The sequence below is a fragment of the Piliocolobus tephrosceles genome, chromosome 10 (genome assembly GCF_002776525.5).
Source record: "Piliocolobus tephrosceles isolate RC106 chromosome 10, ASM277652v3, whole genome shotgun sequence".
Taxonomy (NCBI): Eukaryota; Metazoa; Chordata; class Mammalia; order Primates; family Cercopithecidae; genus Piliocolobus; species Piliocolobus tephrosceles.
The window spans coordinates 10,781,481-10,853,569 of NC_045443.1; the positions used below are offsets into that span (position 1 = coordinate 10,781,481).

The window sequence follows — 72,089 nt, forward strand, 5'->3', positions numbered from 1 at the left end:
GAGGAATCGCCACACCATCTTCCACAATGGTTGAACTAATTTACACTCCCACCAACAGTGTAAAAGCGTTCCTATTTCTCCACAGCCTCGCCAGTATCTGTTGTTTCCTGACTTAATAATCACCATTCTAACTGGCGTGAGATGGTATCTCATTATGATTTTAATTTGCATTTCTCTAATGACCAGTGATGATGAGCCTTTTTTCATGTGTTTGTTGGCCACATGAATGTCTTCTTTGGAGAAGTGTCTGTTCATATCCTTTGCCCACTTTTTGATGGGGTTATTTTTTTTCTTGTAAATTTGCTTAAGTTCCTTGTAGATGCTGAGATATTAGATCTTTGTCAGATGGGTAGACTGAAAATTTTTTCTCCCATTCTGTAGGTTACCTGTTCACTCTGATGACAGCTTTTTTTGCTGTGCAGAAGCTCTTTAGTTTAACTGGATCCCATCTGTCAGTTTTGGCTTTTGTTGCAATTGCTTTTGGTATTTTAGTCATGAAGTCTTTGCCCATGCCTATGTCCTGAATGGTATTGCCTAGGTTTTCTTCTAGGGTTTTTATGGTTTTGGTTTTACATGTAAGTCTTTAATCCATCTTGAGTTAATTTTTGTATAAGATGTAAGGAAGGGGTCCAGTTTTCTGTTTTCCGCATTTGGCTAGCCAGTTTTCCCAGCACCATTTATTAAATAGGGAATTCTTTCCCCATTGCTTGTTCTTGTCAGGTTTGTCAAAGATCAAATGGTTGTAGAGGTGTGGCATTGAAATATCTCATCTTCTAATATACCAGTTATTAAATATACCAGTTATTGTAAGATAATATTTTATTAAAATAGTTGTTATTTATAGAGTAACTTCTGTGCAACATGCTGAGACACTTGTTTATGTTATTATTATTTTCAAGACAGGGTCTCACTATGTAGCCCAGGCTGGTCTCAAACTCCTGATCTCAAGTGATCCACCAGCCTCAGCCTCCTAAAGTGTTGGGATTACAGTCATGAGCCTCCATGCCTGGCCTATGTTATCTTTGGCTATCCTGCACAATAGTTGTTTCACCTCTGAGCCGCCTCAGATATTTATGCCTGAACATAGGAATAATAATATTTCCTACCTCTTGGATTTAAATGAGATACTATATGCAGTGTGCTTCCATAAAGTAAGTACACAATAAACATTAGCTATTATCACTATTATTTGATCACATTTTATACATGGAGGAACTGAAACATGTGACATTAGGTAGCACATTCAAAGAAATGTGGAGGAGGAGGATGGTTAGGAAATGGTGGAGACAGAATTCAAATCTCTACGTGCTAGATTACAAAACCTAACTTTTCCTGCTACTCTACATCTTGTATGTGCATGATCAGAGAAGGTTCCTTAGTTCATTTTCCCATTAAAAATAATTCTTTTGTTTTAGCCCTTTGTCCAGTCCTAGATTTTTGCTACATTCTTGTTTACTGTTCTCTCATCCTTGAAGAGTCCTGGCCAGCTGCACAGCAGAAGTTGAATGAGTAATTCCTGTATATGCATAAAGGCCTGTCACTCAACTTCTTCATACCCCAGAGAAGTTCTGTAATATGGCTGGCAGTAAACTGAGAAAAACAAAAATCGGGGAATGCAGAAGTAGAAGCACTCCAAAAATCACACTTTCACCCACACAGACTCCTTTTTGAGCTCTTTTAAAAAACAACAAAGTATCATATTGAACAATCTAGCTGGTGTCCAAAAATAGTGGCCTGGGGAGTCACTGCCGGAGCATGTGGCCTCAGACACAGGAATGTACACCCTGGAGACTCCCAGGGGAAGTCCCCAATTTGGCTTCACATAGTGGCCATAATGAAACCTCAGCTTGTGCTTCTCATGGTGAGGATTAAGTGGTGAAGTCCAGATGTGGACCAGCAGCACAATTTCCAAGTCATGTTATTTTTGTTAAAAATGAACTAGCCAGGTTGTGCGGTGGTTTTTCAATAGAAGTTGGTGAGGGGAGAGAGTAGTTAGTAAGGAAAATAACTAATAGCTGAATGAAACCCCTCAAAATTGTTTTTCAGTCTCACTAACTCCAAATTCCCCAAAAGAGAAAATGCTTCTGTAATTATAAGAGATATAAGTTTTATTCCTTTAGAAGAAGCAAGGTGAACAGGGAATATTGCTTTCTAAGAAATAAAGTATTTTCTTATGCTGGACAAATCAGGTTTCCTTAACATAAAGAATTTTATAGCTACATGTAAGTTAGTTAACTCTGGATTTTATTAGAGTTTTCCTTAAGAAGATTATATAAAATATGAATAACATCTTAATTTTATGTCATCATAGCTTTACTATGAGCCTTCACTCAAACCAGATTGAGGTCAAACTGTTGCTAAAATATCAGAAGCAGGTCCTCACAACCCTGCTGTTCTTGTCACTTGGAGAGAAGATGACAGGAACAGCAAGGTTGTGAGGACAACATGCTCATGCTGTTCCTCTCACCTGGAGAGATGAGAAATTTTATCAAGCATATTTTACATATCCCAGATGCCATGCTTTCAAATTCACACACAGAAGCTAAGAAAACCATCAGGATGACTTTGTGAGGAAGGAATTCTTTCCCAATGCCATACATTTCCTAAGTGAAAGCGCCAGATCTGCTGGACACGGTGGTTCACTCCTGTAATCCCAGCACTTTGGGAGGCCAAGGCAGGCAGATCGATTAAGCCCAGGAGTTTGAGACTAGCTTGGGCAAACATGGGGAAACCTTGTCTCTACATAAAATACAAGAATTAGCTGGGTGTAGTGGCACATGTCGGTAGTCGCAGCTACTCAGGAGGTTGAGGCAGGAGGATCGCTTGAGCTGAGCAGTTGGAGGCTGCAGTAACCTATGATTGCACCAGTGCACTCCAGCCTAGGTGACAGGGTGAGACCCTGTCTCAAAGGAAAAATAAAAGGGGACAGATCTTGGGCCCAAGTCTCTATGTCTTCGAAGACCATGCTGGTTTCATTACACTATACTCTCTTCCCAGAATTCTCTGCCCCATCATCAATGAAGATAAATGAATAGTCAAATATTTTCTATTCATTTTATTATTCGAATGATAAATAGACGTTCAAATCCTATCTATTCATCAAAGTCTCAATCAAGCACTGCCTGTATATCATTAAACTTGTGATTATTTCAATTATTTTGATTATTGTAGCTTCTATCTACCATGGTTTTCTTCTTCCTCTGAACTCATGTAACAAAGTGGATGATGCATATCCTGGTACAGCTGTCCCTTGGGAACCACGAGGGATTGATTTGTTCCAGGACCCTCCTCAGATACCAAAATCCGAGGATGCTCAAGTCCTTTATATAAAATGGCATAGTATTTACATATAACCTATACACATATTCCTGTATACTTTCAGTCATCTCTAGACTACTTATAATACCCAATACAATGTAAATGCTATGTAAATAGTTGCTGTACCATATTGTTTTTAAAATTTGTATTATTTTTAATTGTTATTTTGTTTGTTTTTTAATTATTTTCAATCCAAGGCTGTGGAACTCATGGATACAGAGGGCCAACCATACTGGGTTTGTACAAGAGAGTAAGAGAGGCCAGGTGCAGTGGCTCATGCCTGTAATCCCAGCACTCTGGGAGGCTGAGGCGAGAGGATCGCCTGAGCCTAGGAGTGCAAGACTAGCCTGGGCAACATAGTGAAATCCTGTCACTATAAAAAATTTAAAAATTGGCCGAGAGTGGTGGCACATGCTTGTAGTCCTAGCTACTCAGGAGGCTGAGGTGGGAGGATCATTTGAGCCCAGGAAGTTGAGGCTGCAGTGAGCTGAGATTGCCCCACTGCGCTCTAGCCTGGGCCACAAAGAAACAAAGCAACAAAGCAAGAACTTGTCTCAGAAAAAAAAAAAAAAAAAAAAAAAGTAGGAGACCACAATTTGGAAAATTTTAGCAAGAATTCATGCTTTTTACAGAGGATTAGAGAATCATTTTTTCTAGTTTTTCCCCATTAAACTGTCTATATAAAGAAGAGCAAACTAAGAAATGCTGAGCATCTGAGGGTATAATTGCAAATCAATCAACTTACTTGGAATCTATGTTTTATCTTTGAAAGTTTCATGATGCTATATTAGCAATCACGCTGGTAGGCCCGCTACATGTGGGTTTACTATGCAGACAGGGGAAAATAAAAATTGTTGAAGTCTTCCATGTCTTGAGGCCTTTTCCTTTTCTCATGAGAGTAGAAGATAATAATGGGGAAAAGAAAGGCACGGTGTGGTAGCTCACATTTGTAACCCAAGCACTTTGGGAGGCCCAGTCAGGTGGATGTCTTGAGTCCAGGAGTTCGAGACCAGCCTGGACAACATGGCGTAACCCCATCTCTACAAAAAATACAAAAATTAGCCAGGTGTGGTGGTGGGTGCCTGTGCTACCAGCCACTGGAAAGGCTGAGGTGGGAGAGCCTGGGAGATGGAGGTTGCAGTAAGCCAAGATTGTACCACTGCACTCCAGCCAGGGTGGCAGAGTGAGATTCTGTCTCAAAAAAAAAAAAAAAAAAAAAGTGGGGAAAAGACATAAGTATAAGGAAATTGATGTGCATATTACATTCATCTCTAAATAATTTTTTAAATAAAAATAATGTTTTCCTCTAATAAAATTAAATTAAATTAAAAAGTGGGGAGAAGACATAAGTATAAGGAAATTAATGTGCATATTACATTCTTCTCTAAATAATTTATTAAATAAAAATAATGTTTTCCTCTAATTTTTGGGAAACCTTTATGTTCCAGGAAAGCATGGCATGTCCACCCCGTGGCTTCAACTTACCCTTGATCAGTTGCTGCATCCTCAAAAGATAAGCATCTCTCCAGATGTGCATGTCCCATTTTGAAAAGCATACGGCTAAAGAAACACTAAAGTTCCTTCAACTTTGAGATGCCATGATTCAGTAATTTTTAGATTTGTCTTTTATAGCTATTTATTTTAATATTGTCTGTCATTTAAGTATTTTGTCTTTTCCTTTTTTTTTTTTTTTGAGGCGGAATCTCACTCTGTCACCCAGGGTGGAATGCTGTGGCACAATCTCGGCTTTCTGCAACTTCTGCCTCCCAGGTTCAAAGAATTCTGCTGCCTCATCCTCCTGAGTAGTTGTGACTACAGGCGTGCACCACTGCACCTGGCTAATTTTTGTGTTTTCAGTAGAGACAAGGTTTCACCATGTTGGCCAGGCTGGTCTCAAACTCCTGACCTCAGGTAATCTGCCTGCCTCAGTCTCCCAAAGTGCTGGAATTATAGGTGTGAGCCATTGCGACTGCCTTTAAGGATTATGTCTGTTTTTAAAGCTTTTAACAACATTATAAACTGCTTGAAGAACTATAATGCACACCAGTACTCACCTTCGATGTTCCCCTTATGCTCTCTCATAATAGGCCTTTAATAAATATTAATCAGATGAATGAATTTCAGCTTTCAAAAGTAATCTTTATAAATTTATCATAAAATCACTTTTTTTTTTTTTTTTTTTTTTTTTTTTGAGACAGTCTCACTTTGTCGCCCAGGCTGGAGTGCAGAGGTGCGATCTCGGCTCACTGCAAGCTCCGCCTCCCAGGTTCAAGCGATTCTCCTGCCTCAGCCTCCCGAGTAGCTGGGACTACAGGCGCCCGCCACTGTGCCCGGCTAATTTTTTTGTATTTTCAGTAGAGACGGGGTTTCACCGTGTTAGCCAGGATAGTCTTGATCTCCTGACCTCGTGATCCACCCGCCTCAGCCTCCCAAAGTGCTGGGATTACAGGCGTGAGCCACTGCGCCTAGCCATAAAATCACTTTTTTAACTTGACCTCAAAGGGGTAGAACATCAAAACAAACAGAATATTTGTTTCTCTTCAGGAACTTCATTTTCAAATGCTGAATATCTAAAACGGATTGATATATGTTAGAGAGAATCTTTTTTTACAGTCTATATACTGAAAAGATTTTCAAAACAGAAAGAGACATTATACAGGAATGTAGACTGTATTTTGTGTTGTGTTTATTAGGTTTTGCCAGCACCATATCAAATACACTTTATAAAATAGAGTAAACAAATATCCACAGATAATTCTGCCAACAGAGCCTCTTTTGATAAAACAAGGAGCTCCAAAGAAGTACAGGTCCATGTTTCAACTAGATTTAGATTTAATACTTGCTAGATCAACTGTCTACATTTTTGGGTGGAAGACAAAGTCTTTCTTGCATAAGCCATTTATTGAGTTTGCCTGACATCTACCAATTCTAAATGATACAGTTACGTGGAGGTGGCGGGGTGATCTTTCTCTATAGCTCTGATGAAGATTTCTAAATTGATATGGTCAAATAGATTAAGGTCTGTAGGATTGATTTTACCAGCTTGAGAGTATTCCATGGGCTTTGGAATAAGGCTGATGCATTCAAATCTCAGTCCCAGCTTTTCTGCTTTCTAGCTATTGGCTGAACTTTTTAGATGACTTTTGTATAGAGAATGGGATCACTCCCCAGTCAGAGGCTGAGCAGGAAGAAAGAGGGCCCTTGCCAGGGAAGCTATTGGGCTTTAAAAAATAATTTCAGTTTCAGTAAGGATGTGAGTGTGTGTGTGTGTGTGTGTGTTTAAAAGAGCTGCCATTAAGAAATATGTGATAGGCCGGGTGCGGTGGCTCACGCCTTGTCATCCCAGCACTTGGAGAGGTCGAAGTGGGCAGATCACCTGAGGTCAGGAGTTTGATACCAGACTGGCCAACATGGTGAAACTCCATCTCTACTGAAAACACAAAAAAATTGGCCGGGCATGATGGCTCGTGCCTATAATCCCGGCACTTTGGCAGGCTGAGGTGGGCAGATCACTTGAGGTCAGAAGTTGGAGACTAGTCTGACTAACATGGTGAAACCCCATCTCTACTAAAAATACAAAAATTAACCCGGCATACTGGCAGGTGCCAGTAATCCCAGCTACTCAGGAGGCTGAGGCAGGAGAATCGCTTGAACCCAGGAGGCGGAGTTTGCAGTGAGCTGAGATCCCACCATTGCACTCCAGCTTGGGCGACAGACCGAGGCTCCGTCTCAAAAAAAAAAAAAGATTAACCAAGTGTGGTGGACACATGTAATCCCAGCTACTTGGGAGACTGAGGCAGGAGAATGACTTGAACCCAGGAGGCGGAGGTTGCAGTGAACTGAGATTGCACCACTGCACTCCAGCCTGGGTGACAGAGCAAGACTCAGTTGAAAGAAAGAAAGGAAGAAAGGAAGAAAGAGAGAGAAAGAGAGAGAGAGAGAGAAAGAGAGAGAGAAAGAGGGAGAGAGAAAGGAAGGAAGGAAGGAAGAAAAGAAGGAGAAAGGAAGGAAGGAAGGAAGGAAGGAAGGAAGGAAGGAAGGAAGGAAGGAAGGAAGGAAGGAAGGAAGAAATATGTGATAGATACAAAAATCCTCAATAAAGTAGCAGCAAACCAAATTCAACAACACATCAAAAAGATTCTACACCATGACCAAGTGGGATTTATCCTTTGGAGTGGTTTAACACATACAAATCAATCAATGTGCTATGTCATATTAAAAACCACATGATCATGTCAAGAGATGTAGAAGCATTTGACAAACTTCAACACTCATTCATGGTAGAAAAAAATTCGTCAAAATAGGTATAGAAGGAAATTCCTCAGCACAATAACGCCATTTATGAAAAGCACACAGCTAACATCAAAATTAATAGAAAAGCTGAAAACTTTTCCTCTAAGATCTGGGACAAGGCAAGGATGCCCACTGTTGCCACTTCTTTTCAACATAATGCTGGAAGTGCTAGCAAGAACAATCACACAAGAAAAATAAGAGGCATCCAAATTTGAGAGGATGAAGTAAAATTATTTCTCTTTGTAAATGACATAATTCTCTATGTAGAAAACTAGAGTCCACACACACAAAAAGATTAGAACTAATAAATTCAGTAAAGTTGCAGGATTAAAAAACCAACATACAAAAATTAGTTGCATTTATTTACGAGAACAAAGATCTACCCAAAAAGGAAATCAAGAAAATAATTTCATTTATGACAGCATCAAAAATAATACAATAAGGCCGGGCGTGGTGGCTCAAGCCTGTAATCCCAGCACTTTGGGAGGCCGAGACGGGCGGATCACGAGGTCAGGAGATCGAGACCATCCTGGCTAACACGGTGAAACCCCGTCTCTACTAAAAAAAATACAAAAAATTAGCCGGGCGAGGGGGTGGGCGCCTGTAGTCCCAGCAACTCGGGAGGCTGAGGCAGGAGAATGGCGTAAACCCGGGAGGCGGAGCTTGCAGTGAGCTGAGATCCGGCCACAGCACTCCAGCCTGGGCGGCAGAGCGAGACTCCGTCTCAAATAATAATAATAATAATAATAATAATAATAATAATACAATAGTTATGAATAAACTTAACCAAGGAGGTGACAGATATATACACTGAAACTTATAAAACACTGATGAAAGAAATTGAAGATGATGACAAATAAGTGGAAAGATATCCTGTGTTCATGGATTAGAAGAGTTAATATTGTTAAAATGTCTATACTGGCCTGGCACAGTGGCTCACGCCTATAATTCCAACACTTTGGGAGGCCGAGGCAGATGGATCACATGAACCCAGGAGTTCGAGACCAGCCACAGCATGGCAAAACTCCATCTCTACAAAAAATACAAAAATTAGCTGGGCATGGTGGCACATACCTGTAGTCCCAGCTACTCAGGAGGCTGAGGTGGGAGGATCACCTGAGCCCAGGAAATCGAGGCTGTAGTGAGCCATGATCATGCCACTGCACTCCAGCCTGCGCTCTACTCCTTCAAAAAAAAAAAAAAAGTTTATACTAAATAAAGGGACATAGAGATTAAATGATTAAACACAATTCCTATCAAAATTCCATTTTTCAAAGAAATAAACAATTCTAAAATTTGTATGGAACAAAAGACCCTGAATACACAAATCAATCTTGAGAAAGAAGAACAAAGTTACAGGCAGCATACTTTCTGATTTCAAATTATATCATAAAACTATGGTAGTCAAAACTGTATGGTACTGGCATAAAAACAGACACGTAGACTAATGTAAGAGAATAGAAAAATCCCTAATAAACTCCAGCATACAAAGTCAACTAATTTTCTTTCTGTGTGTGCATGTGTGTGTGCGTGTATGCGTGTTTGAGACAGAGTCTCTGTTGCCTGTCCTGGAGTACAGTAGCATGATCTCAACTCACTGTAACCTGCACCTCCCAGGTTCAAGCGATTCTCCTGCTTCAGCCTCACAAGTAGCTGGGATTACAGGTGTGAGCCACCATGCCTGACTAATTTTTGTGCTTTTAGTACAGATGGGGTTTCACCATGTTGGCCAAGCTGGTCTTGAACTCCTGACCTCAAGTGATCCACCCACCTTGGCCTCCCAAAGTGTGAGAAATACAGGCATGAGTCACCACACCCAGCAGGTCAACTAATTTTCAACAGGGGCACCTAGAATACACAGTGGGGAAAGGATAGTCTCTTCAATAAACTGTGTTAGAAAACTGATATCCACATGCAAAAGAATGAAATTGGTCCCTTATCTTACACCATACACCAAAATCAACTAAAATGAATTAAGGACTTAAATAAGGCCTGAAACCATAAAACTGCTGGAAGAAAATGGGGGTGGGAATGGGCAGCTTCTTGACATTGGCCTTGGCAATGATGTTTTTGGCTATGACACTGAAAGAATAGGCAACAAAAGCAAAAATAAAAAGCAGGACTAAATCAAACTGAAAAGCTTCTGCACAGCAAAGAAAACAGTCATCAAAATGAAAAGCCAACCTATAGGTTAGAAGAAAATGGTTGCTAATCATATATTTGATGAAAGGGTTAATGTCTGGCCAGGTGCAGTGGCTAATGCATATAATTCCAGCACTTTGGGAAGCTGAGGCAGGAGGATCACTTGAGCCAAGGAGTCTAAGGCCAGCCTGGGCAACAAAGTGAGGCCTCTATCTCTACAAAAAAAGTATAAAAATCATCTGGGCATGGTGGCTTGTGTCTGTAGTCCCAGCTACTCAGGAGGCTGAGGCAGGAGGATTGCTTGAGCCTGGGAGGTCAAGGCTGCAGTGAGCTGTGATTGCATCACTGGACTCTAGCCTGGGTGACAGAGCGAGACACTGTTTCAAAAAGGAAAAAAAAAAAAAAGGTGAACAGGGATTTAATATCCAAAATATATAAGGAATTCATACAACTTAGTATCAAAACAAAAATGTCAACCTAAAATAATCAAAAGGGTCAGAATCTAATTTAAATAAAGTTTATTCAAGGCCAAAGTTTGAAGATAGTCCATAAGAACACCAGCTCCAAGAAATGGAGTCAGTGTTCTGAACTAGGGAAGTTAAAGTATCATTTACACAGGTAGAGACACAGGAGTTTATGCATAATTACAACATTTTCATACAAGGTTGGTGCATAGTTATAACAATTTGATTGATTATAGGCAGTGTTTCTTTTTGGGAAGAGTACATATAGCATCTTTTGCAGAGGGTGTAAGAGTCATATGTTTTCTGCCATCTGATCTAAGCAAAGCAAGACGACAAAGGAGAAGTTAATCTATAATAAGGGTCATTAATTAACAAGGCAGGAGGTTTTTGTCCTTGATGTCATTTAATTTTCTCTAGTTACTATATAGTACAAGAAAAATAAGGAAGTGGGTTAGTCTATAATTTGAGAAGCAGATGTTGCAACCATATGTGACTCAGAACACAGTCACATCTCTCTCAAGGCTTACAGTGTTTCTGGGGGTCCAACAGCTTTTTCAAATTGTTTTGAGATGGAGTTTCACTCTTGTCGCCCAGGCTGGAGTATAATGGTGTGATCTCGGCTTACTGCAACCTCCGCCCCCTGGGTTCAAGCAATTCTGCCTCAGCCTCTCGAGTAGCTGGGATTACAGGTACATGCCACCATGCCCAGCTAATTTTTGTATGTTTAGTAGAGATGACGTTTCACCATGTTGGCCAGGCTGGTCTCGAACTCCTGACCTCAAGTGATCCGCCCACCTCAGCCTCCCAAAGTGCTGAGATTACAGGCGTGAGCCATCGCGCCTGGTCCACAAACAGCTTTTAAATCATATTTATTCTCACATAAATAACCCAATTAGAAATGGACAAAGGACCCGAGTAGACATTTCTCAAAAGAAGACATACAATTGTCCAAGTGTGTGAAATACAAATCAAAATCACAATGAGATATCATCTCTGTGAAAGAATAAGAATAATATATATTTGGTCTCTGCCCCTGGTTTGTGGCCCAGAGTTCCCAAAGCCCTGAGAATTTCCTGAGTGATAAGAGCATCTGACACAGAGCTTTTGAACAGCTTGGAATTTCTGGATGACAGGAGTATATTTTGTTCTAATGAGATGACTCCTGATAGGCTCTAGGAGAGGTGCCAGTCCCCAGAAAGACCAAGTAATGACTAGAAGCTTAGAATTTTCAGCCCCACTCCCCGTTCTCTTGAGAGAAGAGAGGGGCTGGGAATAGAGTTAATAATTAATCGTGCCTACATGATCAAGTCTCCATAAAAATCCCTGAACTATGGAGTTCAAAGAGCTTCTGAGTTGGTAAATATATCTGTGGCAGGAGGGTGGCACACCCCAAGTCCAGGGGAAGGAAGCTTCTGTGCTCAGACCCCTCCCGTTCTTACCCTCTGTACTTTCATCTGGCTGTTCATATGTATCTTTTGTTTTTTTAAGACAGAATCTCACTCTGTCGCCCAGGCTGGAGTACGGTGGTGCAATCTCAGCTGACTGCAACCTCTGCCTCCTGAGTTCAAGCGATTCTCATGCCTCAGTCTCCTGAGTAGCTGGGACTATAGGTGTGAGCCACCATGCCCAACTAATTTTTGTGTTTTTTTTAGTAGGGATGGAAGTTTCATCACGCTGCCCAGGCTGGTCTCGAACTCCTGGCCTGAAGTGATCCACTTACCTTAGCCTTCCGGAGTGCTGGGATTACAGGCATGAGCCACCACACCTGGCCTGTATGCTTTATTATATGCTTAATTAACATAATAAACTGGCAAAAGTTAAGTAAGTGTTTCCCCAAGTTTGTTAAGCCAGCTTATCAAATTAATGGAACCCAAAGCGTGGGTTGTAGGAACCCCTAAACCAGTTGATCAGAAGTACAGGTCACAACCTGAAATTTGAGATTGGCATCGGAAGTGGGGGCCATCTTGTGGCACAGACCCAACATCTGTGTGAGGTCTGATGCTATCTCTAGCCAGAACTGAATTAAATTATAGAACACCCAATTGGTGTCCCCTGGAAAACTGCTTGGTGTTTGGGAAGAGACTGGCACACATCTGATGTCAGAAGGGCTGTGTTGAGTGGTGTGTGAATGTGGAAGAAAAAATGTCACTTTTTCCTATCATACATCTTTTTTTTTTTTTAAGACACAGTCTCACTCTGTCGCCCAGGCTGGAGTGCAGTGGCACAATCTCTGCTCACTGCAACCTCCACCTCCCGGGTTCAAGCAATTCTCCTGCCTCAGCCTCCCGAGTAGCTGGGATTACAGTCACCTGCCATCATATCTGGCTTTTTTTTTAGTAGAGATGGGGTTTCACTATGTTGTCCAGGCTGATGTCGAACTCCTGACCTCAGGTGATCCGCCTGCCTCGGCCTCCCAAAGTGCTGGGATTACAGGCGTGAGCCACCGTGCCCGGCCCCTATTATATACTTTTGGTTTAGCATTTTACATTTTTATTTTTTCCTATCTCATAACCTCACACCTGTTAGGATGGCTGTTACCAGAAAGACAAAAGAAAACACGTGTTGGTGAGAATGTGGAGCAAAAGGAGCCTTTGTATGCTGTTGGTGGGAATGTAAGTTGGCACAGCCGTTAATAGGGAACAGTACGGATGTTTCTCAAAAAAACACTAAAAATAGAACTACTATGTGATCCTCAAAAATTTTAATACAGAACTACCATATTGAGTAATCCTGCTTCTGGGTAAATACCCAAAGAAAATGAAATCAGTGCCTTGAAGAGATATCTCCCATGTCCACTCCTGCACTATTCACAATAGCCAAGATACGGAGACAACATAAGGGTCTGTTGACAGATGAATGGATCAAGAAAATGTGATATATATATATATAACAACATTGATAAATCTGGAGGACATTATGCTTGGTGAAATAAGTCAGACACAGAAAGAAAAATACTGCATAATCTCACTTATATATGTAATCCTAAAAAGTTGAATACATAGAAGCAGAAAGTAAAATGGTGAGCCAGCCACAGTGGCTCACGCCTGTAATCTCAGCACTTTAGGAGGCCGAGGTGGGTGGATCGCTTGAGGTCAGGAGTTTGAGACCAGCCTGGCCAACATGGTGAAACCCCTGTCTCTACTAAAAATACAAAAATTAGCTGGGCGTGGTGGTGCATGCTTGAAATTCCAGCTAATTGGGAGGCTGAGGCAGGAGAATCGTTTGAACTTGGAGGTGGAGGTCGCAATGAGCCGAGATCTCGCAATTGCACTCTAGCCTGGGCAACAGAGACTCCGTCTCAAAAAATAAAAGAAAGAAAGCAAGTAAAATGGTGGTTACTAGGCATGGGGAGGTAGGGAAAATGGGAAGATGTTGCTCAAATGGTACAAAGTTGCAGTTATACAGGATTAATAAGTCTAGAGATCTATTGCACAGCATGATGACTGTAGTTAAAAAATACTGTATTGGGCCAGTGGTTCACACCTGTAATCACAGCACTTTGGCTGAGATGGGAGGATTGTTTGAGCCCAGGAGTTGAAGACCCAAATGAGCAACATAGTGAGAACCTCTCTGTACAAAAAAAATTTAAAAAAAAAGTAGCCCAGTGTGGTGGTGTGCACCTGTGGTCTCAGCTACTTGGGAGGCTGAGGTGGGAGGACTGTTTGAGCCCAGAAGGTCAAGGCTGCAGTGAACCAAGATCGTGCCACTGCACACCAGCTTGGGTAACAGAGTGAGACTCTGTCTCAAAAAGAAAAAATGGTATACTGGAAATTTTCTAAGACAGTAGATTTCAGGTGCGGTAACGACACACACTTGCACATACAAGGTTACTATGTGAGGAGAGGGATAAGTTAATTAGCTTGACTGTAGTAATCCTTTCATTATGGATATCAAAACACCATGTAATGCACCTTAAATCTATGCCATTTTTATTTAAAACAATAAAACAACCCAATTGTGTGTACCTGTGTGTTATTCTCTTGACAAATGGGTGAAAATATGATAAAAGCCCAACTCACATCTGAGGATACAACTTAAAGGGATCAGCTTTCAAACGCCTGCACCTTCCAGTGGACACTGCAGATGAATTTGGAGTCTCCATTCTGCTCCTTGGTCAACTGTCCTATAGAACTGAGAGTGCCAAAGGCGACTTACCGTCTACTATCTTGCTGGTGCCCTGAGGAATTTTTTCAGCAATAGTAATTTAGACAAGGCCAGGTGCAGTGGCTCACACCTGTAATCCCAGCACTTCGGAAGACTGAGGAGGGCAGATCACTTGAGCCCGGGAGTTCAAGACCAGCCTGGTCAACATGGAAAGGCCCTATCTCTAAAGAAAAATATAAAAATGAGCTGAGTGTGGTGGCACATGCCTGTAGTCTCAGCTCCTCGGGAGGCTGAGGCAGAAGTATCACTTGAGCCCAGGAGGTCAAGGCCTGCAGTAAGCCGTGTTCACGCCACTGTATTCCAGCCTGGGTGACACAGAGAGACTCTGCCTCAAAATAGTAATGATTATAATTATATAATTATTAGAAATGATAATCATTAATTATTATTTCAAATCTCATGGCTAATTAAAAAATAATTTAAACAGATTATTTTACTTGTCTTTAGTTTACTGAGGAGTGTATTTTAAGTGATAAGTACTAAAGAGAAAGATAATTTAGGGGATGAGGGCAAGGGAGTGTCAGAATGGTGAGATTTTGTTGATATTTTAAATTTGGTGACTAGGACAAATCTCAAATACCAGAGAGTATTTGAATAAGGACGTAAAATATATGATGGTGTAAGCCACAACCATACACAAAAAAATAACTTTTCAGCAGAGGGACCCTCAAGGGCAGAGGAAGGAGTGTGTGCTCTTTGTGTGAGCAAGGGAGAGAGTGGAGGCAGATGCAGCCACAGGGGTGAAGCAGAGCAGATGGTAGCGGGGCTTTGGGCCATCTCAGGCTGCTGGCCTATATTGGGAGAATGGGAAGCCATGGAGGGTTATGACAGGGGAGTGACAGGACCTTAAATGTTCCAGAATGAATACTCTAGTTGCTGTGTGGAGATCAGACTAGAATCGAAGAAGGGGAAGGCAGAAAGGCCAGTTGGGAGGCAAAATGTAATAATCCAGTTTGCTTGGACCTGGAGGTGGTGAGAAGTGATCAGTGTGTGAATATATTCTGGAAGCAGAGATAACAGGATTTGCTAATGGAGTGCGCATGGAATTTAAAAGAAAGAGGGGAGTTGAGAGACACTCTGCCCAGGTTTTGCCAAGCCATTGGAAGAATACTGCTGTTTATTGAGATGGGAAAGATGGCAAGAAGTGCAGGTAAGGCAGAGAAGAGGGGTTCTGTTTTAGACAGGCTGGAGGTGCTCAGCCATCCAAATGGAGATTCTGACAGGAAAGTTGGACAACCTTGTCTTGAGTTGAAGGAAGCAGTCTGATAGACTTGGCTGTGTCACTACCCAAATCTCATCTTGAGTTGTAGTTCCCACAATTCCCACTTGTCATGGGAGGGACCCAGCGGGAGGCAGACGAATCACGGGGATGGGTCTTTTCCATGCTGTTCTCGTGCTAGTGAATACGGCTCACAAGATCTGATGGTTTTATAAAGGGAGTTCCCCTGCATGAGCTCTCTCTTGCCTGCCACCATGTAAGAGGTCTCTTGCTCTTCTGCCATGATTGTGAGGCCTCCCCAGCCATGTGGAACTGTGAGTCAATTAAACCTCTTTCCTTTATACATTACCCAGTCTCAGGCATGTCTTTATCAGCAGTGTGGGAACAGACAAATACATGGTCCAAGCTAGCGCTATTGATTTGAAAATCATCAAGGTATAGATGGTATCAAAGCCTTGAGTCAGGAAGCAAGCAGAGACCCTGCATTGCCTACCATTGCATCCCTAGCACTTGGCAGAGTTTCCATCACACAGTAGCCATTAAGTATCCACTCAGTGAATAAATAGAATGCATATGGGCTACAGTAGGAGAGAGAAATAAAATCTTTAATAGACCAAGTTCTATGAGAGCACAAAATTAAAGTCTTTTATTTGAAGATCTTAGCCTGTTTGCCAAATTCAATGTAGTCAATTAGACACTGATTCTGTCTGGTGAAATAAGCATTTGTGTATTTTGGGGGACTGCTGCTGCTTCCGACTCCAAATTAAGGATTTTTTTTTTTTCTAAAAAGGATGGCTCATGCAAAAATCATTCTTTGGTGTAAATATCTAGTCTTCAAGCAATTCTTGTAATGCAATCAGAAAGAAAAAAATTCATGGCTTGGGAGGGAAAATTTTTGTGTTCTAAATTCTATATAACAGGTCATTTGCTTAACTGCAAAGTAGGAACTGTTAGTGGCTGTCTCTACTGAATTCAGAGATATTGTGGGATTATGGGGGAATAGAGGCTTTTTAAGTGCTCTTTAACACAACACCACAAGAAGCTATTTAAATGCTCTTTAAGGTATTTACATAAATATCACTATTATCATTGTGCTTTTATTTTGTGTTATCATGATTACAGTTTAAGTAACTACTGCTACTGCCTCCTGATCTTTGCTAGCTACGGAGCATGGACTGGACTTTCAGAGCAGCAGCCCTAAAGGAACCTAAACATTAAGCAGAGCTGCCCTCAATCGTTTAACCTGTGTGACTCTGCCTGTGACAGCCCCACCCACCCATCTTCACTAGATCCAAATCAGGAGCAAGGCCGTTGGGGTACCTGGTAGGGGTGATGCTGTCAGGGGAGGAGCCCAAAAGGGCAAGCTCAAATTTGAATGTGAAGGGCCAATGCACTGTCAGACTGAGGCAGAGAACCATCATTAATTGAAGCAAGATTTTTCTGGCCTGAGACTTTCAGGGAGCCAGGAAACACACTCTGGACACCGCTATGGACAGGTAAAGAGGCAGTCTCCTTGTGGGTGATTGCACTGGCCTTCCTCTCAGAGCAAATCTGAGTAATGAGACTGGTAGCTATCCCTTTCTCTCATATAACTGTCTGACTGATAAGATCAGCGTGATCAATATGCATATATGTTTTTTTGATCTGTCTCCTTTTCTTCTATTCAGATCTTATATGCTGTCAGCCCAATTCTTTCTGTTTCAGACTTCTCTCGATTTCTCTCTTTTTCACGTGGCAGAAGAAGTAGTGTGTACAATGTACTGATTCGTCCTGAGATTTGTACTATGGTTGAAACTAATTTATGGTAATAATATTAACATAGCAAATCTTTAGAGACTCAAATCATGAAAAGGTAATAGCAGTACTATACTAAAAATGATAGTGTTAATTTTCGTAATAATTTTGTACGTATTCAACAATAAAGCAACTTGAAGACACACTTTCCTAGGGAGATGTTACTGAAATAATTTAGCTATAGTAAGACAATTTGTAATTTTAGAAATGCCAAACATTCTAATTAATTGCTTGAAAGTCACTTTGATTATGTCCATTACAAGGAGAAAAATTCATTCAAGCAAGTTATTTAATGTTAAAGGACTAATTGTTAGGCAGTTAATGGCACTTTTACCAATAACTAATCTTTCCATTTGCTCAGACATAGCTTAACTTACCTCTCAGGTGTGAATTTGGTTAAGGTCCTCACAATGTTTTTATTTGCAGTTTTTGATCAGTTAATATTATAGAACTTACTCTATTCCTACATTTATGATTACTATGAATGTATGAGAATAATGCCTAATCCTTATACTTTACCTCAATTTAATTCCTTTATAAAGAACCTTGCATTACAGAATAAAGATTTTTTAAAAATATATTTTTTTGTAGAGACAGGGTCTTAGACCAGCCCAGGCTGGTCTCTAAGTCCTGGCCTCAAGCAATCCTCCTGCCTGGGCCTCCTAAAGTGCTGGAATTACAGACATGAGCCATCACATTCAATATACAGAATAAAGATTTTTAATGGAGGACGTAATATCCTTCAGAAAATTTTCTTGAGGGCAAACAATATCAAATGTCTCCTCAGTTTACACTGAGATTTTGAAAACAAGTCTGAGGTATAGGTCCTTGTGAAGGGTCCATTGGAAATACTTGTTCAAAGTAAAATGCAAAGCAAAGGTAAAATCAGCAGTTGATATTCAGAGAAAGACGGAAAAGGAGAAAAGATGAAATTCAACAGGACGAAAGAGTGATTAATATCATCATTAAAGAGGAGAGTATCTCTGGTGCTCATTAGTGATGGCAAAATGACTTGGTCAGGATTATTTTTAACCCGCTTGTTTCTGGTTTGCATGGCTGGGGATGCAGCTAGGGTTCTGCTTCAGGGAGCACAGCTGTCCAGAGCAGCTGTCAGCCTGCAGGCTTGAAACACTCCTTCGGCAAAGTCCTTCCTACCCAGGAGAGAAATGACCAGAACACGGAGCTGGAAACAGGCCCCTAACCAGAGAAGGGAAGTAATGGATCAACAAAGTAAACTAGCAGGTTAGGATCATGCAATTCATTTCGCTCTGACTGGTAACATGTGACAGAAACAGTGCAGGCCTATTGCATTTTCATGTCGAGTAGGACCCAAAAATCCACCCGAAGTCCATTATTTGTGCCACATCCTTCTTATCTATACTTCCAGGACACTTTTTCTTCCTTATGATAAGGCTCTCTCTCTAGCTCTCTCTACACACACACACCCCATCAACCAAGGTGCATGTAAAAAGATGTCGTTTCCTTTGCCTTTCTCATCTATACAGCTCAGGAGGGTAAGTTAAATATAAAAGGGATTTATTGGTAAGAGATGATGCTTAATTAACTCTGGGTCTCAAAGACAGAATTGCTTTTCTTTTTCTTCTGTACTTATTAAGCACCTATTATGTGTTGAGCTTATATATACAAAGGGTTATTATATGCTAATATAGTAATAGTTATGATGTGGTACTATGGTAATTACCGTAATAATTATTATCCTTTTAAAATAAAGCTAATGATTATTGTATCATTTTAGTATTCATTTTATGTTTCTTATGTTTTTTATTTTTTTAAATACAGTCTCACCCTGTTACCCAGGCTGGAGTGCAGTGGTGCAATCATAGCTTATCTGCAGTCTTGAACTCCTGGGCTCAAGCAATCCTCCTGCCTTGGCCTCCCAAAGTGTTGGGATATAGTCATGAGCCACTGCATCTGGCCTAGTATCCATTTAGATCAAAATATGCATTTTTAATTTTAAAATAATACAGCTAATTTTTACCTTATATAATGTGTATACTGGTAATAAACCCTAAGGTTTAAAGTGCTTTCCAATAAGCTTCATGTATGTGGGGGGAGACATTTAAATTGAAACAGATGGCCGGGTGTGGTGGCTCACCCCTGTAATCCCAGCACTTTGGGAGGTGGAGGTGGGTGGATCGCTTGAGCCCAGGCAGCCTGAGCAACATGGCAAAACCCTGTTTCTATAAAAAAATACAAAAATTAGCTGGACATGGTGGCATGTGCGTGTGGTCCCAGCTACTAGGGGGCCGAGGCAGGAGAATCTGGAGCCCAGGAGGTCAAGGCTGCACTGAGCAATGCTTGCGCCACTGCACTCCAGCCTGGGTGACAGGACTAGACCTTGCCTCAAAACAATAATAGGAGAAATGAAAAATAAATGGAAACAACTACAAAGAGCTGTTGTCCTAGGTGGTCTCCTTACTTAGGCTGATATTTTGGTATTTAACTTTTAACGTCAGGGTCTATCACCGGCACTACATTACTAAAATATCAATTCTCAATGTACATCCACACAAAGACTGGTGCATGAATGTTCATAGTACCTTTATTCACAAAACCCCGAAGTAGAGACTATCCAAATATCCACCACCAAGTGAACAAATAAACAACATGTGCTATATCCATGCAACAGAATACCACCCTGCAGTACAAAGGAAGAAGGTACTTTGGGATGCATCCCAAAGTCATGACGCTAAATGAAAGAAGTCAGACATGAAGGAGGAGATAATGTATGCTTTACGAAATTCTAGAAAATGAAAGTAACTTATAGTTACAGAAAGCAAATCAGGGCAGGCATAGTGGCTCACGCTTATAATCCCAGCACTTTGAGAGGCCAAGTGGGAGGACTGCTAGAGCTCAGGAGTTTAAGACCAGCCTGGGCAACACAGTGAAACTCCACTCTCCATAAAAAGAGGAAAAAAAGAAAGCAAATCAGTGGTTGCCCTGTGGGGAGGGGAAGGACTGCAAAGGGGGAGGAAGAAGCCCTGGTGGGGTGAGGGTCGTGATTCGGGTTCTGTATCCTGACTGTGGTAGCAGTTTGGGGTGTTTACACCCAAAAATATTCATAGAATTATGCATCTTAAATGGTTGAAGTTTACTGTATGTAAATTATACCTCAATGTAAGAAAAAACAATGAGTAAGAAAAGTTTCAATTCTCTTGCCAGCAAACGTTATTCAAATTCCTGAGCCCTTTACTTCGCAAATTCTCTGCACTTCTGCCCCCATACCATTAGGTGACAGCACTAGCTCCACAAATTGGATAAATGCATTTCTGGAAAAGACTACGGACAAAATCCAGACACCACTGTGCTTTCATATCAACCACGCTGTACAGCTTGTGTTGCTGTTTGCAGCTGCAATGGGGACTCTTGATTTCTTTAAAGAAACTTGGGTTACCAGAGTATTTCCACAAATGCTATTCAAGTTAGTGCTTATGATATGCAAGACACTGTGCTAGGAAACAGAAAACAAAGAGGAGGAGAAATCAGTCATTATGTGGGAACAGCATAGCAAGATATTTAGATTATTTTGCTTAGTTAAAAAAGCAGCAGAGTACAAAATCACACATGCAATCAGTATAATCCAAATTATGTAAATATGTGCCTGTAGAAAGAATAGAGGAATAAACACAAGAATCTTCACAGTCATTGTCATTAGACACTATGTCTAATTATCATTATTAGACACTGATATTCGAGATTTTAAAAATCTTTAATATTTTAAAATTTAGAGTTCTTCTATTTTTCCATAGTATTTAAGTTTGACAATGATCAAATATTACTCTTTTTTTTTTTTTTGAGGTGGAGTTTTGGTCTTGTTGCCCACGCTGGAGTGGAATGGCGTGACCGTAGCTAACTGCAACCTCTGCCTCCTGGGTTCAAGCAATTCTGTCGCCTCAGCCTCCTGGGTAGCTGGGATTACAGGCGCCCGCCACCACACTTGGCTAATGCTTGTATTTTTAGTAGAAATGGGGTTTCACCATGTTGGCGGGGCTAGTCTCGAACCCTGACTTCAGGTGATCCACCCTGCCTCGGCCTCCCAAAGTGCTGGGATTACAGGTGTAAGCCACCATGCCCAGCCAAGTATTGCTCTTATACATTAAAAAACAGGTGTGAGCCACTGCGCCCAGCCAGGTATTACTCTTGTATATTAAAAAATAGGCCGGTGGAGTGGCTCACGCCTGTAATCCCAGCACTTTGGGAGGCCAAGGGGAGCAGATCACCTGAAGTCAGGAGTTCGAGGCCAGTCTGGCCAAGATGGTGAAACACTGTCTCTACTAAAAATACAAACATTACCTGGGCACGGTGGTGGGTGCCTGTAATCCCAGCTACACAGGAGGCTGAGGTGGGAGGATCTGCTGAGCCTGGGAGATTCGCCTGAGCCTGGGAGGTCGAGGCTATAATAAGCCAAGATCATGCCAGTGTACTTCAGCCTGGGCGACAAAGTGAGACTCTATCTCAAAAAAAAAAAAAAAAAAAAAATTAAAAAAAGAAATTTAGATTGAGGTCCAACTGTAAAAAGTGGCCTAAACACCACATTAAAGAGTTTGGAGTTTATTCTGCGGGCAGAAGAGAACCATCAGGGGGTCTTCAGCATGGGAATGGCATGGTGCACCTGGGTTTTTGTGAGATCATGGTGGTGACAGTGTGAGAATGTTATTTTGGAGGGACAGGAGGCAGAGAGACCAGTTAAAAGGCCAGCACAACAGATAAGGAGGAAGAAAATGGGGGCTTGGACCGAAGCAGAGAACAGCAGACAGAGAAGGTACAAATTCAAGATATATTGGGGGGTTTGAATCAGCACATTTAGATGATTAATTAAATATGAGGACCGAGGAAGAAGAAATGAGTCAAGGATGGTTGCAGGCTGCTAACCTGCTTACCTGAGGTGGCAAAGTCAGGAGGAGAGGCAGTTTAGGACAGGTGGCAGTTGAGGAATATTGTTTTGATCATTTTGAGTTTGAGGTACAAGTTGGACACTTAGGTAAACACTGGAGGGGAAATCTGAAAATATAATTATGGGACTGAGGAAAAGTTTTTTATTTTTTGTTTTGTTTTCTTGTTGAAGAACAAATTTAATTGTAATTCCAAGTCATCAGCATCTAGGAGACAGTGGCAGGAGGTGACTGTCTTGTGGGTAAGGGTTTGGGATCCTTGATGAGTATCTCTCAATTGGCCTTAAATATAAGCAGGAAAAGGAGTTTACGATGGATTCCAGGCTCAATAGGGCTCAGTAGGGCTCAGGCATCCAGCAGAGGAAGCCAGAGTATCTTCTTTGGTTTAGCCCAAGTAACGACTTCTTTAAAAAGCTGAAGGAAAATGCAGAGTGATCAGATAATAAACTGTACTCTTGCATTTTCTCTCCCTCCTCTCACCCACAGCCTCTTGATGAACCGGAGGAAATTTCTTTACCACTTCAAAAATGTCCGCTGGGCTAAGGGTCGGCATGAGACCTACCTGTGCTATGTAGTGAAGAGGCGGGACAGTGCTACTTCCTTTTCACTGGACTTTGGTCATCTTCGCAATAAGGTATCAATTAAAGTCAGCTTTGCAAGCAGTTTAATGGTCAACTGTAAGTGCTTTTAGAGCCACCTGCTGATGCTATTACTTCCATCCTTTTTTGGCACTTGTGTCTCTATTACATTCCTCAAATCCTTTTTTTCTTTCTTTTTCCATGTCCATGCACCCATATTAGATGTGGCCCAAAATATGTGATTTAATTCCTCCCCAGTAATGCTGGGCACCCTAATGCCACACTTTGCTTCAATGCCAAGAACAACTGCTCCCAAACTTTTTACCCACTTTCCTCAGCATCTGAATTGCCTTTGAGATTAATTAAGCTAAAATCATTTTTATTTGGGAGACTATTATCAGCTTGTTCAAGCAGAAATTTTAAATGTGAAAAACAAATTGTGTCTTAAGCATTTTTGAAGATTAAGGAAGAAGAATTTGGGAAAAAATTAACAGTGGCTCAATTCTGTTTTCCAAATGATCTCTTTTCCCTCCTGTTCACATGGATCATAGACTAGTGAATACATTCAACATGGTGATCCCCAGAAAAGTCAAGAGAAGCCTCGGCTGATTGGTTAATTAAACTGATCTTTCAGCTACCCGAGAGAATTACATTTCCAAGAGACTTCTTCACCAAAATCCAGATGGGTTTACGTAAACTTCTGCCCGTGGGTATCTCCTTTCTCCTAACATGCTGTGACGTCTGGACTTGGCGGAATCTCAGGGAAGCATCCATGGGGTGGAAGGTCATCATTTGGCTCATTGGTTGATGGTTATAGTACCATGCAATTTTCTTTGCCTAGGTTTGTATTGGGTACATGCCAGTCTCCTTCCCATCTGGTGACATGACACATTCTATTTCAGACGGCTTTGATTTTACCAAGCACTTTCATTTACTTTTCGTGGCAGTGCCTAGTACTTCTCTTACAACACCCATCTGCCTGCTTTACCAAAATCTATTTCCGCTTTTCAGATCCTCTCGCCTGGTCCTCATAAACTGTCCTACCTCCACCTAGTGGTCCAGGTATATTAACACAATGTTACATCAACAGGCACTTTCGCCATTTTCCTTCTCAAAAGGTGCAAAAAGCAACTTCATAAACACAAATTAAATATTCGGTGAGGTAGTGTGACACTGCTTCCTCCAAACTCAGCGCACTTCATCTTCCTCGTTCCGCAAAAACTCATAGCCGTCCTTCACTCTGCAGGACTAGTGCAGCCAAGGGTTCAGCTCTACCTACTGGTGTGCTCTTCTGAGCAAGTTGCTTAGCCTCTCTGTAACACAAGGACAGTAGCTCCCAGCATCCCCAAAGATCATTGTAGGAGACAATGACTAAGGCTACCAAAGCCGCAATAAATGTCAGTGAATTTTAGCGGGGTCTTCTCTGTCTCCCCAGTCCGGCTGCCACGTGGAATTGCTCTTCCTCCGCTACATCTCGGACTGGGACCTAGACCCTGGCAGGTGCTACCGCGTCACCTGGTTCACCTCCTGGAGCCCCTGCTACGACTGTGCCCGACATGTGGCCGACTTTCTGCGAGGGAACCCCAACCTCAGTCTGAGGATCTTCACCGCGCGCCTCTACTTCTGCGAGGACCGCAAGGCTGAGCCTGAGGGGCTGAGGCGGTTGCACCGCGCCGGGGTGCAAATAGCCATCATGACCTTCAAAGGTACGAGAGGGCCTTCCGCGCAGGCGCAGTGCAGCAGCCCGCATTCAGGATTGCTATGCAGAACGAATGAGTCAGTGGGGAGCACGAGGGGAAGAAGTGGGCGGGGATTCCGGTTCACCTTTGGAGCCGAAATTAAAGCTTACAAGTAGAGAAAAGAGTAAATGGCTCAGAGCCAAGGCCCTGAGGAAATGAGAAAATGGGGCCAGGTTGCTTTCTTTTCCCTCGATTTGGAACCCGAACTATCTTCTACCACCATATCCCCGCCTTTTTTTTTTTCTTTCTTTCTTTCTTTTTAAAGATTATTTTTACTGCTGGAATACTTTTGTAGAAAATCGTGAAAGAACTTTCAAAGCCTGGGAAGGGTTGCATGAAAATTCAGTTCGTCTCTCCAGACAGCTTCGGCGCATCCTTTTGGTAAGGGGCTTCCTTGCTTTTTAAATTTCCTTTCTTTCTCTGTAGTCATTTTTGGAGCTTCGTATATTTCTTGTATTTTCTTATTGTTTAGTCACTCAGTTTTCATCTGATGAAAACTTTATTGCTTCTCCACATCAGCTTTTTCTTCTGCTCTTTCACCATTCAGAGCCCTCTGCTAAGGTTCCTTTTTCCTCCCTTTTCTTTCTTTTGTTGTTTCACATTTTTAAATTTCCGTCTCTCCCCAGGGTTGTGTTTCCTTCCTGGTCAGAATTCTTTTCTCCCTTTTTTTTAAAAAAACAAAACAAAACAAAAACCCCCAAAAACTCTTTTCCAATTTACTTTCTTCCAAAATGTTACAAAGCCATCCACTCAGTTTAGAAGCCTCTCTGGCCCCACCAACCTCCAACCCAGTTTTGAAGCCATTCACTCAATTTGCCTCTCTCTTTCCATACAGCCGCTGTATGAGGTTGATGACTTACGAGACGCATTTCGTACCTTGGGACTTTGATAGCACCTTCCAGGAATGTCACACACGATGAAATATCTCTGCTGAAGACAGTGGATACAAAACAATCCTTCAAGTCTTCTCTGTTTTTCTTCTTCAACTCTCATTTTCTTAGAGTTTAGAGAAAAAATATTTATATACGACTCTTTAAAAAGATCTATGTCTTGAAAATAGAGAAGGAACACAGACCTGACCAGGGACATGCTGCAATTGGTGCAGTTTTGAATGCAACATTGTTCCCTACTGGGAATAACAGAACTGCAGGACCTGGGAGCATCCTAAAGTGTCAACGCTTTTCTATGACTTTTAGGCGGGATGAGAGCAGAAGGTAGATCCTAGAAAGCATGGTGAGAGGATCAAAAGTTTTCATATCAACATCCTTTATTATTTGATTCATTTGAGTTAACGATGGTGTTAGTGATAGATTTTTCTATTCTTTTCCCTTGATGTTTACTTTCAAGTAACACAAACTCCTCCATCAGGCCATGATCTATAGAACCTCCTAATGAGAGTATCTGGGTGATTGTGTTCCCAAACCATCTCTCCAAAGCATTAATATCCAATCATGTGCTGTATGTTTTCATCAGCAGAAGCATGTTTTTATGTTTGTATAAAAGAAGATTGTTATGGGTGGGGATGAAGGTATAGACGATGCATGGTCACCTTCAAGCTATTTTAATAAAGGATCTTAAAATGAGCAGGAGAGCTGTGAACAAGACACCCTAATAATGGGTTGATGGCTGATGTAGCAAATCTTCTGGAAACACAAACTCTTTTAAGGAAGTCCCTAATTTAGAAACACCCACAAACTTCATGTATCATTATTAGCAAACAATTGGAAGGAAGTTCCTTGAATGTTGGGAAGAGGAAAATCTATTGGCTCTCCTGGGTCTCTTAATCTCAGAAATGCCAATCAGGTCAAGGTTTGCTACTTTTTTTATGTGTGTGATGCTTCTCCCAGAGGTATATTAACTATATAAGAGAGTTGTGACAAAACAGAACTATAAAGCTGTGAACGATAAAGCACACGCTTATAGTTCTAGCTGCTTGGGAGATTGAGGAGGGAAGATGACTTGAAGACAGGTGTTCAAGGCCAGCCTGGGCAACATAGCAAGACCTTGTCTCTTCAAAAAAGAAAAAAAAACAAAAAACAAAAAAAAAGAGAGAGAGAGGGCCGGGCATGGTGGCTCATGCCTGTAATCCCAGCACTTTGGGAGGCCGAGCCAGGCAGATCACCTGTGGTCAGGAATTTGAGACCAGCCTGGCCAACATGGCAAAACCCCGTCTCTACTAAAACTACAAAAATTAGCCAGGCATGGTAGCAGGTGCCTGTAATCCCAGCTACTTGGGAGGCTGAGGCAGGAGAATCGCTTGAACCCAGGAGGTGGAGGTCACAGTGAGCCGAGATCGTGCCATTGCACTCCAGCCTGGGTGTCAAGAGCAAGACTCTGTATTAAAAAAAAAGAAAGAAAGGGAAAAAAAGAGAGAGAGAGAGAAAGAGAATAATATTTGGGAGAGAAGGATGGGAAAGCATTGCAAGGAAATTGTGCTTTATCCAACAAAATGTAAGGAGCCAATAAGGGATCCCTATTTGTCTCTATTTGGTGTCTATTTGTCCCTAACAACTGTCTTTGATAGTGAGAAAAACATTCAGAATAACTATATTCCTGTGCAGTTATTACCTAGCAACCCTTGCAGTGAAGATGAACGGATCCATAGGAAAACTTGTATACACAGCTGTCTTATTTTAATCTTATTGTACATAAGTTTGTAAAAGGGTTAAATATTAAAAATTGTTACTTCATGTATTCATTTATATTTTATATTATTTTGTGTCTAATGATATTTTTATTAACATGATTTCCTTTTCTGATATATTGAAATGGATTCCCAAAGCTTCATAAATTTATAACTTTAGAAATGATTCTAATAACAATGTATGTAATTGTAACATTGAAGTAATGGTGCTATGAAGCCATTTCTCTTGATTTTTAGTAAACTTTTATGACAGCGAATTTGTTTCTGGCTCACTTTCAGTCAATTAAATAAATGATAAATAACTTTGGAAGTTTTGAAGATAAAATACCAAGTGTAATAATACAAAAGTGATTTATATTAAGTTAAAATAAAAAATCAGTATGATGGGATGAACTTCAGAGTCCAGAAGTTATCCCATACATCTGTAGTCAACTAATTTCTCACAAGGGTGTAAGCACCATTCATTAGAGAAAAAATGATCTTCTCAACAAATGGTGCTGAGCTAATTGGATATTACATGCAAAGGAATGAATTTGAGTCTCTACTACACACCATATATAAAAATTAACTAAAGACTCATCAAATACCTAAATATTAGAGCCTAAATTATAAACCCTTAGAGAGAAACATAGGTAAAATTTTGTATGACTTTAGATTAGGCAACAGTTCCTTAATTATGACACCAAAAGCACAAGTAACCAAAGACAAAAATAAATAAGTTGGACTTCATCAAAATTAAAAATCTTTGTGCATCAAAGGACACTTAGTAAGAAAGTGAAAAGACAACCCACAGAAGTAGTAGAAAACACTTGCAAATCATATATCTGATAAGGGCTGTGATATTATGATAGATGTTGGTTTTTGTCCATAGTTCCTGGCTTATAATCCCCCTCACCCTTGTTACAGTCATGTTATAAGGTTGGATGGTTTAGACCTCAGAAGCAAAACTCTCTCTCTGACCTTCTCCTGCCGTCCCGTCTCTGGCCCCTCATTCTTCCCTGAGGCCATCCATAAAAACTAGAATCTCTCTTCCACAAGGCAGTCAAAGAAACCAGCACCTCCTTTCCCCCAAACCAGTCATAAAACCTAAAAATACTACTCTAAATCTCCCTCTTTTCCATATAAACACCGGCTATAAAGAAATAATCTGACTGGGCATGATGGCTCATGCCTGTAATCCCAGCATTATGGGAGGCCGAGGCGGGCGGGTGGCCTGAGCCTTGGAGTTCAAGACCAGCCTGGGCAACACAGTGAGACCCCATCTCTACAAAACGTAGCCAGGCATGGTAGCAAACATCTGTAGTCCCAGCTACTCAGGAGGCTGTCTCAAAAACAAAAAACAAACAAACAAAAAAACTGACCTATCTTGTTGGATTGTAGATCATGAGACTCTCATTCCAGACAGGGTCCTGCCGATATCTTGGGTGAAGGAATGCTGCACAGAGAGGCCAAGAAGAATCTGGACAGACAGGCCTTGCTGGGTTTCCCCAGTCTATTAGCATTAGATCATACCTTTTTTTCTTTTTCTTTTTTGAGACAGAGTCTAGCTCTGTCACCCAGGCTGGCGTGCAGTGGCGCGATCTCAGCTCACTGCAACCTCTGCCTTCTGGGCTCAAGCAATTCTACTGCCTCAGCCTCCCAAGTAGTTGGGACTACAGGCGCCTGCCACCATGCCTGGCTAATTTTTGTATTTTTAGTAGCGATGGGGTTTCACCATGTTGGTCAAGCTGGTCTTGAACTCCTGACCTTGGATGATTTGCCTGCCTTGGCCTCCCAAAGTGCTGGGATTACAGACATGAGCCACTGTGGCCAGCCTTGATCATACCCTTTTTTCTAATCACAGTTTTACATGGTTGTCTGTGCTTCAGTTATGCCTATCCATTGAAGTCTCCGTAAAGCCCAAGAGGACAGGGTTTAGGGAGCTTTCAGAGAACTAAACACAAGAAGGTAAACAAAAACTCATCCATGTCTACAGTGCAGGTCTACAGAAAAATACAAAAACACAAACAAAAAAATCCAAACTCATCTGTGTCCTGGGAGAGTGGCGTACCACAACTCGGCGGGTACAGAAGCTTCTGTGCTCAGGACCCTTCTAGACCTTGCCCTATGTATCTCTTCATCTGGCTGTTTATTTGTGTCATTATCCTTTGTAATAAACCAGTAAACATAAGTATTTCCCTGAGTTCTCTGGGCAGTCCTAATGAATTAATCAAACCCAACGAAGGTCATGGGAATCCCAACTTGAAGTAACTGGTCAGAAGTTCCAGAGGTCTGGACTTGTGACTGGTGGGAGGGTGGGGATAATCTTGTGGGACTGAACCCTCAACTGTGGGATCTGAAACTGTCCAGGTAGATAGTGTCTGAATTGAACTGGAGGATACCCGGCTTGTGTCTGCTGCAGAACAGATTGCTTGCTTTGATTACAGAAGTCTTCTGTGTTGATTGTTGCTGTGGTATGAGAACAGAGGGAAAAACAGTTTGTATATTTTTTCTACTCAAGAGTCTAGTATCCAGAACATCTAAAGAACTCTTAGGTTGGACATGGTGGCTAACGTCTGTAATCCCAGCACTTTGGGAGGCTGAGGAGGGAGGATTGCTTCAGCCCAGGAGTTCAAGACTAGCCTGGGAAACACGGTGAGACCCAATCTCTACAAAAAATTTTAAAAAATTAGCTGGACAGGTGCTGTGAGCCTGTGGTCTCAGATACATGGAAGGCAGAGGCAGATGATCTCTTGAGCCCAGCAAGCCGAGGCTACAGTGAGCCACTTTCACACCACTGCACTCTATACTGGGTGACAGAGCAATATTCTGCCTCAAAAAAAAAAAAAAAAAAAAGAGAGAGAGAAGAAAACTCTTATAATTCAACAACGAAAGACAAACAACCTCATTAAAAATGGCCAAATTGCCACTTAAAAGACTTAAGTAGACATTTCTTCAAATATTACAAATAGTCAATAAGACATGAAAAGATACTCAATATCATTAGTCACTAGGGACATGCAAATTAAAACCACAAAGAAATACTGCATAGAGTGGTAAACATATTGGATTGAAGACTGAAGGAGCAGTAAAAAATTGGGGATGATGAACAACAATCAGATACTGTTCTTTTGTGAAAGTTCTGTGTGAGAGAGAATGATAGGATTTGTATTGTCTATTTTGTCCATTATCATCTTAGAAGATTGTCTGAAACATAATAGGCCCTTGATATATGTTGTTCTGATGGACTGATTGAGCATCTTAGACTGGGCTACCAGTCAAGCCCATCAACAAATTCTTAATTCTCTCAACATTGCTTGGGACCAGGCCACCCACGGTAAATACCTACTTGCTCCATGGAGGGCAGGACAGTTTTACCCAGTCCATAGTGGGTGAGGTGAGTTGGTACCTGGTATCAGAGCAGGCCAGGGAATTACACAGCCCATTTGTCAACAGTAAATTAGTCTGGTCTTACCAAGTTGACAGATGCTAAGATACTCATCAAAAGCTCGGGGTTACATAAGCCATCATTCCTAAACAATGTGAAGGTAGATTCAGGACATCAGGCAATTTGATAGATGAGGTTGTGGCCCGGAGTCCAAGATACACTAGGGACTACGAGTTTTACAAAGGTCTAAAAACTATTTGATACCTAAAACCCAACAAATGCCTCCAAAATACCCATCTCCCCAGTGTCAAATTCCTGCAAAATCAAAATGAATAAATGTTGGATTAAATGTCAACAAAACACAACATGCTAATTAGCCAATTGTAATTCAATTCATATATTAGTTTATTGTTTTTAATTTTTTTTTTTTTTTTTAGAGATGAGGTCTCACTATGTTGCCCAGGTTCGTCTCAAACTCCTGGCGTTAAGTGATCCTCCTGCCTCAGTCTCCCAAGGGGCTAGAATTACAGGTGTGAGCCACAGGGTCTGGCCATATATAAAAATTTATTTTGCAGGGTGAGCATGGTGTCTCATGCCTGTAATCCCTGCACTTTGGGAGGCCGAGGTGGCTGGAACACTTGACCTCAGGAGTTCAAGACCAGCCTGGCCAACATAGTGAAACCCTGTCTCCACTAAAAATAGAAAAAGTAGCTGGGAGTGGTGACGTAAGTCTGCAGTCCCAGCTGCTCAGGAGCCTGAAGCAGGAGAATTTCTTGAACAGAGGCGGAGGTTGCAGTGAGCTAAGAATGTGCCACCGCATTCCAGCCTGGGTGATATAGTGAGATTTCATCTCAAAAAAAATAAAAATAAAAATAAAAAAGTAAAAACAAAGAATACTGTTGCATATGAATATGGGCAATTGATATGATGCATAGGCGGGCCTTCTGTAGTGTGTGTGTGTGTGTGTATGTGTGCATATATGTGTATACACATATAAAATTTTATGTATATCAGCCAGGCGAGGTGGTTCATGCCTATAATCCCAGCACTGGGAGGCTGAGGTGGGAAGACCCCCTGAGGTCAGGAGTTCAAGACCAGCCTGGCCAACATGGTGAAACCCTGTTTCTACTAAAAACACAAAAATTAGCCAGGTGTGATGGCAGGCGCCTATAATCCCAGTTACTCAGGAGGTGGAGGCAGGAGAATTGCTTGAACCCAGGAGGTGGAGGTTGCAGTGAGCCAGGATCGTGCCACTGCACTTCAGCCTGGGCAACAGAGCGACACTCTGTCTCAAAAAAAAAATTATGATGTTTTAATGTGTTAAAAAATCTTTCTGGCTAAAAGGAGACTGTCTCTCCTAGGGCCAGCCAATTCTTAGAGATAGCAGTGTCAGCCAGGAGCACATCTTTAATATGTAGACTAATCAGTCGAGAACCAAACCTCCTCTATCTGGTTCATAAACCCCAAGAGGCACTATTTCTCTACGTTAATCATCCCAGCACTAGATACCAGGCAACTAGGAGCCAGGTGTCTAGTATACTCTAGAGGTACTCTAGACTATAGGCGTGGCTCCTAGTTGCCTGGTATCTAGTGCTGGGATATCTAGATACTAGATATCTAGACTACACTAGATACCAGGCAACCAGGAGCCCTGCCTATAGTTTACAGTATTCAAATTAGTCAATCCTAAACTTACCCCACTCTGTCTTATGTCTCCCCTTTCCCAAAACTGTGAGAAATGCTCTGTCCTAAACCTTCACTTGTCCCTGTCTTCAGTATCCTGACCACCCTGTTGTTTTCCATGTGGCCCTGCATGCCATGCCATGCCTCTGTGTCTCTAGGATCTAGTATAATAAACTTTTCTTTTTTTTTTTTTTGAGACAGAGTCTACTCTGTCGCCCAGGCTGGAGTGCAGTGGCCGGATCTCAGCTCACTGCAAGCTCCGCCTCCCGGGTTTACGCCATTCTCCTTCCTCAGCCTCCCAAGTAGCTGGGACTACGGGCGCCCGCCACCTCACCTGGCTAGTTTTTTTGTATTTTTTTAGTAGAGACGGAGTTTCACCGTGTTAGCCAGGATGGTCTCGATCTCCTGACCTTGTGATCCACCCATCTTGACCTCCCAAAGTGCTGGGATTACAGGCTTGAGCCACCGCGCCTGGCCAATAAACTTTTCTTAAACCTCTCCTCTGACTTCTCTTGGGAACTCACCAGACTAATCATCCCAGAAAACAATACAAAACATTCCCAAGAGAAGGACCATCAAAGGCCTACAGGTCTTAAAATGGTTTTACAATCACCTTGATCCATCACTAGTGAATTTGTCTTAAAGTCACCTCTTTCCCAAGGACATGAGCATGTCTAGTTGGTGCAAGATACCTTCACCCATCACCTAGGCTATACACTACACTTGGTATTCCCTTTAACCCCTGATTACAGTCTTGTTTTATCAAGTACATATAGCAGACTTTTTCTTTTCTTTCTTTCTTTCTTTCTTTTTTTTTTTTTTTTTTTTGAGACAGAATCTCGCTCTGTTGCCCAGGCTGGAGAGCAGTGGTGCTATCTTGGCTCACCGCAAGCTCCGCCTCTCGGGTTCAAGCATTCTCCTGCCTCAGCCTCCCAAGTAGCTGGGACTACAGGCACCTGCCACCACGCCTGGCTAATTTTTTATATTTCTAATAGAGGTGGGGTTTCACCGTGTTAGCCAGGATGGTCTCGATCTCCTGACCTCGTTATCACCCGTCTCGGCTTCCCAAAGTGCTGGGATTACAGGTGTGAGCCACCGTACCCGGCCTTTTTTTTTTTTTAAGCGACATGGTCTTGCTCCATTGCCCATTTCCCAGGCTGGAGTGCAGAGGTGTGATCATACCTCACTGCCACCTCGAATTCCTGGGCTTAAGCAATCCTACTGCCTCAGCCTCCTGAGTAGTTGGGACTCAAGGTGGGAGCCACTGTGCTTGGCTGATTTTTTTGTTGTTTTTTAGAGATGGGGATATCATTACGTTGCCCAGAATGGTCTTAAACTCCTGGTCTTGAGTAATCCTCCTGCCTCAGTCTCCTAAGTAGTAGGGACTACAGGTATGAACCACCATGCCCATCCCTATAGCAGATTCTTAATCATTCTAAGGTTTAACATTTTCTGGGGTTTTGGTGTTTGTTTGTTTTATTTGAGATAGGGTCTCCCTCTGTTACACAGGCTGGAGCGCAGTAGTACAATTATAGCTCACTGCAACCTTGATCTCCTAGGCTCAGGTGATTTCCCCAGCTCAGCCTCCTGAGTAAGTGGGACTAGAGATGTGTGCCACCACATCCATCTCATGTTTTGTATTTTTTGCACAGACCGGGTTTCACCATGTTGCCCAGACAGATCTCAGACTCCTGGGCTCAAGCAATCCTCCTGCCTCAGCCTCCCCAAGTGCTGGGATTACAGGCGCGAGCCACCACGCTTGGCCACATTTTCTGGTTTTATTATTTCCCTAGAGGACTGCTTGAACTTTATTTTAAGACTGGTGTAAAGGAAAACATTACTTAGCTAGTGAGTAAGCCCAGCTGACCGTCCAGAATCTATATTTCAGCATGGCTCTATTGCTATCTATTTTTTCATCATGTAGGAAGTAACTTCTGTTTCTTTATATAAAGGAAAAAAAACTGCCTTGAAGTGATATACTGTGTAAACATTCACTGAAGTTGGAAAAATGATTACTCTGTGGGATGAGGATATTAATAGGAAGCATATGATTCCATCAAAACGTAACTTGGGATATGACTAAGAAATTGTACAAACATTTACACACTTAGGGATTTGGATATTCAGTAAGGTATAATGTTTCTTATTTCTTTAAGACTCTAGATTATTTTACCCCTACTATTTACCTGATAAGTTAGGCTGGTCTTACATTGCTATAAAGAAATACCTGCCAAACATGGTGGCTCACACCTGTAATCCCAGCACTTCGGGAGGCCGAGGCAGGCAGATTGCTGGAGCCCAGGAGTTTAAGACCAGCCTGGGCAATGTAGTGAGACCATGTCTCAATAAAAAAACCAAAAAGTTAGCTGGGTGTGGTGGTACATACCTGTAGTTCCAGCTACTCGAGAGGCTAAGGTGGGAGGATCACCTGAGCCCAGGAGGTCGAGGTTGCAATGAGCCATGATGGCACCCCTGTACTCCAGCCTGGGTGACAGAGTGAGATCCTGTCTTAAAAAAAAAAAAGAAAAAGAAAGAAATGAAGAAAGAAAGAAGGAAAGAAGGAAAGAAAGAAAGGAAAGAAGGAAAGAAAGAAAGGAAAGAAAGAAAGAGAAAGAAAGAAAGAAAGAAAGAAAGGAAAAGAAAAGAAAGAAAGAGGAAGGAAGGAGGGAAAGAAGAAAGGAAGGAAGGAAAGAAAGAAAAGAAAAGAAGAAAAGAAATATCTGAGTCTGCATAATTAAAAAAAAGGTTTAATTGGCTTATGGTTCTGCAGACTGTACAGGAAGCATGACACAGGCATCTGCTTCTGGGGAGGCCTCAGGAAGTTTACAATCATGGTGAAAGGTGAAGGGGGAACAGGTGTCTCACACGGTGGGAGCAGGAGCAAGAGAAAGAGAGTGAGGTGCCACAGTTTTAAATGGCCAGATCTCATGAGAAGTCACTCCCTATTGTGAGGACAACACCAAGGGGATGGTGTTAAACCATCACGAGAAATCCACCCCCATGATCCAATCACCTCCCACCAGACCCCACCTCCAATAGTGGGGATTACAATTCAACATGAGATTTGGGTGGAGGGCTTATATCCAAACTATATCACCCAGTTGTATAATCTCTCCTATGGCTCTTTATTATTATTATTATTTGAGACGGAGTCTTGCTCTGTTGCCCAGGCTGAAGTGCAGTGGCATGATCTCTGCTCACTGAAACATCTGCCTCCTGGGCTCAGGTGATTCTCATGCCTCAGCCTTCCCAGTAGCTAGGATTACAGGTGTCCGCCACCATGCCTGGCTAATTTTTGTATTTTTAGTAGAGACGGGGTTTCACCATATTGGCTGGGCTGGTCTTGAACTCTTGACCTTAAGTGATCTGCCTGCCTCGGCCTCCCAAAGTGCTGGGATTACAGGCATGAGCCACTGCACCCAGCATAGCTCTTATTATTATTATTTTTTAGAGACAGGGTTTTGCTATGTTGCCCAGGCTGGTCTTGAACTCTTTGCCTCAAGCAATCCTTTCACCTTGGCCTCCCAAAATGCTGAGATTACAGGCATGAACCTCTGTGCCTGGACCCAAGCTTTCATTTTATATCTTCATTACAAAAATCACTGTTCAAATCCTCTACTTAATGGCCAATCAGAACCTGGAAGAAAATATATATAATTAATCTGTCAGAGAATATGATTGGTCCACCAATCTTGCCTTGAGAGATCCCGTAGAGTAATTCACTTATCTACCAAGAGTATGCCATGGGGTAGAAGCTCTGGCTTTATCCTAAGCAACCGGCTTATACTTCTGTCACATGCACAGCAAGAGTTGCAAACTATCCACTTTTTTTTTTTTTTGAGACAGAGTTTCACTCTTCTTGCCCAGGATAGAGTGCAGTGGTGCAGTCTTGGCTCACTGCAACCTCTGCCCTCCAGGTTCAAGCAATTCTCCTACCTCAGCCTCCAGAGTAGCTGTGATTACAGGCATTTGCCACCACCCCAGGCTATTTTTTGTATTTTTAGTAGAGAAGGAGTTTCATCATGTTGGTCAGGCTGGTCTCGAACTCCTGACCTCAGGTGATCTACCCACCTTGGCCTCCCAAAGTGCTGGGATTACAGGCGTGAGCCACCACGCCTGGTCATCCAACAAATTGTATAGGATACTCAGTGCACTTGATAAATTGTAGCATAAAGTGAAAGCATCAAGCACCAAGAGACAATCCAAGCCAAATATGTTGACTGGTTTGCTTCTTTTTTTTTTTTTTTTTGAGACAGTCTTACTCTGTTGTCCAGGCTGGAGAGCAGTGGTGCAATCTCGGCTCACTGCAACCTCCGTCTCCAGGGTTCAACCGATTCTCGTGCTTCAGCCTCAAAAGTAGCCGAGACTACAAGCGACTGCCACCAGGCCCGACTAATTTTTGTATTTTTAGTAGAGATGGGGTTTCATGATGTTGGCCAGGCTGTTCCCAAACTCCTGGCCTCAAGTGATTTGCCTGCCTTGGCCTCCCAAAGTGCTGGGATTACAGGCTTGAGCCACCACGCCCAACCGGTTTGCTTCTTACTATGTCTTTCCTACCTATTTCAGTCCAAATGAAGCTGTCCTCACAGAGTTAAGAGGAATTCTGGACAGAAATATAATGATAATTAATCATTAATCAGGCTGCTCTTTGGCCCCCTTCCTTGTAATCGATAGTCAGTAGCATTAGACACTGACCATTTGCATTCCCATTGTTCCTATAGATAGGGTCCCTGACATTAGAATCATAAGGCTTTCGTTCAAGAATTACTTAAGATGCTTTTCAGACCCCAATTCCAGCGAAACAGCTAAGTTAACCAGTTTGAAGACCACCCTGCTACACCCAGAGAAGCCAAATCAGCTTGAGAATGCAGTTTCTTCCTGCGTCCCATGACTTCACCCTGAACTCTGACCTATCAGTGATCTCCACACTGTGGCTCACTCTAAAACCTTTAAAATCCTTAGCCCCAAACTACCTGGGGAGACAGGTTTGAGGTTTCCTCCTGTTTCCTTGTCAGGCAGCCCTACGATTAAACCGCTTTCTTTGTTGCAACTTGGTATCTCGGTGCATTGACTTGCCATGAGCATTGGTGAAAGACCTATTATAGTTACATAAGTTACAAGACTGCCCCTTTTCTCTCTTTCCTTCTTTCTTTTTTCTTCTACAAAATGACCAATGCAAAAGTATTTATCAGTATCTTTTATCTGGTTAAAAGGTTAATAGCTATTGTTTCGTTAAAGGCTGTTAGGTAGAAAAAACTTAAATAAGCAGAGTAGAAGACTGTCCCTGTTCTTTCTTTTCTTTTTTCTTTCTTCTCTTTTTTTCTACAAAACGACCAATGCAAAAGTATTTATTAATGCATTTTACCTGGTTAAAAGGTTAGTAACTATTGTCTGGTTAAAGGCTGTTAGATAGAAAGAAACTTAAGCAGAAAGATAGATTGTATGATGATCAAAATTATTTTAAAAGTTTAATATTACAAAATAGCTATTTTATGCATATATGTCTAGATATAAGAATGGACAAATTAACAACCTATTATTTTCTCTCTCTTTTTTTTTTTTTTTTTTCCTGAGATGGAGTCTTGCTCTGTCATTGAGGCTGGAGTGCAGTGGCGTGATCTCAGCTCACTGCAACCTCTGCTTCTCAGGTTCAAGCGGTTCTCCTGCCTCAGCCTCCCGAGTAGCTGAGCTTACAGGTGCGTGCCCCTATGCCCGGCTAATTTTTGTATTTTTAGTAGAGGTGGAGTTTCACCATGTTGGCTAGGCTGGTCTCAAACTCCTGACCTCAGGTGATCTGCTCGCCTCGGTCTCCCAAAGTGCTGGGATTACAGGTGTGAGTCACTGCATCCGGCTCATTTTTTCTCTTTTTTAAAGCTACCTAAAGTGAAGGAAGTAATGAACTCCCTGGATTTCCTCTCCAACAATCCCTCTCCATTCAGATATGCCCTTCGTGGCTCTTCTAGTCCACAAACTGGCATCCAGCCCCAGTAAAGATGAAAAAAAGAGTAGATACTTGAAGTACTGGCCTTCCTCTGAGTTCTTGGCTGTTTCTAATACTTAATGCAGTGGGAAGGGCATGTGACCCAAAGACAGGTTCTGAGTACTTGCATTCTGTAGTTGAGTGTACAAGAGATGTTCCTACATTTCAGTCCATTTGGGTATTCGTGTCGGCTTTATTGCTAGTTCTGTAAACTGAAATAACTCATGCATCCACATCCTGGGCCATAAAGACAATCACCAAATATTACCAATGCCTACAAAATCTGGGGAAAGTAAGAATGTCTTTCATATTGATTTCATAAAAACAGTCAGAATCCTGGCAGGAACAGATGGCACACTTTACCTAGGAAACTTGAGAGGTGTTTAATAAAACAATGTTTGCAAAAGTGAAGCTTAAAGGAGCCAAAAAGAAAGAGTGAAGTGTCCTGGGGCTAGCAACAGCTCAGGAGCTGTCCCATCCCTTTGCTTGAGAAGCCTGAGGAAGGTGTAATGACCAGGATCAGGAGGTGTTGACTGTAGCGAGGGGGCCACCTTGGGAACTTGCCTGAAGTCACATGTCATCAGGGAGATAGGCACAAAGACTGGCTAGCTTGATGCATAGCAAGCTGTTGTAATCTTTGGACCATGAAATCTGCACAGCAAAAGTAACCACCTTTGAGTGCTAATAAAATCAAATCTGCCCCTAGGGTTTTAAAGTTGTCATGGTCCATGAAATTTGGTTTCTTTTTCCTTCTAATTTAAATCCTGCAGGGGCTTCATGTATCCTTTACCATAGATGAGATCTGGATATGAAATTAAGCCAAAAGAGATAGAGTACCTTGAAATCTGTGAATTACAGAAGTTTGCAAAGACATTAACAAATATCTATGAAGTTGAACTAGTCTTAGGGGAAAAAAAATCAATGATCAAATAATAAAATTAGAAGGAACCTGTGGTGATCATCTACTTGTATTACAAACCCCCACACTTATTTTTTCATAAGAAGGTTTCAGTGACTATTTCTAGTAAGATGTGTCATATTGATTCACACAAAGATGAGATTTCATAAATACGTACCACAAAATAAATATGGCAGTCACTTATACAGCAATGGAAACTTGAGCTTAAAATTCTATCTTCCATCCCAGGATGGCTCAGTTGTCCCATAGTTTTAATTTTATGCAAGCTACCATGAATCTTTCTTTGACACTGTGCCAGTGTTTTCATTCAGGCTTCCCTGAACATTGGCAACTATCAGCTATGAAACAGTGATTCCAGACGAACCAGTGCATGAAAGGTTGTAGTGTACTCTGAGAATTTAAGAACCTAAATTTGAGAAGCACTGCCTTGGCCAGTTTCAGAAGATGCCAGTTCTCAGCCAGTATGGGGTCTCAGTAAAGCTAAGTGATTATCCTTGACACTAGACACAGAAGTAGCACCCTTCTTATTATAGGCTGTAGGAAGTATAGACTTTCTACAGGCAGATCAAAGTCCAGCATCCAAGTCTGTACACAGATGTGCACATCTGTGAGTTCACTTGCCCTGAGTCCTGGGGACGAGGTAGGTATTCAGGAAATGACTCCAGTTCATCTGTCTCTGGCTCCTATTATATATATTTGTTTGCTCTGTAGTAATTAGGCAAAGAAGGAGGACTGTTAAAGCTCAGAGAGATTATTTTGTTCCAGAAAATTCGTTTTATAATTTAAAGTAAGAAACGTATCTTTCATGATGGAGGATCAGATGTTTAAAAATAGTAAATCAGAAAACAAGTCACCATTAGGGTGTCGATTCCAAGTATAGAAAGGATGCATTGCTTTACATTAACTGGCAGAATAGGAGTCCACAGCTTGTTTCCTCCAGGGGATATTTTGAATTGTAAAATCTGAAGAAAAAATAGATGTGATATGTAAAGAAAGTTGTAAGAAATGCTTCTTTCATCACAAAAGACTGCTTCCTCTTTGGTGAGACGGTACAGTGGTGTGACAAGAAACGTAAACTCTGGAGATAGAGTGGCTTAAAACTTAGTGGCTATGTTCCCTTGGTAAATCACTCAAACTTTCTGTGCCTTGGTTTTCTGATTTATAAAGTGAGGATAATAACAGTACTTGCTTGGTGGGAGCAGCTGTTTAAGATCATACGAGTTCACACATATCAACACTTAGTACCTGATACATGATAAGTACCCTATATGTGTTTTCTGTTTTTATTATTTCTACCATCTGAATCAGTACATATAATCAAGTGCATATAAAATTGATTATTCCTGTTCATTTAGAAGTCTACCTCCACTAATTATACTGAGAGTTCCTCGTAGGAATAAGCACTGATGGTATATTTGGAGGAATAAACAAGCTATAACTTTGCTGCTCAGGAAGAAAAAGGTAGTCAGGATTAGAGACATAGCTCTGGAATAATAAATAATAATAGCTATCATTTATTGAATACTTATAATATGCCAAACAGTTCTAAACGCTTCACATATATTATCTCATTTGATTTTCATAACGACCCTGCTGATGAGTTACTTTATTATGCTCGTTTTGTAGAGGAAAACTGGTGCACAGACAGGTGAAGTAACTGCCCAAGGTCACACAAGCAGGATGCCACAGTGCTAGAATTTGAGCGGCCCTGTGGCTCCGATCTGCAATCACAGTTGTCATTATATTATCATAATATTGATGTTTTATAGAGTGGGCTGAAATTCAGCCAGTACAACAGATGTGATCAGACTGGTTGTCTGTCTGGTTGATACCCTGTTCTGATTTAGTTGGTGCTTGGATGATATCACTTGTTAAATAGATTATGACTGTTACTCACAGTCATTACTCATAGGTTGAAGCTGTGACAATAAATGAAGTCTCCTGGGAAGTGTATTTATGAGTAAACTAATATTTAAGCACCAAGAAAGCAAAGATAATGTTTGTTTTTTCCCCTTCCATATTCTCAGTTCCTAGAAAAGACTGTTTTTACTCAATCTATTGAATGAATGAATGATTAACAGATGATAACCTTGTAAAACATCTCTATTTAGGGCTGGACAGAGTAAAAGAAACCTAGAGAAAAATAAGAAGACAAGATAGAGGACAATATATGTTATGCATGTCAAGGAGTTTTAAGAATAATGTCGGCCAGGCGCGGTGGTTCATGTCTGTAATCCCAGCACTTTGGGAGGTCAAGGTGGGCGAATCACCTGAGGTTAGGAATTCAAGACCAGCCTGGCCAACATAGTGAAACCCTGTCTCTACTAAAAATACAAAATTAGCAGGGCACAGTGGTGCATGCCTGTAATCCCAGCTACTTGGGACGCTGAGGCAAGAGAATCTTTTGAACCTGGGAGGAGGTTGCAGTGAGCTGAGATCACACCATTGCACTCCAACCTGGACGACAAGAGTGAAATTCCATCTCAAAAAATAGAATAAAATAAAATAAAATAAAGAAGAATAGTGTCGTCAAACACATGGATGCTACAAATAGGTAAAGGAAGATAACGATAGAACAGAACCCATAAGTGTCTTTAGCAAAGGATTTCCAAAGGAGTGAGGAGCAGAAGATAAGGACATAAACTATTATTACTGAGAAACTTGGCAGAGAAGAAAAGAACACATGTGCCGAGCACAGTGGCTCATCCCTGTAATCCCAGCACGTTGGGAGGCTGAGGCAGGCGGATTGCTTGAGCCCAGGAGTTCAAGACCATTCTGGATAACATGGGGGAGACCCTGTCCCTAAAAAATATATATATTTTTAATTAGCTGGGTGTGGTGGTGCACTCCTGTGGTCCTAGCTACTCAGGAGGCTGAGGTGGGAGGATCACTTGAGCCCAGGAGGTCGAGGCCACAGTGAAATGTGATCGCACCACTGCACTCCAGCCTGGACGACAGCGAGACTCTGTCTCAAAAAAAACAACAAAACAATAGAAAAGGATACATGTGAGTAACACGTACCTGGAGAATAGAGGGAAGATGATCTTTTTATCGGGTTTTTAAAGTTCCATTAGTGACAGTTTGAAAATTCTAATAGATCTTAGGAACTCCACAAAATTATTCTAAAGTTCACCTGATAGAAGAAACATGTAGCCAACACCAAAAAAAGTTCTGTAACAGAAGAGCAGTGATGGAGCTTACCTTTTAGTTACTTGGCCTCCTCATTTCCGTGTTTCTCCTCTGCCTCAGCTGGGACTCCCTCGGTCACACACTTGCATTTGTTATCGATTGTAACTACTTTGCTTTCAAAATAGTTAATCCATCCTGTGTCTGACAATAACATATTTATTTTAATTTAATTTTATTTTATTTTTGTCTTGCTCTATCACCCGGGCTGGAGTGCAGTGGCCGGATCTCAGCTCACTACAAGCTCCGCCTCCCAGGTTTACGCCATTCTCCTGCCTCAGCCTCCCGAGTAGCTGGAACTACAGGCGCCCGCCACCTCACCCGGCTAATTTTTTGTATTTTTTAGTAGAGACAGGGTTTCATCGTGTTAGCCAGGATGGTCTCGATCTCCTGACCTCGTGATCCGCCCATCTCGGCCTCCCAAAGTGCTGGGATTACAGGCTTGAGCCACCGCGCCTGGCCTCTAATAACATACTATTCTTTAGCTTGTTTGTTTAAGCACACACACTCCACTTATTTGATGACCTTATCAAGATGGCTGGTTCATTACCTTTCTGGCTTTCCCCAACATACCAGCCCTCTCCTTTCTCCATTTTCCTTCTTATCCAGCTCAGAGACTCCTTCCTACCCCAAGCTGCTTTCCTGTCAGTCTTTTCATTGATTCCACCTGCCAAAATTCTAAACCTGGTTAGCCCTAACCATCAGCATTCTCCATGCCTGCACCTGAGCAGCTGAGCGCTAGAGACAGTCACACAATAGATCAGAGACTATAAAATTATAACCGCTATGGGCTCATTCCTGTAATTCTAACACTTTGGGAAGCCAAGGCAGGATTGCTTGAGGAAAGGAGTTTAAGACCAGCCTGGACGACGACGACAACAACAACAACAACAAATGAGCCAAGTGCATGCCTGTGGCCCCATCTATTTGGGAGCTGAGGCAAGAGGATCCCTTGAGCCCAGGAGGATAAGGCTGCAGTGAGCTATAATTGTACCACTGCACTCCACCCTGGGCAACAGAGTGAGATCCGTCTCTTAAAAAAAATTAAGACCACTATAAACTTATAACCAACATCCCAAATGGACTCAGAACTCTTGAGTATAGTAAATCTGCTCTAGGCCAGGCTCCGTAATCTCAGTACTTTGGGAGACCAAGGCAGGTGGGTCACTTGAGGTCAGGGGTTTGAGACTGGCCTGGTCAACATGGTGAAACTCCGTCTTCACTAACAATGCAAAAATTAGCTGGGTGCATGCCTATAATCCCAGCTACTCGGGAGGCTGAAGCAGAAGAATCGCTTGAACCCAGCAGGTGGAGGTTGCAGTGAGCTGAGATTGCACCACTGCACTCCAGCCTGGACAACAGAGCAAGGCTCTGTCTCAAACAAACAAACAAAAAAATCTGCTCTATTTATCTTGTCAACTCACTCTCCCAGCCCCAAGTGGCTGGAGATGGAGATGAATAAGTGTATTTATTTATTATTTATTTACTTATTTATTTATTTATTTATTTTTTTTTTTTTTGAGACGGAGTCTCGCTCTGTTGCCCAGGCTGGAGTGCAGTGGCCGGATCTCAGCTCACTGCAAGCTCCGCCTTCCGGGTTCACGCCATTCTCCTGCCTCAGCCTCTGGAGTGGCTGGGACTACAGGCGCCCGCCACCTCGCCCGGCTAGTTTTTTGTATTTTTTTAGTAGAGATGGGGTTTCACCGTGTTAGCCAGGATGGTCTCGATCTCCTGACCTCGTGATCCACCCGTCTCGGCCTCCCAAAGTGCTGGGATTACAGGCTTGAGCCACCGCGCCCGGCCTATTTACTTATTTATTTAGAGACAGAGTTTGCTCTGTCACCCAGGCTGGAGTACAGTGGCATGATCACAGATCACTGCAGCTTCAAACTCGGGGACTCAGGTGTTCCTCTCACCTCAGGATCTCAATCAAGTAGCTGAGACTACAGGCATATGCCACCACACTTGGCTAATTAAAAAAAATTTTTTTTGTAGAGACAGAGTCTCACTATGTTGTCCAGGCTAGTGGTCTCAAACTCCCAGGCTCAAGTGATCCTTCCAAGGCTGGTCTGGAACTCCTAGATTCAGGCAATCGCCCCCTCCTCGTTCTCACATAATGCTGGGATTACAGGAGTGAGCCATTGAGCCTGGTCCACAACTTATTACTTATTAAAGCTTCTTTTCCTTTTTCCTTTTTTTTTTTTTTTTGAGATGGAGTCTAGCTTTGTCATCCACACTGGAGTGCAGTGGCACGATCTCGGCTCACTGCAACCTCTGCCTCCTGGGCTCAAGCGATTCTCCTGCCTCAGCCTCCTGAGCAGCTGGGATTACAGGCATGTACCACCACACCCGGCTATTTTTTTTGTATTTTTAATAGAGATGGAGTTTCACCATGTGAAAGATCACCATGATTTTTAGGCAACAGTCGATTAAATTACATTTTCCACATACTCCTCTTTCTGAGGCTAAGAGGTAATCTAAAGCCAATCTGTTTTGATATGTAGCATTCCTCATTTGTGTTGCTTGTATTGCCAATAAATTTAATGCCCTTGATGTTTTATTGGTTATAATTTCTAGGGCTGCCTGCAACCTTATGATGCAATTGAGCATATAGATGGGGGTACGGTACCCCCATGACCCGTCTTGTGCCCAGGTAGCTGGCCCACAGAATTTAATAATTTTTTCAGGAGGCAGTTTATTACTTTTTCAGTCTCCTATGTCCACATCCTGCTTGATATTTGTGTCTATTTTTGTGATTATGCTTCTTTTAGTTCTTCTTTTATTTTCATCATAAACTAGATATCTTAAGAGTTTTTCTTTTAGTATAGGCAGAAATAGTAACAACATGAGTGTATGTAATAGAAACATGCTTATATTATACAGAGGCGTGGTAAACCTTCCTCTGGACATAGACATTAGCAGCATTTGCAGTAATAACATAACAACAGAACAATTAGTGTTGACAGAATTATGACTAGGCTTATAAATTGTATTTGCATTTACTTATCCGGAGATGGTCCTCTTAACTTAGGCTGTGCGTAGACTAGTCAGCTTCCACGATGTGATCAGAGTAGAGCTTGCAGGATCCTCAAGCTTCAGCTGTGCATAGACTGAGCAGCCTCCAGAGTGGTCAGAGCAGGACAGTTGTCTTTACTGGTGGTTGGGTTTCACCGTAGGACTATTCGGGTGGGGCGATCTGGGTCTTGTTGGCTACTCCACTGGTCGCCATCGGGAGTCACTGCTGCCGCTGGTTTTAGCCGGCTATGGTGAATCCAAGGCGTGACACCTGCAACTTTAACAGCTGTGGGAGTAGACATGATCACAATATGGGGGCCATCCAATAAGGGCCCCAGGGTTGTTGGATTCCACCTTTTAACCCAGATAGAGTCCCCCAGCTTATGTGGATGCACTGGGTCTGTTAGACTTACACGTATCCTTTCCTCACCCAGCCTTGCACCTCCTGCATTGCCACTTCCAAAGCCTGCATCTGTCTTCTAAGGGTTAGCTCTCCTAACTTCTTTAAATTCCCTCTCATTTGATTGTGATTGGGGGTGGCCTTCCGAGCAATATTTCACAGGACGAATACCCAGTTTGTTTTGTAGCCATACACCTGACTTGGAGGAGGACCATGGGCAAGACCTGATCCCACCATAAGTGAATTTCGTGGGAAAACTTTTTTAGTAGCTGTTTGAGTGTCTAGTTCATCCATTCCACCTTCCCTGAACTTTGTGGTTGGTAGGCTGTGTGTAGTTTCCATTTGATCTTTAAATGTTGAGTCAGCTATTGCACTACTTCTGCTACATATGCAGGACCATTGTTTGATCCTAGGGTTAAGGCAATCCAAACCTTGGTATGATGTTTTTAGTAGCATCTTTGTTACCTTTTGTGCCTTTTCAGTTCTGGTGGGAAAGGCCTCAACCCACCCCAAGAAGGTGTAAACAAACACTGGCACATACCAGTAACCTCCTGCTGGAGGCAACTCAGTAAAGTCTACAAGAAGGTTCTCACAAGGCACAGCTCCCATTTCCTGAATTGCTGGGGGTCCAGTAGGTCCTTATTTTGGATTATTCTGGGCACAAGATAGACATGCTCACAAACAGCCCGGGTGATGGCACAGAGCCATGGCACATAGAAGTGTTGACCTATCAAAATCTCTAGGGTCGTCCTTCCAATGTGTGTTGCTTGATGGATCTGCTTCACAAACCTTGGGGCTACGGTCTCTGGGATGGCTAGCCTCCCGTCAGAGAACAGTCACCATCCACCTTTAATATATTTCCCTGTTTCCTAACCAAACCAAGCTTTTTCACTTGAAGAGTAATTGGGTACCTTCAGCAAAAGGGGCTCTATAAGGAGGGGCATTGCTCGAGTTCTTTGTTCCGGTAAAGTCTTGCTCATTGCTGCCCACCTAGCCTCTCAGTCTGCCTTTCTGTTGCTCTGCACCTCATAGCTTTTCCCAATTTGGTGTCCTTTGTAATGAATGACAACCACCTTCTCCAGAGCCCATATGGCTTCTAATAATTGTAAAATTTTCCTCTTTATTTTTTATTTCTTTTCCTTTAGTAGTTAAAAGTCCTCTCTCTTTGTATATTGCCCCATGGGCATGCAGGGTTGCAAAAGCATATTTTGTGCCAGTATATATGTTTATTTTCTTCCCCTTGGCCAATAACAGTGCTCTGGCTAATGCTGTTAATTCAGCCTTTTAAGCAGAAGTCCCAGAAGGTAAGGCTTGAGCCTCGACTACCGAGTGTTGGGTCACGACTGCATACCCTGCATATCACACCCCATCTGTTATGAAATTGCTACTATCAGTGAAGTATTCAACATCTGGGCTCTCCAAAGGGGTATCTCTGAGATTTTCCCAGCTCGAGAACATTTTGTCCACCATATTTATGCAACAATGGGGAAGGTACTGCCAGCAGTGAGGCAACCCACCGTCCTTCCAGTCGGGTTCTTCCACAGGCAGCAGGGCAGCTGAGTTAAAGGTATTTATAGTCTCTAGTGTTATCTGGGAATTTTCACACGAAAGTCCTTGATACTTTAGCATTCTAGAGTTGGACAGCCAACGATGTCCGCTTTGCTCCATTAAGGTGATGACAGCATGTCACACCCGAGTTATTAACTTCTGACCTAGGGCTAGCTTGTTGGCATCTTCCATAAGGGTTGCGGTAGCTGCCAACGTCCTGAGGCAGTGGGGCCAACCTAAGGCCACCAAGTCCAGTCTTTTGGATAAGTATGCTACGGCTGATGCAAAGAGCCCAAGAACTGAGTTAAGATTCCAACTGCTAATTCCCTTTTGTTCATCCACATAGAAAAAGAAGGACTGTTTCATATCTGGCAACCCTAGTGCTGGGGCCTGGATGAGAGCTTCCTTTATATCCTTGAAGGCCTTTTCCTGTTCCTTTTCCAGTAGGAGGGGCTCTCTTTCCCCCACTTTGGTAGCCTCATGTAAGGGCCTTACTACAAGAGGGAAGTCTGTAATCCAGATTCAGCAGAATCCCACCACGCCTAGAAATTCCCCGACCTGCTGCCTTGTAACTGGGGTGGGCAATGCACATACGGCCTCCTTGCGTGCACTTCCAAGCCTGTGCTGGCCTTGGGATACCATGAATCCTAGATATCCAACCTCTCGAAAACAGACTTGAGCCTTATCCTTGGACACTTTACAGCCAGCTACACGTAGCAGGTGAAGAAGCCTCTCTATTCCTTAGAGGCATTTCTCCCTCCTGGGGTCAGAGAATACCGTCAATATAGTGTAATAGCACAAAATTGTCACTAGGTGGCGCAAAAGCCTTAAGATCCGTAGCCAAGCCCTCCTCAAAAATGGTAGAATTCTTAAACCGTTGAGGCAACCTTGTCCAGGTATATTGCGATTGCCCCGACTGGAAGGCAAATATAGGCTGACTTTGGGGAGTAAGCCTCAAGCAAAAGAAAGCGTCCTTTAAGTCCAGACACGTGAACCATGCGGCCTCCGCAGGAATCTGTCCCAATATTTTGTATGGGTTGGATACAATGGCATGGATAGTGACAGCGGTCTTGTTTATCTCCCGGAGGTCCTGCACGGGCCTATATTCACCATTTAGCTTGCGCACAGGCAGCAGAGGAGTATTCCAGGAGGGCTTGCATTTCACTATAATCCCGTGTTCATAGAGCCAATTTAGATGTTTTGTTATGTCTTCAATTGCCTCTCTGGGTATAGCGTATTGATGGACCCGCACTGAGGCAGTGTGGGGGTTAAGCTCCACTACCACCGGGGGTCTGTTTACAGCAAGTCAAGGGCGGTTGTCCTCAGCCCATATACCTGGTACCTTGAAAAGCATTCCCTACATATTGTGTAGGTCTGGCTCCGGCAGCCTCCTGGTACACAGTTCATAGAGCCGGCATTCCTCAGCCCTTGACACAGTTAGAGTCAACACCATTGCCTTTGGCTTCCCTCTCTCTAGGGTGATATTCCTTTAGGTGTAAAGGAAATTTGTGCCTGCAGTTTCTGGAGTAAGTCCCTTCCTAACAAGGGCACTGGGCAATTTGGCATATGTAGAAACTCGTGCTGCACCTCCTGTCCTCCAATAACACCCCTCCTGGATTTACAAAAAGGTCTATTTTCTTTGGCCCCAGTAGCCCCTACGATAGTAGCACAGTTCTTTTTTGGGGGCTAACTGGGTAAGTGACCACAGAGAAATCAGCACTGGAATCGACCAAAAAATCCATTGACCGGCTTCCTACTTCCGTAGAGACATAGGCTCCCTGGGGCCTTAAAATATGGAGCCTGGTCTGTCTCAGTTCTCAAAATTCTCAGTCCCCACTACGCTGATCAGATCAGAATCTGTCCTTGAGGTGCCACGACTAGCAGCCAAATGCTGCAGTGGGGTGTTAGACCATTGACCATCATCTCCATCCTTTTCCTTTACGGGGCACTCGTCTTTCCAATGGCCCATTTGCCTGCATCTTGCACATTGGTTCCTGTCCAACCAGGACTGGCTTTCCTCTCCCGGTCTTGTCTGCCTTTTTCCTCAGCCGCTGCCTCAGCCATGCCCTCTAGCAAATCCAGGGTTACTTTCTGCTAGTGCAGCAGCTATAAATTGAGCCATTTCTTTGTTTCTGTTTCTGGTTTTTCTTTCTTCCCTTTTCTCCACTTCCTCCTTCTGGTTTATGTATACTTTGTTTGCTATTTCCGGGAGTTCACTAATATTTTTCCCGCAAAGCCTTCCAACTTCTGAAGCTTTCATCTTATGTCTCCCTGAGCTTGCCCGACAAAGGTCATATTTATCATATTTTGGTTTTCAGGAGCCTCTGGAATAATTGGAGTGTACACCCTATATGCCTCACAAAGCCTTTCATAGAATGCACTGTGGCTTTCATTAGGCTTTTGGCACTCTTCTGATATTTTACTCATCTTCACTGCCTTCCTTCCTTCCTCTGGCTGTTATCCCATTCAGGAGTGCCTTTCTAAATAGCTGCAGCCCTTCTATGCCCCTTGCCTCATTTGGGTCCCAGTTAGAGTCCTCATTTGGGTATTGCTCCTTGGCAAACTGTTGTGGGTTAGGGGTGGCCTCTGGGGCTTCCCTTTCTAACTAGCTGAGAGCTGCCTGATTAACTCTCCTTTGCGCCCCTGTATTAAATAAAGTTAGCAAAAGTTACTGACAATCTGGCCAGGTTGAGCTATGTGTCATAATAATAGAATCCACAAAACCAATGAGAGCCTGAGGCTTTTCTGTCTAGCAGGGGGTGTGCTGTTTCCAACTTAAGAGATCAGTAGTGGAGAAAGGCTGATAAACATAAAGCCTGGGGCTGCCTTGTGTCTGCCCCTGGTCATCATAAACTGGTGTACTGATCTCTCAAAGTGGCATCTGCAAAGCCTGTGGTTGTCTGGAGTGGAGGCACCCAGCTGCCTCACCCTGTCCATCCTCCTTGCTTTTTTCTAATGGGGGCTTCTGTTCCTCTTGCCGGGGGAGATTGAGCCTCATTTTTCTCTGAGCCTGACTCTCCGGATGCTCCCGGCTCTGCCTCCTGCCTTATTCTGGCCAAAGATGGGTAGACTGTCACATATGGGGGTGGAAATTCCCTTTCCTCAGGCAGGGTCTGAAGAACTGGTTTCAGCTGAGGCTTCAGGGATTCCTTTTCCTGGGAGATGCTATGGGCTTTAGGTTCCTCTGCTTCCTTTGGTTGGGCTGCCCAAGCCACCGATGCCTTGCAATATCCCCCTAGGCAGGGTTGTAACTACTTGGGGTGAGTTTGTGCCACATTGAGCCAAGAGTCTATATAGGGAAACTGGTCTGGGTATCCTGGTTGTCCTCCAACTTCAGTGACTACCTTAAACACATGGCCAATTAATTCCCTGTCTATTGTACCTTCAGAGACCCAACCCACATTGAAAGCAGGCCAATCTATTTCACAGTATGTCTTTAACTTTTGAGCATCCAGTTTCATCCCATAATCACCTCTAAATCCTATTTTAAAATTCTTTATCATGCATTCCAAAGGAGTCGATTTGGATGCTTTTCCTCCCATTTCCTCCCTTGTAGCACACTTTCACTCTCAGGTCCACCAGACCGGGTCCTGTTATGGGAGTTTGGGACACTGCTTAGCCAGGAACATGCCTTCCCCTGTCACAGCCTGCTGCGGCTGTGGAGCTGATAGGTCAGCCATATGCAGCGTCCTAGGTCTGATTTCCCCAGCACTCGCCTTGGAGCACACAGCCCGTGCTAAGGGATCTGTACCTCCCCATGCCACTCCCCACAGTGGCCTCTCCCAAAACCACCTCTTTCACACACCTCCCCTATCCCAGGACTCTTCATCAGACGAAACGAGCCTCTCTCATGTCCCAGGTGGGTTCATATGTACCACTCTTGCCACCCTGCCAGCAAGCTCTACGTTGCTGCACTTGCCGCTCTATTGGCCCATTTCCTCCCTTTTTCTAGTTCCTGTCTCCAGATCCAGTGAACCACTTTCACTTTGTTAGTGGGGACATGAGGTTCATCCAAATTGGCAGGCCACTCCTGCCGCCCCCAGCCACTCTGGATTGGATCAGTGGCCGTTCCCCAGGAGGTGATCAAACTCCCCTTCGTTCTTATGGGATGGGCTCCCCTGCCTTGGGCCCTTGCTCCTTACCACAGTTCCTGAAGTGCTGGTATTGTCCTGCAGCCCTGTCACTGGTTCCGTTGCACTGCCGAGCAGGGCACCAGGATGCAGGAAGAGTCAGTTTCCGTCCAGCTGAAGCTCCCCTACAGTGCACCTTGGATGCCAGGTCTCCCCTGGCCCTAGGGTTCTAGTCCCACAGGCAAAGGAGACAGTAAATCTGTCGACTCCAATTCCGATGAGCCTCCAGAAATGTAGCAGGATTTTCAAGGAATCAGAGACCGATAGGGTTCAGGAGGATATTTATTAATTATTTAGGTGCACTGGCCAGTCTGATTAACATCCAAAGGACTGAGCCCTGAACAAAGAGTTATCTTTGTTGTTGTTGTTGTTGATGATGATGGAGTCTTGTTCTGTCACCCAGGCTGGAGTGCAGTGGCATGATCTTGGCTCACTGCAGGCTCCACCTCCCAGGTTCATGCCATTCTCCTGCCTCAGCCTCCCGAAGTTACCTTTTAAGCATTTTGTGGGTGGAGGGGAGATCTGTGCAGGGGGAAGCATATTACAGAAGTGAGAAACAAAGACAGTTATTTAATTGAGATATGCATTACATCATTTCTTACTTTTCAAGGAAACATATGTTTTGCAACTTGAGTTTATCTGTCTAGTGACCTTGCAGCTGCACAGCTAGGGAAACAGGGTCTTCACAATGCCTGGGAAGGGAGGAGAGATAAGGCTCACCAGCTACAGAAAAACAGGCAGTTAGTTTTTAAAGGACTCCAGCTCTTTCTCTTTCTCAGGGGGAGTTGAGTTTTCTTACATACAACTGAGTTTCTGCTTACACATTCTTTAACTTTTCATTCCTGTTCCAATACCACAGAAATACAAAAGATTATTCAAGGCTACTATGAACACCTTTACATACATAAACTAGAAAACCTGGACGAGATGGATAAATTCCTGGAAATACACAACCCTCCTAGATTAAACCAGGAAGATATAGAAACTCTGAACAGGCCAATAACAAGCAGCAAGAATGAAATGGTAATAATAATAAAAAAAGCTGCCAACAAAAAACAAGTCTAGGACTGGATGGATTCACAGCTGAATTCTACAAGACATTCAAAGAATTATTACCAATTTTGTTGCCACTACTCCAAAAGATAAAGAAAGAGAATTCTCCCTGAATCAGTCTATGAATCCAGTATCACCCTTATACCAAAACCAGGAAAGGACATAACAATAAAAGAAAAATACAGACTACAAATATCTCTAATGAACATACTGTTTGGATGAACGGAGGCAAGATGGTGCACTTCCGGGTTCTTCTTCACCACCAACTCTTCCCGGGCGCGAAAATGCAGCCGGCTCCCAGGGAGGGTGCAGACCAACTGGGCATGCGCCAGGTGACGTCAATCTGAAGAGACCAAGATTTACCTGGTCGCACCTGCCGAACGCCCCTGACACGCCCATGCCCCACCTATTGCCCTCCCACTCCTAGAAAAGCCGCTCTCCCCCATTGAGCCACGCGGACTTCCCAGCTTCCCAGTCCTGTCGGGATATCCGAACTCCGTGGAGAGCTTGGGGGAGGGGAACTCTGCCGGCCTTCTTTGCCGGAGGCCCACAGACTTCTTCTCCACACCTTAGGTTACTAAAATAAACTAGCAGTTTTGCTCCTGACCTGTGCCTACTTGCTGGTTCTTTTGTGCTCGCTCTGGTGGTCTTAGAAAAACAAGACACATACATGTCAAAATTCTCAACAAAATACTAGCTAACCAAATCCAAGAGCATATCAAAAAGATAATCCACCGTGGTCAAGTGGGTTTCACACCTGAGATATAAGGATGATTTAACATATGCAAGTCCATAAATGTGATACACCACATAAACAGAATTAAAAATAAAACTCACATGATTATCTCAATATACACAGAAAAAAACATTTGAGAAAATCCAGCATCCCTTTATGATTAAAACCCTCAGCATAATCGGCATAGAAGGGAAATACATTAAGGTAACAAAAGCCATCTATGACAAACCCAGAGCTAACATTATACTGCATGGGAAAAGTTGAAAGCATTTTCCCTGAGAACCAGAACGAGACAAGGACGCCCACTTTCACCACTTCTATTCAAGTAGTAGGAGAAGTCCTAGCCAGAGCAATCAGACAAGAGAAAGAAATAAAGGGCATCCAAATCAGTAAAGAAGTCAAACTGCTGCTATTTGCTGATGATATGATAATATACCTAGAAAACTCATCCAAAGACTCATCCAAAAACTCCTAGAACTGATAAATGAATTCAGTAAAGTTTCAGGATACAAAATTAATGTACACAAAGAAGTAGCACTGCTATACACCAACAGTGAGCAAGCTAAGAATCAAATTAAGAACTCAATCCCTTTTACAATAGCTGCAAAAAATAAAATGAAATACTTAGGAATATACCTAACCAAGGATGTGAAAGACCTCTACAAGGAAAACTACAAAACACTGCTTAAAGAAATCATAGATGACACAAACAAATGGAAACAGTTCCCATACTCAGGGATGGGTAGAACCAATATTATGAAAATGTCCATACTGCCAAAAACAATCTACAAATTCAATGCAATTCCCATCAAAATATCACCATCATTCTTCACAGAACTAGAAAAAACAATCTTAAAATTCACATGGAACCAAAAAAGAGCCTGCATAGCCAAAACAAGACTAAGCCAAAAGAACAAATCTGGAGGCATCACTTTACCTGACTTCAAACTGTATTATAAGGCCATAGTCAGGCAGGCTCAGTGGATCACACCTGTAATCCCAGCACTTTGGGGGGCCAAGGCGGGTGTATCATTTGAGGCCAGGAGTTCGAGACCAGTCTGGCCAACATGGGAGAACTCCATCTCTACTGAAAATGCAAAAATTAGCCAGACATGGTGGCAGGCACCTGTGGTCCCAGTGACTCAGGAGGCTGAGGCAGGAGAACTGCTTAAACCCGGGAGGCAAAGGCTGCAGTGAGCAGAGATCACGCCACTGCATTCCAGCCTGGTTAATAGAGCAAGACTCTATCTCAAGAAAAGAAAAGAAAAAAAGGCCATTGTACTGGTATAAAAATAGGATAGTCACGGCTGGGCACAGTGGTTCATGCCTGTAATCCCAGCACTTTGGGAGGCTAAGGTGGATGCATCACCTGAGGTCGGGAGTCTGAGACCAGCCTGACCAACATGGAGAAACCCTGCCTCTATTAAAAATACAAAATTAGCCCAGTGTGGTGGCGCATGCCTGTAATCCCAGCCACTCGGGAGGCTGAGGCAGGAGAATTGCTTGAACCTAGGAGGCAGAGATTGCAGTGAACTGAGTCGTGCCATTGCACTCCAACCTGGCCGTCAAGAGCAAAACTCTGTCTCAAAAATAATAGTAATAATATTAATAATAAAATAGGGTAGGCACACAAACCAAAGGAACAAAATAGAGAACCCAAAATAAAGACAAGTACTTATTGCCAGCTGATCTTCATCAAAGCAAACAAAAATATAAAGTGGGGATAGGACACCCTATTCAACAAATGGTGCTGGGAAAATCGGCAAGTCCCATGTAGAAGAATGAAACTGGATTCTCTGACCTTATACACAAATCAACTCAAGATGGATCAAAGACATAAATCTAAGACCTGAAACCATGAAGATTCTAGACGATAACACCAGAAAAACCCATCTAGACATTGACTTAGGCAAAGGTTTTATGACCAAGAACCTAAAGGCAAATGCAACAAAAACAGAGATAAATAAATGTGCCTTAATTAAATTTAAAAGCTTCTGCACAGCAATAGAAATAATCAGCAGAGTAAACAGACAACCCACAGAGTGGGAGAAAATCTTCACAATCTTTGCATCCAACAAAGGACTAATATCCAGAATCTACAATAAACTCAAGCAAATCAGCAAGAAAAAAACAAACAATCCCATCAAAAAGTGGGCTAAGGCCATGAATAGACAATTCTCAAAAGAAGATATACAAATGATCAACCAACATATGGAAGAATGTTGAGCATTCCTAAGCTACAACACTCCCTCCTATCCTTTTAAACCCTGACCTTATTTGGGTTGAACCCATTTTACTGAATTTAGAATTCATGGTTGCTTTAAGTTTGAGCTTCAGCTTTCCTGTTGTTTTTCTGTGTTAGCCCTGCGGTGGGCCCCACTTAAGAAAGAACATTTCTCCAGGAATGAAATAAGCATGCAAGGAACATGATAAGGAAGCCTACTCTCACCACTCTATTCAACATAGTACTGGAAGTCCCAGCCAGAGCAACCAGGAAAGAGAAAGAAATAAAAGTATCTAGATATGAAGAGAGGATCTCAAACAATCTCTCTTCACGGACAGTATAATTCTATACCTAGGAATCCTCATAGTCCATTTCCAAAGGCTCCTAGATCTGACAAACAACTTCAGCAAAGTTTCAGGATACAAAATTTATGTACAAAAATTAGTAGCATTTATATACACCAATAAGGCCCAAGCTGAGAGCCAAATCAAGAATGCAATTCCATTCAAAATAGCCACAGAAAGAATAAAATACCTAGGAATACAGCTTACCAGGGAGGTAAAAGATCTCTACAACAAAAATTACTAAAACACTTCTTAAAGAAATCAGAGATGGCACAAACAAATGAAAAAACATTCCGTGCTCATGGATAGGAAGAATCAATATTGTTAAAATGGCCATAATACCCAAGGCATTTTACAGATTCAATACTGTTCCTATCAAACTAGCAATAACATTTTTTACATAATTAGAAAAACTATTCTAAAATTCATAAATTTTATGAAACGAAATTCATAAATTTTATGAAACAAAAAAAGAACCTGAATAGCCAAAGGAATCCTATGCAAAAAGAACAAAGCTAGAGGCATCACACTACCTGACTTCAAACTATACCACAAGGCTACAGTAACCAAAACAGCATGGTACTGGTACAAACACAGACACATAGACCAATGGAACAGAATAGAGAATTCAGAAATAAAGGTATACGGCTATAATCATCTATTCTTTGACAAAGTTTACAATAACAAGCAATGGGGAAAGGGCTCCCCATTCAATAAATGATGCCAGATAACTGACTAACCATGCGCAGAAGATTGAAACTGAATCCTCTCCATTCACCATATACAAAAATCAACTCAAGTTTTAAATTTAAAACGTAAAACTACAAAAACTCTAGAAGAAAATCTAAGCAATACTAGATAAAAGCCCTGGAAAAGAATTCACGACGAAGATGCCAAAAGCAATTGTAACAGAAGCAAAAAATTGACAAATGGGACCCGACTAAACTAAAGAGCTTCCACACAGAAAAACTATTGACAAAGTTAACAGACAACTTTGTAAATGGGAGAAAAATTTGCAAACTAGGCATCTGTTAAAGGTCTAATATTCAGAATCTGTAAAGAACTTAAACAATTCAACAAACAAAAAACAAACAACCTCATTTAAAAATGGGCAAAGGACATACACAGAAAATTCTCAAAAGAAGAAATGTACATGCCTAACAAGCATATCAAAAAATGCTCAGCATCACTAATCATGAGAGAAATGCAGATCAAAACCACAATGAGATATGTAAATCAAAACCAAAATGGGATATCATCTCATACCAGTCAGAATGGCTATTACTAAAAAGTCAAAAAATAACGCATTTTGGCAAGATTGCAGAGAGAAGGGAACACTTATACACTGCTGGTGGGAATGTAAATTAATTCAGCCACTGTGGAGAGCAGTTGTGAGTTTTCTCAAAGAACTTAAAATAGAACTACCATTTGATTCAGCAATCCCATTACTGGGCAAATATACCCAAAGGAATAGAAATCATTCTACTATAAAGACACATGCACATGTTTGTTCATTGCTGTACTTTTCACAATAGCAAAGACATGGAATCAACCTAGATGCCCATCAGTAGTAGACTGGATAAAGAAAATGTGGTATATATATACCATGAAATACTATGCAGCCATTAAAAAGGTGAAATCATGTCCATTGCAGCAACATGGATGCAGCTGTAGGCCATTATTTCAAGCAAATTAATGCAGGAACATGGAAAAAAACAAAACAAAAACTACCGCATGTTCTCACTTATAAGTGGGAGCTAAACATTGAATACACGTGGTCACAAACGGGAGAACAATAGATGCTAGAGCTTACTTGAAGGTGGAAGGTGGGAAGATGGTGAAGATTGAAAAATCACCTATCAGGTACTATTTTCACTACCCAGGTGACAAAATTATTTGCAGATCAAACCCCAGCAACATGCAATTTGCCCATGTAACAAACCTGCACATGTACCCCTTGAACCTAAAGTAAAAGTTGAATTAAAAAATTTTTTTTAAATAAAGTCACAGTGAACATTAGAAAAAAAAACCCCATATGATCATCCCAATAATTGCAGAAAAGGCATCTGACAAAATTTAACATCTTTTCATGTTGAAAACTCTGAACAAATTAGGTATAGAAAGGATGTAACTCCACACAATAGGGAAATATGATAAGCCCGCAGATATACTCAACGGTGAAAATTTGAGTTTTCATTCTAAGATCAGAAACAAGACAAGCATGCCCACTCTTCCCACTTCTATTCAACATAGTACTGGAAGTCCTAGCCAGAGCAAATTAGTAAGAGAAAGGAATGAAATACTTTCCATTCAGAAAGGAAGAAGTTAAATTATCTCCATTTGCGGATGACATGATCTTAGAGAAAAGCCTAAAGACTCCATCAAAAACTGTTAGAACTAATAAATGAATTCAGTAAAGTTGCAGGATATAAAATCCACATACAAAAATCAGTAGTGTTTCTATACACTAACAACAAACTATCCAAACAAGAATTAAAGAAAACAATTTTACTTACAGTAAGTATAAAAAATAGAAATTGTTATAAATTTAATCAGAGAGGTGGAAGACCTGTACACTTAAAAGTATTTAAAAAGTGATAAAAGAAATTGAAGAAGCCATGAATAAAGAGAAAGCTATTCTGTGTTTATGGATTGTAAAATGCCCATGCTTCCCCAAATGATCTAAAGATTCCATGAAATCTCTATCAAAATTCTAATTTTTTTATAGAAATAAAGAAAATAATCATAAACTGTATGTAAAACTACAAAAGACCTCAAAATAGCCAAAGCAATCTTGAGCAAAGTTGGAGGCATCACACTATCTGATGTCAAACTGTATTACTTCTCATTTACCCCAGGAATACAAGCACCTACTATGTACCCACAAAAATTTTAAAGAAATAAAAATAAAAACACAAACTACAATATTACTATGTTACAAAAACTATATTACAAAGTTGTAATAATTACAACAGCATGATGCTAACACAAGAATAGACACACTGATCAATGGAACAGAATAAAGAGCCCAGAAAATACCACATGTATTTATGGTCAATTGATTTTTGACAGAGGTGCCAAGAACACATAATGGGAAGTCTCTGTAATAAAAGGTGTTGGGAAAACTGGAAATGTCCATGCAGAAAAATGAAGTTTGACCCTCATCTCACACCATATACAAAAATCAAATCAGAATACATTAATGATTTAAACATAAGGCCTAAAACTGTAAAACTACTAGAAGAAATCAGAGGGGAAGAATTTCATGACATTGGTCTGGGCAACGATTATTTGGATATTACTCCATAAGCAGAGGCAACAAAAACAACAATAGACATATGGGACTGGGCACAGTGGTTCACTCCTGTAATCCCAGCACTTTGGGAGGCCAAGGTGGGCAGATCACTTGAGGTCAGGAGTTCAATACCAGTCTGGCCAACGTGGTAAAACCCTGTCTCTACTAAAAATAAAAAAAATTAGCTGGGCATGGCGGCACATGTCTGTAGTCCCAGCTACTTGGGTGGCTGAGGCATGAAAATTGCCTGAACCTGGGAGGCAGAGGTTGCAGTGAGCCCAGATCATGCCACTGCATTCAAGCCTGTGTGACAGAGTGAGATTCTGTCTCAAACAAACAAACAAACAAACATATGGGATTACATCAAACTAAAAATCTTTTGTACAGCAAAGGAAACAAACAAGTGAAGAGATAATCTATGAATGGGAGAATATATCTGCAAACCATGCATATGATAAGGGATTAACATCCAAAATAGCCAATGTGACTGGTATACGATGGTATTTCATTGTGGTTTTAATTTGCACTTCTCTGATGATTAGTGATGTTGAACATTTTTTCATATGCTTTTTGGTCACTTAGAGATGTTTTCTTTTGGAAAATGTCTGTTTCTATCTTTGGCCCACTTTTTAACGTGTGTGTGTGTGTGTGTTTTCTTGTTGATTTGTTTGAGCTCCACGTACATTCTGGATATCAGTCCTTTGTCAAATGCATATCTACTCTCCTTAAAAACTCTCAACTTTTTTTCTTGGTGAGACATTCTGTATTTCCAGTTAGCCTTATAAATTTCCAAATATTTTAGCTGTTCATTGACAGCTGAATAGACCTGCGAAAATTATAATTCCTCAGAAGTACAAAACATTCTATTTCATTAATTTTATAACACAGCTTCTACAGACTGAAATTCTGAACAGATTTTATCTTCTTGAGATAATATAACCAAAATGAAAAGAAAGGATTTTATTCATGGCTTCTGCTAAGTAAAATAATACGTTGTCTTTTTTTTTTTTTTTTTTTTTTGAGACAGAGTCTCACTCTGTCACCCAAACTGGAGTGCAGTGGCCAGATCTCAGCTCACTGCAAGCTCCGCCTTTCGGGTTCATGCCATTCTCCTGCCTCAGCCTCCCGAGTAGCTGGGACTACAGGCGCCTGCCACCTCACCCGGCTAATTTTTTTTTTTTTTTTGTATTTTTTAGTAGAGATGGGGTTTCATCGGGTTAGCCAGGATGGTCTCGATCTCCTGACCTTGTGATCCGCCCGTCTCGGCCTCCCAAAGTGCTGGGATTACAGGCTTGAGCCACCGCGCCCAGCCAGGTTGTCTTAAGAAAGTGCTGAACCAGACTGTTCATAGGCATTGCTTAAATATTATCACAAAGTCAGGTTTTACCTCCTAAAAACATGTTCCAAAGCTTTGAAATAATTATAGTAGGAAAGTTCTGCATACTAATTCTGAAATTGCTTACTGCATCTTTCTGTTAATGGTAACTGTAACACCCTCCTGGAAAAGATCCCATGGCCCCACATTAACCTAAACAGGTGTAGCTATTTATAACAGTTATATATGGTTAAATGACAGAGTGAAGAAAAATCTCAAAACTTTCTTCTTTCAAAATTCTAATGTACTGAGCAGTTTTGGTAATTTTAAACTAATTTTTAAAAATCCAAAGCGCACACACAGAAAATAGCAATCAACAACAACAATGAAAACTGTTTTTACAAAGAATAAAGCACACTTCCCAATTTTGAAAAATGCCATGACAGCCAGAGACAGGGAGACAGTAGATTGAAATAAAGCAACTTTCAAATCTTGTCACCTTCACATCTTCCCTCCACAACTACCACTTCTCAATGCTAGGAAAAAGATAAGTGGGAAAAATTGTAAAATAACATCACTCATGTCATCCAACACAGAGGAAAACAGACTGGAGTAATATTAGGAGTGCAAGGAAAAAAATTGGTTAAATGATTCTTTAAAATAATAATGCTTTCCCTTAAGCTCAGTGACTCAAAAGAAAAGGGGAAATTTGTCAGAATATGCCATATTGTCACCTTGACTGGAACAAAGAATAGAGTAGAAAATGAGATCGATCCTGATTTCCTAAAGATATTTTTATCCAACCATGAAAATCAGTATTTATTAGGGAAAACCCAAAATAAGACAAAATTCATAGAAATCACTTAGAAAACACACAGAAAGTTAATTTAAATCCTTTTCCTCACTGTGGGCCAAACTCCTAAGAATCTCCTGTCTGTTGTCTTCTTTTCCTGGGAGCGAAGTGAAAGGAATACGCAGAAGAAACAGATGAACCCAGGTGACTACACTTAGCTTGTACTGGGAGAAAATAAAAAGCCTTGCAGGCTTGTTTCTCTCTCGCTCTCTCGCTCTCTTGCTGTCGCTCTCACTTGCTCTCTCTCTCTCTCACACACACACATGCGCACACACAAATGCACACACACACACACAAGCTACCTGTACTACCTGCGGAAGTAGAAGGAAACCAGTTACAGGAAGTTTAATAAATTTCAGAAAATAGAGCAGAGAGAAAATACAGCAATCACAAGTCCCTGTGGCCCCAGTTCCATTGTCTCTTACCTCTAGAAACAGAAAAGTACATAGATCACAAGTTGGAAATAGTTCAATCTCGCAGTAGTCTCTGAGAGGAAAACCAATAGGCCTTATAGTAAGTGAGCAGAAAGTCAAGGAGAGATTATCTATAGTATAGTTGGGCAAAAAAAAAAAAAAAAAAAAAAAAAGATTTAGAAAGAGCTGCCCACATTAAATATGAGTAAATGTGATAATAAAATAGTTGCCACATAACCCATAAAAATATCACAAGATAAAAGAAAAAGAGGAGGGAGATTAAAATGACGTATTAAAAAGGCCTTTATTTTAAAATTGAAAATAATTGCAGAAATAGATTGAGTGGATAAAAGTATGAAAAGACGGTGTAATATCTAGATACCATTGATAAGACCATTCATAAAAATTTAAACAATATACTTAACATACTTTTATACAATTGTTAACAATAATACAATGTAATAGCAATTAATTGTCAGACACCAATGCCAGCAAGATGGCAGAATAGAAGGTCCTCAGCTCTTGTCCTCCCACAGAACTTGTGATTTGGAACCAGACGAACATACCTTTGTAGGAGCTTTGGGATCCAGGCGGGAGATTTTGAAACCCTGCTGGAGCCCGAGACAAAGGAAAGCTGCTTTGAGAAGTTAGATCTTCACCCTCAGCAGCAGGCACACCATCTGCAGACCTGGCTGCAGACCTGAAAGAAGCCTCATCCACCTGAGGTCTGAGGTCTTGCCTCACTCATCTGCAGTTCTGCCAATAGTCCTGCAGACCTGGCAGAAACCATGTCTTCCCATGCCGTGATAACAGGGCCACAGACTGTGGATCATATTGTGGACTGGAAAGCACCCTAGTCTACCGGTAGAATCTGATCCACTATGCAGTTTTGGAGGTAGCCTATTCTTTTTATGTACCGAGCTCCATCCTCACCTACCCACAGGCCTGAGAGCCCTCCCTGCAATTCCCAACAGTGGGCCTGTGAGTAGACACTGCCCATCAGTTGACCTATGGATTCTGTCAATTGACCAGCTCAAACTCTCTAAACATGACTGAGGAAGGCTGTTACCTGCTGAAACCAATCTCTAATGACTGGAAGAGGTAATTGCTCTTTCAAATGTATGGATGCCAGTGCAAGGCCAGCATTACCCTAATACCAAAACCAGACAAGCACACAACAAAAACAGAAAACTACAGAACAATATCCCTGATGGACATAGATACAAAAATCCTTAACAAAATACCAGCAATTTGAATCCAACAGCACATCAATAGACAATATATCATAACCAAGGATGATTTATCCCAGGGTGCAATATTTAACATACACAAATCAATTAATATAATACATTACATCAACAGAATGAAAGACAAAGCCATATGATCATCCCCATAGATGAAGAAAAAGCATTTAAGGAAATTTGATATCCCTTTATGATAAAAGCTCTCAACAAATTAGATACAGAAGGAACATATTCTAATACAATGAAAACCATACATGACAAACCCACAGCTAACATTATACTTAATGAGAAGAATGTGAAAGCTTTTTCTCCAAGAACTGGAACAAGACAAGGATGCACACTTTTACCATTTTTATTCAACATAGTACTGAAAGTTCTAGCCAAATAAATTAGGCAGAGAAAAATAAAGGGTATCCAAATTGAAAAAGACAAAGTCAAATTGTTTCTCTTTGCAGACAACATAATCTTATATATAGAAAAACCTAAAGACTCCACCAAAAAAGTCTTACAACTGATCAACATATTCAGGAAAGTTGCAGAATACAAAATCAATATATAAAAATCAGTAGAATTTCTAAACACCAATAACCTACTAGCTGAAAAAGAAATTTTAAAAGTAATCTCATTTACAATTGCTACAAAAAAAAACTACTCAGGAATACTTTTAACAAAAAAGGTGAAAGATCTCTGCAATGAAAACTACAAAACACTGATGAAAGAAATAAAAAATGACACCAAAAAGATGGAACGGTATCTCATGTTCATGGACTAGAATTAATATTGTTAAAATTACCATACTATCCAAAACAACGTACAGATTGAACCTGTATATTCACTGATGCATTGATGCAATCCCTATTACAATGCCAATGACATTTTTCACAGAGATAGAAAATACAATCCTAAAATTTGTGTGGAACCACGAAAGACCTCAAATAGTCAAAGCAATACTGAGCAAAAAGAATAAAAGTGGAGGCATCACACTACCTGACTTCAAAATATACTATAAAATTATATTAACCAAATCCATAGTGGCAAAAAAAAAAAAAAAAAAATAGTGGCAAAAAAAAAAAAAAAAACCCCAGACACATAGGGTAATGGAACAGATAGAGAATCCAGAAATAAAGCTACATATTTGCAGCCCATTGATCTTTGACAAAGTCGACAACAGCATACACTGGGGAAAGTGTACCCTTCTTTAAATGGTGCTGGGAAACTGAATATCCATATGCAGACCATGGAAGCTAGACCCCTATCTCTCACCATGTACAAAAAGAAACTCAGAATGGATTAAAGTCTTAAATGTAAGACCCAAAACTATAAAACCACTGGAAGCAAACATAGGGCAAATGTTTCAGGTATTGGTCTAGCAAAGATTTTATGGGTGAGACTTTAAAAGCATGGGAAACAAAAACGTAGACAAATGGGACCGCATCACACTAAACCCCTCTGCATATCAAATAAAACAATCGACAGAGTGAAAAGACAACCTATTGAATGAGACAACATATTTGCAAACTATTCAACCAACAAGGGACTAATATCCAGAATATACAAGGAACTCAAATGACTCAACAGAAAACAAGCAAACAAATAATCTTATTCTAAAATGGACAAAAAATCTGAATAAACGTTTATTGAAAGAAGAGATACAGTCCGGGTTTGGTGGTTCATGCCTGTAATCCCAGCACTTTGGGAGGCCGAGGCAGGCGGGTCACTTAAGGCCAAGACTTTGAGACCAGCCTGGCCAACATGGTGAAACCCTGTCTCTACTAAAACTACAAAAATTAGCCGGGCATGGTGGCACGTGCCTGTACTCCCAGCTACTCAGGAGGTTGAGGCGGGAGAATTGCTTGAACCTGGAGGTGGAGTTTGCAGTGAGCCAAAATCGCACCACTGCACTCCAGCCTGGGCAATAGAGCGAGACCCTATCAAAATAAAATAAAATAAATGTTTGAGATGATGAATATGCTAAACGCCCTGATTTGAGCATTACACGTTGTATACATGTATTGAAATATCACCCTGTACCATAAAATATGCAACTAAAAAGTCAACTAAAAAGGGAAAAAATATGTAGTGTCATTAAAAGGACAAGGAAGTCCCTAAAGGGAAAAACTATCAGTTTTTGTCAAATCAAACATAATGAAAAGAAGTTTTAATTATAACTAATTGACACAGTTCAAGTCTGTAAAAATCATGAGTTTATAATGATACTCAAAAGAAAAGCTTTAAATTTCGTTCTTCGTAAAACACATATATACCACTTGTCAAGGCCAAATCAAATATAGAGATAAATCTCCAAAAAGGAAAACTCACATGTCATTTGCAGCAAAAAAGATGGAGGCCATTATTGTTAAGTGAATTAACAGAGGAACAGTAAGCCAAATACTGCATGTTCTTACTTATATGTGGGAGCTAAACATTGAGTACACATGGACACAAAGAAGGGAACAATAGACCCTGGGGCCTGCTTGAGGGTGGAGAGTGGGAGGAGGGTGAGGACTGAACAACTACCTATCAGGTACTATGCTCACTCCCTGGGTGTTGAAATGATTTGTTCACTAAGTCCCAGCGACACACAATTTAGCCATGTAACAGACCCACATATGTACCCCCTGAACCTAAAATAAAGGCTGACAGAAAAGAAAAATGATGAAACCAAGATTTGGTTCTTTGATAAGAAAAACAAAATCAACAAACCTTTAGCTAGATTAAAAGAAAGAAGACAAATAAATAAAATCAGAATTGAGAGTGGAGACATTAAAATGATTGCCAGAGAAATAAAAAGAATCATAAGGAGTTACTACAAACAATTGCACAGCAAAATCTAGAAGAAACAGATAAATTCCTAGATACATACAGCCTACCAAGACTAAATCAAGAAGAAATAGAAATCCTGAACAAACCAATTGCAATTAGGAAGACTAAAGGAGTAACAACAATTAGAAAAAAAAAAAAAAAACCCACGAACAAAGAAAAGCCCAGGGTCAGATATTTTCACTGGTGAATTCTACCAAACTTAAAAAAAAAAAATTTAAAAAATTCTAATCCTTTTTAAAGTCTTCAAAAAAGAAGGATAAGAGGGGACACTTCCAAACTCATTCTGTGAAACCAGAATCACCCCAATACCAAAGCCAAATGAAGACAATGCAAGAAAAGGAAACTACAGGTCAATACCCCTGATGAATCTAGACGAGGTCATGGGTGTGTGCTTCTCTCCAAACACATCAGGTTGTATATGTTAAATATCTGCAGCTTTGTATGTCAATCATACCTCAATGAAGCAGCTTTTAAAAAGTAAAAGAGAGAGATTCAAAAATTATAATTCTAGTCTTTGTAGAATAGGTCTGTTAGACATAATCTTTTTAAATGAAATTAATTATTTACTTACATAATATTGATTTAGGCATACATTTTTCAATATAAATTCTATTTGAGAGTGTTTCTCATCTACCAAAGATGAATTAATGGCATAATATCAGCCTTTTCACCTCAAAATTTTAAAAGACAGAGAAATTCCAAAATCCTATTCAACAAAATACATAATAAGTTACATTTGATACAAGGAGAATTTTTTTTTTTATTATACTGTAAGTTCTAGGGCACATGTGCACAATGTGCAGGTTTGTTACAAATGTATACATGCGCCGTGTTGGTGTGCTGCAGCCATTAACTCGTCATTTGCATTAGGTATATCTCCTAATGCTAGCCCTCCCCCTCCCCCCACCCCACAACAGGCCCCAGTGTGTGATGTTCCCCTTCCTGAGTCCAAGTGTTCTCATTGTTCACTCATAGGTGGGAATTGAACAATGATACAAGGAGAATTTTTTAATAGAAGAGCATGAATAAGAAAGGGTTAAAGAAAAGTGAAGTACATATCAGGAAATATGTTGTTTCTCTATGTCTTCACTATTAAAATTGTTTATTTTGTAGGAAAAATCACAGCATAGCTGTCATGGAAACAATTTACCAGCTGCACTGCAGAGTAATTACTGTTCCTATACTATAATGTCATTGTGTTACACTTACCTAATAAGGCTTGTAATATTAAATTGCAATGAAAATTTCCTTCAGATAAAATTTTATGTTTATTTTTATATCTTAGAATTTATTCTATTATGATTGTCATGCCAAATATTGATTTTAATACTATGTGAATACTATTTATTTAATACTATTTAAATCTATGTGAAAAAAATTTGCACCTGAAAACATATATAAATATAGTCATTGCCTCATTTATAAGGAGCAGGGAGAACTAGAAATAATTTAAATGTTCTTTAGCAGCATCTAGTTTATAAGTTATGAAGAAACTAAACAATATATTTAAGATCAACTTCCAAAAGCATGGATTTAATATAAAGGTAATTTTCAAAACATAAAAGTATGCATAGAGTAATTCTATTTGTATAAAAATGAATAAACAATATTTTATACATATTTCAGTTAAGTAAGCCTAGCAAATACCTCAAAGTAGATACAAGAAATCATTAAGCATGGTCAACTTTAGAAGAATGCACTAAGGATAGTTAGGAGAGCTTTTGCTTGTCACATGCTTTTCATATTGTTAATCAAAAACATATTATTTCTATATTTTGGGGAAAATCAATGAAATAAAAGATATAAAAATATATTTTTTGGCTGAAAAAATATTAATTTATTGATTTCTATTTAATTGTATATTGATAAAAATTAACATACAGTTGTTTAGTAATATTGATGGTTGCCAGTTGATTGTAATTAATAAAAGATGAACTGTGATAATTATGTTCATCATTTTATAATTCATATAGCTCATCCACTAGATAGTTTCTCTTTTTTTACTGATCAAAAGCCATTTGCTGAGAATACACATATTAAATATGGGTATATTCTATAATATACACCTACATAATTTAAAGATACTTTTAAAATTGTATTACTATAAAACAGAGAATGCAGAGAAAATTGACCAGTACATTGAAATTTTAAAAAGTCCCTTTGAGAACAAGAATATTTTCTCACACATGGAAAATTTGTGAGTCATTGGATGTGGGGATTACCAAGTCATGTACATCATACTTATACCTCCTGACTTGTGAACTTAAATCAACTGAGACCAGTGTGATCTTATTCTCAAGTATCTTTAAGTAAGGAGAAGGTACATCTAACTATTCTTCCAGAGAAGCATTAAATTCTTTTTTTTTTTTTTTTTTGAGACAGGGTTTTGCTCTATCACCCAGGCTGGAGTGCAGTGGTGCAATCTTGGCTCACTGCAACCTCTGCCTCCCAGGATCAAGCGATTCTCCTGCCTCAGCCTCCCAAGTATCTGGGATTACAGATGCGTGCCACCACGCTTGGCTAATTTTTGTATTTTTAGTAGAGGTGGGATTTCACCATGTTGGCCAGGCTGGTCTCGAACTCCTGACCTCAAGTGATCCACCCACCTCGGCCTCCCAAAGTGTGGGAATTACAGGTGTGAGCCACTGCTCCCGGCCCAGAGAAGCATTAAATTCTAACGTCTAATTGAAACTGCTTTTTCTGACCTTCAGATACATTTCTCCCAGTGTACGCTGCAATATAGAACTAAAATCCCCAAATAATTCAGAACAAGAGAATTAAACTACCTGCTGGGTCTCTGAGACTTCAGAAGCTGCGTTATGTTGTGAAAAACTAAGCTGAGTTTCAAAGTGGTCTTATCACATGAGGCTGCCCAGCTGAGGTGGACCCTAGTAGTCAGCACAAGGTAAGAGGGACAGAAATCCACAACATTAGAATACTCAAGAGCTGCAAATGAAGGAGAAAGAAAAACCATAAAAGATGAAAAAGAATTCAGGTTGCCATGTCCTAAATACACACACTATATGCTCAGCTTTGTGCTGTGCTAAGTCTTCTTTTCAGTTACCAAATGTGTGGATGGTACAGATCCAAAGTGAAATTGAGAGTGCAGAGGTGAACTCCATATTGTCAAGGAAAAACTGGGGGTGAGTTATGCCTTGAAGAAACTGGAGACATTTGGTCCAACAAAACAAAACAAGATTTTTTAAAACTCTCCTATTTCCCCATGGGCAGTCTATCTGTGTTGATGCTTTACCATTTCATAATTTCCTCATTTGGTTGTTTCATGGAGTGAAGAGAACTGACATGCTGTCCAATAAACTTCCTTGTTCTCCTTATGCAAGAAAGGAAATCCTGACTTAATGCATAACCACAGAACAAGTTAATATTCTACGTCTATCGGAGTTGAACTTCCTAAAAAACAAAGTGTTCATCTTTCAAGATTCATTCTCCCTGAATCTTACCAACAAAACACCCCTGAGGAGAAAGAAAGAGAGGGAGGGAGAGAAAAAGAGAGAGAGAGAGAGAAACAAAAAGCCAAAGAGAGAGAAAAAAATGAATTCATCAACATCATCTGAATCACAATGCACAGGTAAAATCTGCAACTCTTCCTTTTCTTCCACAGATCTCTTTTTGGAACAAGTAATAAATACGGTGAAAGACAGGACAATAGAAAAGTATTAACTGAAGTTAAAAAAAAAAAAAAAAAAAAAGGAGACGGTGAAGGCTATCTCTTATACCAGAAAGCCTGCTGGACTCTAGTTAAGGGAGAGCTAATCACACCGTTTCCACCCTTTCTGCAATACATTGTGTCCCTTTTGGCAAATGACTTCACTTCTCTGGAACTCTCTTTGTCTGTAAAATGTGTAATGGGAGGAAGAGAGGAACTACTAGATAACTGTGAATATTTTACCTAATTTACAAAGAGCTTGAAAAATGAGACACAGAAAAAAAAAAGATCAGGAGAAAGACAAGAAACGCAACGACGAGAAAAGGGAAAAGAAAGAAAAAGAAAGAAAGGCGGCCTTAGAAAATATTGAAAAAAATTTAACTGAGAGACTTAGAAAGGAAAAATTGTACATCTGAGTTCATGGGTCAGAGTCTTACTCCAGGGATTCTAATCGTGTGGTCCTCAGTTCAGCAGCAGCAGTAGCCCCTGGGAACTTGTTGGTTCCATACAAGCTCTACTGAATTGCTAACTCTGGGAGTAAGGGTCAGCACCCTGTGTTTCAATAAGCCCTCCAAGTGATTCTGATGCATGCTGAAATTTGGGAATTATTCAATACAGACAATGGAAGTAGAAGGAAATAAGTAAGGATGCATAAGAATCTCTTCTATCTCTTTTGTACCTTGCTTAGGGAAGATTGATCATGTTTGTGTCTTTCTTTCTACAGAGAGAGGATACTTCTCTTCCCAAATGTTCTTATGGACTGTTTCTGGGATCCCCATCCTATTTCTCAGCGCCTGTTTCATCACCAGATGTGTTGGTGGGTTCTGAAGGTCAAATTCAATTTAATTCTTCCTGGTGCATATTAGGTGAAAACTCTTCCATGCTGCCTGTACAGTCTCTTTTCCCTCAAAAGGTCTTTCTATTTCACTCTTTTTTTTTCCTATTAATCTCTAGGTTATTTCTCAAACCAGAAACCTCAACAAGCAGGGAACTGTTTCCGAATTTTAATCACCTGTGACTTACTTTTCACGATAGACATTTTTCACTTCCTTGGCAGTCCTGAGTCCTCCTCTTTCAGCCTCTATCATTAGTGTAACCTTCTCTAGGAGATTCTGCCTTAGAGCTTGAACTACTGGTCGGGACCAGAGACATGACTAATTACTTTTGGAAGGAAGAGTAGAGAGAGTGGACTTGGCATAAGAGGGAGTGCAAACATATCTGTTTTCTCTGGGTCGTAAGAAAAAGCAGATTGTAAGAAAAAACATGATAATTATTGGCACTTTTGTTATAAATGCAAAACTGAGGGAACTGATTTTTTCAACCAAAATAAGACTAACAAACATTATACTCTTTCCTTTACAGTGACATATCACATCTTTCAAAACTGTGATGAGAAAAAGTTTCAGCTGCATGAAAATTTCACAGAGCTCTCCTGCTACAATGATGGATCAGGTATAATAGTCCCAAAGGTGAACATCAAAATTTACATAGCAACATTTTCTGGCTTCTAGATTGACTTTGGGACAGGTGAAATATAGTTGGATTAGGTCTTATTTTTCAAAAGCAAAATGTAAAATCCTAGAAATTTGGAGATGCAATTAGCATTGGAGCAGGAAGTCTTGGGATATTATAGTAGACTTGTATAATACATTTGAGGTATGTCTGAACAGTACATCCGGAAGTGGAAGGTATTATTCCTAGGAGTGTACTTTTTCTTCATTCACCTACTTCCAAAATGAGATGAAGGAGAAAAAAACGTATGGAGTAGAGAATTTATAAATATCTCACAAATATACTCTATGCTCTTGTATGTCATCCTGTTCCAAGTCTTAGCAAAATGCTACATGACACTAAAAAAGTGGCCTCCTTCTCTGAGCTATAATTTTCTCACCATTAAATTGAGAGAAGTTAGATGAATTATTTATATAATAGACCTCAAAGGCAAAAGTTCTGTAAATTCTAAGAAATCTAACCCATCTATATACTACAGTATGGAGATTTGATTGAGGATACATTGTTCAGGAAACATAAGAGATGGCTCTTTGGGGGTCACCCAAATGAAATGCATAAATGTCTCTGACATTAGTAGACTAAGAACAGATAATAAGGTTCTATATCAATAGCATAACTAAGGTAGTTTGCATATGTAGTTGCATTTCCTGGCACTGACATCCAGAGAACGAGAATTATATTCAAAAGACCAAAAAAATTCTGTTGATGTTTCTTGACATTGGAATTATCTAAAGTCTTAGATACTAAGATGTGGGGTATGAGCAAGTGATTCCAAGGCTTCTGACTTAAATGAGGACTCCATGGGGCCAGATGAAGCTTTGAGTTTTCTTATTCGGTTCACCTGGGACACTCACTGAAACATCTCTCATCCTAGGTTCAGTCAAGAATTGTTGTCCATCGAACTGGGAATATTTTCAATCTAGCTGCTACTTCTTTTCTACTGACACCATTTCCTGGACATCAAGTTTAAAGAACTGCTCAGCCATGGGCGCTCACCTGGTGATTATCAACTCACAGGAGGAGCAGGTAGTTGCAGTCCTCCGATGCCAATGTGACATTCCCCACATGGTCCACCTCTCTTCATACATATGCTCGGTGCTTGACCCCCAATGAC

The 72,089-nt window shown here is 41.1% G+C and overlaps 2 protein-coding genes and 1 long non-coding RNA gene across 4 annotated transcripts in view; 2 read left to right on the forward strand and 1 right to left on the reverse strand.

Moving 5' to 3' along the window:
* Positions 1–16,970: 16,970 nt before the first annotated feature.
* On the forward strand, positions 16,971–26,661 carry AICDA (activation induced cytidine deaminase). 2 transcript variants are annotated; one of them, XM_023192413.2, is made up of 5 exons: positions 16,971–17,096; positions 22,794–22,941; positions 24,321–24,591; positions 24,890–25,005; positions 25,460–26,661. In XM_023192413.2, exons 1-5 carry the CDS (start codon positions 17,089–17,091, stop codon positions 25,511–25,513), a joined length of 597 nt encoding a protein of 198 aa, XP_023048181.1. In that variant the 5' UTR covers positions 16,971–17,088; the 3' UTR covers positions 25,514–26,661. The 2 variants fall into 2 exon arrangements, with proteins under 2 accessions (XP_023048181.1, XP_023048182.1); XM_023192414.2 differs by having other exon boundaries at positions 24,920–25,005.
* Positions 26,662–42,345: 15,684 nt separating this feature from the next.
* LOC111526622 lies at positions 42,346–52,021 on the reverse strand. The gene is made up of 3 exons (XR_002726441.1): positions 51,509–52,021; positions 45,407–45,704; positions 42,346–42,547 (listed from the first exon to the last, which is right to left on the reverse strand). It is a non-coding gene; the product is annotated as an uncharacterized LOC111526622 (long non-coding RNA).
* A 17,161-nt stretch (positions 52,022–69,182) lies between these two features.
* CLEC4E (C-type lectin domain family 4 member E) overlaps positions 69,183–72,089 on the forward strand; it is a 5,462-nt gene continuing 2,555 nt past the window's right edge. Inside the window, exons 1-4 of the mRNA XM_023192410.1 lie at positions 69,183–69,385; positions 70,188–70,280; positions 70,826–70,915; positions 71,850–72,001. Coding sequence (XP_023048178.1) covers positions 69,349–69,385; positions 70,188–70,280; positions 70,826–70,915; positions 71,850–72,001 — 372 coding nt within the window. The 5' untranslated portion in view covers positions 69,183–69,348. The remainder of the gene's footprint in view (positions 69,386–70,187; positions 70,281–70,825; positions 70,916–71,849; positions 72,002–72,089) is intronic.

What these genes read in the sequence shown, in the direction of transcription:
- AICDA (XM_023192413.2), top strand. An exon ending in TTGGTCATCTTCGCAATAAG is followed by an intron (nt 22,942 to 24,320) that starts GTATCAATTAAA and finishes CTGTCTCCCCAG; the next exon opens with TCCGGCTGCCACGTGGAATT. An exon ending in AGCCATCATGACCTTCAAAG is followed by an intron (nt 24,592 to 24,889) that starts GTACGAGAGGGC and finishes TTCTTTTTAAAG; the next exon opens with ATTATTTTTACTGCTGGAAT.